This window comes from Nilaparvata lugens, chromosome 11 (genome assembly GCF_014356525.2).
Source record: "Nilaparvata lugens isolate BPH chromosome 11, ASM1435652v1, whole genome shotgun sequence".
In the NCBI taxonomy this organism is placed as follows: domain Eukaryota; kingdom Metazoa; phylum Arthropoda; class Insecta; order Hemiptera; family Delphacidae; genus Nilaparvata; species Nilaparvata lugens.
In genome coordinates this window covers 41881825-41953913 of record NC_052514.1, presented here as the reverse complement: position 1 = coordinate 41953913, position 72089 = coordinate 41881825, and positions in this window count along the sequence as shown.

The window sequence follows — 72089 nt, the reverse complement described above, 5'->3', positions numbered from 1 at the left end:
ACCCTCCTCCTATTCTTTACCCACCACCTCCTCTTTACCGTCCTCCTCCTTCACCGCCACCATCTCCTCCACTTCCATCTCCTCCACCTCATCTTCCTGCTCCTCCACCTCCTCCTCCTCCTCCTCCTCCTCCTCATCTTCCTCCTCCTTCTCCACCAACACTTCTTCTTCATTCCCAGACCACACAACACGATTAAACAGCCAACGCCTTTTTCCTCTGTGTTGATTTACAACTCAGCAATTTGTAAAAAATTATTAACAATGTTGTAGAATGTTTGATAGATTCTAATCCTTGTTCATTTTTATTGAATCCTTGTTTGATCGACTCCAATCAACATACTAACAGACCATCAACGCAAATTAAGAGCAATATACGTTGATTGTTAGTTACATCCAAGCTTTTGATTTCCATTCAACTCATATGAGTTTTTAATATTTTTCTCTCAAGATTTGCACTTAAATGGGACCATGCTCCCATCTCATTCAACGGCTCCACGATTCTTAAAGCAGTGATCATTGAACACGGATGTTTAGAGTTTGATTGCCACTTATCAGTATCAGTGTATGTTATAGGGATGAAGCCAGTTACACAAAAAACGTTCTTGCCACACTGCACAGAAAGCAGCTGTTTTCCAGTCCCTACGTAGATCAGAAAGACATTGTTTGCAGACGACTCTCGTCTGACGTCAGAACAGGTTACTTTCCGGCCCAGGCCGGGAAGAGTATCCTTTCCAACATGGAACTAAGAAAGTTGATCAAAAAATAGCTGTTCAAAAAATTTTTCATTATTAAATAATGAAAATACAAATTTTGTATTCATTATTCAATAATTAAAACATTTATAATAATATCATCTTATTGTCATTTAAAAGAATAAAAAAGTATAAAACTCAACCTCCCACATAATTGAACATCATCTTTTAGGTTATTTAACAAATCAGAATAAAAAATAGAAATACTTGGACAATTCCTGATATTCAGATTTCCTCAGATTTGCTAGAGCTATTACCTTCCACATCTGCTTTCAGAAGTGCTTAGTAAACAACTATTCTAAAAATAGCGTTCGCACCACGGGCAAAAATCTCACAATCTTCTCTAGTCCTTGACCTATGGCCTCGAACTTGAAAGCCGATTTCGAGCTGGAAAAATCTCATTTTCTGCTCTAGGTGGGAAATATACTATTGAACGTACGATTGTGTCGTCCTTGAGAGTTCGCCGTCCTAGACTTACTGAAAAACGTTCTTGTTATATTTCTGACTATCCAAACAAGTTCTCGTAAGCGGAAGAACCCGAAAATGAAAATGATTAATTATTAAAAATAGTTCATCATTGAAAATAGTTCACCATACTCTCAAGCCATGAGAATAACAGCTATCGAAGATTTCTCAATACCAGATAGATCAATAATCTTTCTCCTGACAACCTCTTACAAAAGACAGTCGTTTGAAAGAATAATCTATATCATTTTCTCATAATGAACAAGGCTACTGTGAATGATAGATTATTTTGTAGTCTATATCTAGTAGACTTTAGTCTCTGTAGTCTATCTCTAGAGTCTAGAGCTCTAGACCAACATGAGTTGCGACTTTGAGTTATTTATCTAAAATGAGAAATTGAAATAGAACGACAAACGGAAACCATATTTTCCCTGGCGGACGCAAATACGAACTGCAAATCTCCAAAGCTTATTAGCTTCCCACGACAAACATTACTCAACAATAACTCGCCCATTCCATCTCTATACTTATAAAAGGCTAAGCCCCGACAGACTGAAATCACACCACAGCCCAAACTACTGAGCCTAAAAACTTGAAATTTTGCACGATTGTTTATGGTAGCCTGAAAACATCCACTAAGAAAGGATTTTCAGAATTTGCCCCCCTGAGGGAGCTAGGGCCCCCCCAAAATTTTGTACTTTTTAACCGCTCATTGCACAGCAAAGTCATGAGGACTTTTCGTTCAGCTACGAAAAAAAATTAGATCTATGCAGAAAAATTTCGATCAGGAGCACAGGGGGGTCCAGGAGAGGGCATTTTTCGAAAATTTAAGTAAAATCACACTACAGCTCAAACTAATTGTCCTACAGACTTGAAACTTTGCACAAATATTCTTCAAACATGCTAGACGCGCACTAAGACGGATTTTGAGATATATTGCCTCTAAGGGTTTCAAAGGATGAAAAGGATCCTATTAAGTAAGGTTATGAACATGGTAAGGTGAGTGCCATATGGAAATGAAATAATTTATTTATTGACATGTGATATTCTAACATATGTTGTAATCATTGGAAATAACAAAATAATATGATAGAAATTCAAAAAAGAACATCTGTTCTGTTATTGCTTTCTACCTGATTCCACTCAACCTCAATAATATTGTTCTGATAATTGATAAATATGTTTAATATTATTATTAGTAATAAAGTATTGTTTTGATAATCAATATTTTTTCACAAACTCTGTATAATAATATGGCGAATGTGAAACAGCTGCATCGAAGAAATTATGTCAACACATATGTTTAGGAGAACCATAGTTTTGAACTTCATTTTCCTGATGCAATGTATATAGGCCCAATGTATGGACTATTAATTTTTTAGCTAGAACCGTTTTTGAGACTGCTAAATAAACGTCACAGTTTTATCAATGCTGTATCGACAATACAAAAACGCATGCAGTTAATATGTCTTTAAATAAAGGTGTTGACATTCACATGAATTATTATTCTCTACCATTTTTATTTTATTACAATTTCAAAATTATTCGAACCATGATAGAATTATTGACTCACTGTAGAGTCAGTCAAAATTTTAATATTGAAATGAGGGGTATTTTGGCAAGCTGAACAAAAATAAGATCCTATTCACCTTTTCGATATTTCCTCAAATGAAAAATGAGTTTTGTGGGTTGTCAAAACTCCCCCTGAAAGGGAAACTATTCAACTTATCCTATCGTTTAGTGAATTAACATGATTTCTGCGTTGAATAACATGTATCTTGCCACAAGAATTGAACTTTCTAAATGGAGGTAGAATGATAAGGTTGACAACTTTAGTTCTGTTGTTTTAACATTTTTTTTAAATAACTTTCAAAAAGTTCATGTAGTACCTACTATTGTGTTCGAGAAACTTCTGGGGCTATCATAGTTTCACAACTATTCTGTTCCACACTCCTATCTCTTGCAGTCGTTAACCATATCTATAATAAAATAAAGAGTTGGCTTATACATGTACGGGATAGGAAAATTATGTTTGACGCATTATCACGTCTGAACTACTGGACTAATCAACTTGAAATTTTGCATATAGGCTAGATTCTTAATTTCCAAGGATGGTTATAGGCCTATTTTCAATTCTTCAAAATTTCATTACGTCAAGTTTTCAGATTATCAATTTTGAAAATAGATCCTTGCGAAGCACGGGTTCCTGCTAGTTCAATATATTGTTCCCTCCATTGTTTTCTTCAACTTCTCTTATACTTCTACTTCTCCTTCGTTTTCTTTTATTGCTCTTCTTCCTTCTCACTTTATATTTTCCTCATTTCTATACATTTTAAGTCTGTATTCTTGTATATACGGAGTAGGAGAATGAAGAGTAGGAAGAGGAGGTGAAGAAGAAGGAGAAGGAGATGGAGAAGAAGAAGAAGAAGATGATGATGATGATGAAGAGGAATGTGGTGGAGGAGCAGGAGAAGAAGAAGATTGATGACAAGACGAAGGAGTAAAAGAAGGAGGACAAGACGAAGTAGTAGTAGTAGTAGTAGTAGAAGAAGAAGAAGAAGAAGAAGAAGAAGAAGAGAAGAAGAAGAAGAAGAAGAAGAAGAAGAAGAAGAAGAAGAAGAAGAAGAAGAAGAAGAAGAAGAAGAAGAGAAGAAGAAGAAGAAGAAGAAGAAGAAGAAGAAGAAGAAGAGAAGAAGAAAAAGAAGGAGAGGAAGAAGAAAAATATTAGAGTAAGAAAAAGAAAGCTATTAGGGGTAAGATAGATAGAGATGAAACCATTCAAAACATTTTTATAATAAAATGCCAAAAATATCAAATAAGCAACCTTACAGCATACTATCAGGAATAGAAATAATTCTCTACAAATTATAGATGGAGAATTACGGATTGTAAGGTTCAACGTATTGAGGAAAACTATGCACAATGTCAGGGTTTAGCTTGCAGATTTCTATTTTCCATAGAAATTGGACATCACCCTTCAATAATTCTCACCCAGCTTCATAATGCATTCAGAATGCAGGCAGAGGTGGCAAAACATTAGCTATTATTGCTGCCAACGGCTATCAGCTAGTGAAAAACATTATCAGCTAATTTATCATGCAAACCGCGGAGATGATCACTCTCATTGATCATTATCCAATTAACACAGACTCATTGAGAAGCCAGCCGCTAGCTTACGACCAACAATTGCAATGTAGGCCAATACCAAGGTTAGTATCTATATATATAAAAGCGAAATGGCACTCACTCACTGACTGACTGACTCACTCACTCACTCACTCACTCACTCGCATAACTAAAAATCTACCGACCAAAAATGTTCAAATTTGGTAGGTATGTTCATTTGCCCTTTAGAGGCGCACTAAGAAATCTTTTGGCAATATTTCAACTCTAAGGGTTTTTTTTAGGGTTTAAAGTTCGTCTTTTAGCATGTATATTCTTCTTCTCCCATCTCTTAATTAGAATTGAAATTTCCATATCATATGTTACTATAGAACTATAATCTAGATAGAGTACCTCTTCGAAACAATTGTTAACTGGCAACTAAATTAATAATTTTGTCAGGTTGGCATTAAGTTGATTGATTTTGTTAGGTTGGCACCAAGTTGAAGATTTAAATGCATTTATCGCGGAAAAATGATTGGGCACTGCTACTTCAATCCTGGGAATATTATATTACTAGCCGTCAGGCTCGCTTCGCTCGCCATATATGTTTAGCCAGACGTTTAGTCTGGACCCCCGACTGGATTGTCCTAATATAATATGATAAAAATGAAAAAATGCAGGCGAGCGAAGCGAGCCTGCTGATCTCATTCTTGGACGATCCAGTCGGGGGTCCAGGCTAGACGGATATGGCGAGCGAAGCGAGCCTGATGGCTAGTATAGTATATACTATTCTTGGGCCTATACTACCAACGTGTAATAAGGTCGTGATCTCTATTCACAGACGTTATAGGCCATCTCATCCAATTACAAATTATATTCCTGCTTGTAACGCTTCTTCTTCTTCTTCTTCTTCATCATCCCCCCTCCCCAATCTTCGTCTTCCTCTTCTTCCCCACCATCTTCTTCTTGTTTTTCCTCTCCCTCTACGATTTGGTAGGGAGTTAGTGGGACGGATACTTCGAATCATTTTTTAAATTTAAAAATGATATTTGTGTGTTTTGAATTGTAAATTGAGTGTGCAATTGAAGAATGTTAAGTGACACATAACCTAGCTACATTTGGACTGTTGTATAAATTAGAATTGGAACCGTTTTGGGCTTATAAGCCTGTGCTACTTTTCTGTAAGTTGTGTATAAAAAATAAATATTCTTTCCGAAGAATGGACATTGATAATCCATTGATAGTCCAAAGCTCCGCCAATTTATGGAGATGCATAACAATATTATCTATTTTATCTGTAGTTATTACAAATTGCTTTTTTTTCATATCATATACAGCTCAATAATTATTTTCTTAATATTTATATTTTGTAAATTCATCTATGATTTTGCTGTATTGTAAGCTATTGTATATAAGTGTATAAGCCAGTATATATTGTAATCTACATAAATAAAGTACTCAAACATTCAATCAATCAATCAATCTTCTTCTTCTTCTTCTTCTTCTTCTTCTTCTTCTATTTCAACACTCAGTGAAGAAGAATGATAATGATTGTATAATTGATCCAGCACCTGGTGCTATCTAGTGGCCAAATGCGAAAACAGTCACTCGAAGTGTCGACAAATCAGGAGTGAGTAGGGGGAGTTTGGAGGCGTGTACTAGGAGAGTCAAAATATGGAGCTGGCTTGCGATTGGTCTATTATTCCCCAATTTTTCATTCTCTCAACAATTTTCTTGTTCCTTTTTCAACATTTTCTGATTTCTTTCCATTTCGTGACACCAGATTTTGTCTGCTTCTTTCGCTTCAATACATTGTCATACCATTTTTATCTCTTCATTTATTATATTAAGCTGCGTACACATATTCGCGCTTCCAACCCGCACCGAGCACGCTCCTCCCTCGTACCGCCCTCGTACCGCCATCGTACCACCATCGAACCACAGTCGCTCCGCCTACGCACCCATCATGAACGTTACGGAAGATGTCAGATCTTCTCGCGTTCCCCGGTCGAACCACTCTTGCTCCCCGGTCGATCATCAATCGCTCTGCTGGAGTGACGTTCGGTTGCGGAGCAGAGCGAAAGTCTGTATGCACCTTTAGGCTATCCTTCCCCCACCCACAATCATTATCAATCATGGATAATGATTGTTCTTAATTTCATCCTTGACTTCTATGCTGTGCTTTACTTTTACCTTCCTCTCTTCTCTCTCTCTGTCTTTATACTTTTTCTTCTCAATCTCATCTTTCACTCCCGCATTGTCTCCTTCTATCCATTTTACTTCCTCTCACTTCCTTCCTGTTCTCTTGTTTCCATTCTTTCTGTTGTCATCCATTCCGTTCCCTTCTATCTATTCTTTTTCCTCGTCTCACATATCTCTTTGTTCATTCTCTCTCAATTTCATCCTTCGCCTCACTTTATCTTCCTCCATCCATTCTTTTTCCTTTTCTCCCATTCCCTCTTCCTTCCATCACTCTCAATCACATCCTTGGCCTCACTTTGTCTTCTTCTATCCTCTTCTCCCTCTTCATCCATTCCCTTCTGTTTTTTCTCAATCTTTCTTCTTCTTCGTCTACTTTTCCCACTCTTCTCCTCTTTCTCTCTCCTCTTGATGCATATCAATATAATTATTATCTATAGTTAATATAATATTACAAATTGCTTTTTCATATCATATACAGTTCAATAATTATTTTCTTAGTCTATATATGTGAATAATTCATCTATATTTTGCTGTATTGTAAGCTATTGTTATAAGTGTATAAGCCGTATATATTGTAATCTACATAAATAAAGTACTCAATCAATCAATCAATTATTTATCCTCTTCTCCCATTCCCTTTTCTGTCCTTCACTCTCAATCACATCCTTGGCCTCACTTTGTCTTCTTCTATCTCTTCTCCCTCTTAATCCATTCCCTTTTATTTTTCTCAATCTTTCTTCTTCTTCGTCAACTTTTCCCACACTTCTCCTCTTTTTCTCTCCTTTTTCATTCTACTTCTATTTTCTACTTCTCCTCTTCTCATGCAATTCACAAATTTGCATCCTTGTACAGGCAGGCACATATCCACATCCGTGTGAATGTATGTGCATAGGTTTGGTGGGAAAGTACAGAATATTCCAACGTGAGAATTGGCACAATCTTCCCTGGTTTCAGCAGCAAAACAATACTATTGCCCAGTGAAGGGTCAACTATCACTTACAATATTGACCTCTGTTACTTTGACTGCAAAAACAATTATTTGAAACAGTCACGAGGTAATTTAATTGGTTCTCCAATATTATTGGATAGGCTCCATGATTTGCGAGCTGTATTCCAGTATCAGACCCCAACTAAACGAGCGTAATTCAGCATACTTCTACAGAGTGCATGGCATCTTACGAGGTGCGTCTATTACGCTCGTATAGTTTTACTCATAAGAGACAATGGTACTGTGCCAGTTAGGCTATTAACAGTTCAACTGGAATCCAGAGAATTAAATACACAATGTGTATTAGTTGAATGTCATTTTACTAAACAGAACAATCGATAACTTTTGGGTGAAAAAACTAGGATAACGATAATAATATGATATTGTTATTTTTATATTCGGTGGAAACGTTTATTGATTCTCCACCTTCCTTCTGCAAAAACTCATACATGGTTTATGAAGCATTTATGAAGGTTATGGTCGTTTATGAAGGTTATAGAAGGATTATTATTGCCATATGAACAAATTATAAACATCACAGAAACACCTTATCAGAGCTAGTAGACTTCTTTTTCAAGAATTCCAGGTGCTTACAGTGAGGCAAACATATGTTAAGAGAATCATATTCATTAAAAAGAATAGTGACACATTCAACTTAAGGAATAATCCATGTAATTTGCGTCCCTCCAATCCATTACAATTTGATATTGACTCTACCAGCTTAAGTGTATGTAGACGTCAGTTTGAATATCAGTGTTACTTGTTTATAAATAAAGTCCCAACTAAATTCATTATTTATAGAATTAAAAAATCCTCAATGAAGCTCATACTGGATTGAATTAGGATAAATGTTTATTTTGAATTATCTATATCCATTATGTAGTGTTTCATTCTAGTGTTATAAATTAAGAAAAATATTTGTCATGGCTTCTTTGAATTGGTCTTTTTGAGTTTGTCATTTGCTTGTGATTTTGTTACTTTGTCTTATCGTTGTAAATATTAAGATGTGACCTGGTTTCCATAATTTTATTTATTCTAGTGGTTTGAATAAGCTTTTTTTCTTTCTATTGACATGTTTGCTGTACCTAGTTGTTCGAACTCACTGCCGGCGCACAAGTTTTCTTTGCCGGTAGTGCCATTTTGTAAGTTAGAATATTCATTTTATCAATCTGTATCATTTTATGGCAAATGAATGAATTTGAATTTGAATATAGAGGACAACTGATGATATATGAATAGGTTTACTTCCAAGGGCCGGTTTCCGAGCTCATCAGGACTCAGTTAAGTTCTAGACTTTAAACAGCTGGAGTCAGAAAATTGGCTATCCGAAACGGGGCGTAGTCGCAGTCAATGTTTGATTTAAATTTCAAAAAACTAGAAAATTGAACACAAAGAAAATAAAAAGAGAATAGTGTCAAGTTTCAGCCATTTTATATTATTTAGAAATGTTTCATTTCGTCAAGGAAAACGTTTCCAATTATAGAAATAAGAAAATAAAGATTATAATAAAAACTGCAACTACACCCCGTTTCAGAAAGCCAATTTTCTGACTCCAGCTGTTCAAAGTCTAAAACTTAGCTAAGTCCCGAGCTCGGAAACCGGCCCTAGTGTTTTATCAGAACCACCTCTGATACAAGGCCCCGGCCTACGATATTGCAACGTCGCAGTGTAGGCCTAGAATCTAATACATGATTGGTGAAAAAGATCAACTGGTATTTTCCAAAATCTCTTTCACCAATCATGTATTACATTCTAGGCCAGCGACGTTGCAATATCGTACGCCGGGGCCTTGTATTAGAGGTGGCTATGGTTTTATGCTCTAGAATTCGTGTTTAGTGCTTTGCTAGTTTGGTCTACCCCAGCCAGAGAAAACTAGAAGAATAGATTTGAAAGGATACGAAAATAATTGAAACTCATAGAATATTGTTCATTCTACGACTCAGCCTTTAAATATAGCCGGGAACCTCAAACATGGTCATATGGTCATATTTTTTCTCGGTTCATATAAAATTGAAGTTTTGTGTGCATTGAATGTCTTATTTATGTGATCGACTCGGTGAATCAGACCGTGAATTGATACGAATCAATGATTTCCCTCACCGGTCGTAAATCTGAGTCATAACAATGCTCTGAACAGAAGAGAGAGATGGAGACTGTGTGGGAGAAGCGAGAGAAATGACTGATAGAAACTATTGTAGTACGAATGATTGGAGAACAGGTTTTGATGGTTTCGTAGAAGGGTGTTCTCATTTAAAAATTCCAGAATATTGGTTTTGATTTCAAAAAAGATCAATAGAATATTTTTTGATAGATATAGCATGATAGCATATAGCATAGATATATTATTCAAATAAAACGTTTAAGGAAGCTCTCAAGCCTATTGTAACATAGGGCAACATGAGGTATTGGTTTTCCCAACTAACGTACAGTACTTGGGACACACAATAAGCTCCGGTTGACGTTTGGGGTTCTTTGAACTTTTGGATCCTTGAATCCGTCCCTCTGAACATAGCATAACAATTGTAACATACATAAATAAAGAACTCCAATCTAAAAGCCTGTGTGCACATTGAGATCCGAGTTGAAGCGGCAAGGGGAAAATAGAGTTTATCTATTCATCTATATCCTTCTAAGACCGCATGTGACTGTTGACAGCTTTTGTGTGCACTCACATGTCGATTTTTAAAACTACCAGTGATTATTCGAAACTTTCACGATAGTGACTGGGATTGGCGTAAGTGAAACCAATAGATTGAAAATGTTGTTCAATCTTAGTCTATGGTAGGTAGAATATTCATAGCTTTTGAATTACATTTATTACTATTACAAACTGTTATATTTTGGTTCAAAACTATTTCAACCTCTCAAGAAAACAATATTGATTGACAATCAGAATGAAATTTTCAAAACTATCTGTGAACTATCTGCACCGGTTACCTGCTAGTATTACTCAGAAAGTAATATGATTTGTTATGAAACTATTTCTATGAAAGTTCAACAACGAAGATCACTCAAGCTCTATCATGATGAGAGAAGTATTATAATATATACCCATTCAGCTTCGGGCGAGGAAAGATTGAAAACCACGACAAGTATGATGCATAGCCTTACACATTTTCGATTGTGTTAGAATATGTGGCTAGAATAAACATGTTTGCGTAATATGCTGAACACAAATAGCTGGCAGCTACGGCTGGCTTATAACAAAGTCAATTTACTCAAACGTCATAAAAGTGTATGAGCAATTTATCCTCTTGACAAGATCAGGTTAGGTGTTCGTTAGGTTAGGTTAGGTGTTGGGTGTTGGTTGTAACACGTCTGGGCGTCTCGTGTTTTGCGAGAAAAACGTTCAATTTCGTGTAAGAGCTTATGAGGGGCTTCGCGATCTGACAAGATAGACGGAGAGATCGAAGAGGGGAAGATGAGAGAGAGAGTGAACACATTATGAGGGTGAGGAGAATGATGTTGGAGAAGAGTCAGAGAGAGAAAGAGTGAGTGAGAGAGAGTGAGTGGGAGAGAGAGTGGGAGAGAGGGGGTGAGAGAGAGTGAGAGAGACGTTATTCTTTAATATTGTTACTAGGCTTGTCGCCTATGGTAGCATAAGACAGACAGAGAGAGAGTGAGAGTGAGTTGATTGATTGATTGATGATTGAGTACTTTATTTATGTAGATTACAATATATACTGGCTTATACACTTATATACAATAGCTTACAATACAGAAAAATTATAGATGAATTTACATAAGATTAAGAAAATAATTATTGAACTGTATATGATATGAAAAAGTAATTTGTAATATAATAACTATAGATAATTATATTGTTATGCATCTACATAAATTGGCGGAGCTTTGGGCATATCAATGTCCATTCTTCGGAAAGAATATTAAAAATATCCTCCCCACTAACTCTCTACCAAAAAAAAATTCTTTTGGGAAAGAGAGAGAGAGAGAGTGAGTGAGAGATAGTGACTAAGATTCCTTTACTCACATGTGTTTAACAAAGGAAAATTCAACTTCGTCCAGCGTTGAAAATAATCACCAGTAGGAGTAAAATAACATATTATTATTTTATTATTATCCACCAGCCGTCAGGCTCGCTTGCTCGCTATATCCGTCTAGTAAGGGGGCTCCGCTCCTGGACCCCCAACTGGATCGTCCAAATATGAGATCAGCGGGCTCGCTTCGCTCGCCTGCATTTTTCATTTGAGCATGCTCCTTCCATCAAGAAAGTCAAAGCTGAGAAAGCGCAAGAGAGAACGCGGGAAAACGCAGCTTTTGGGCGTATCTTTGGCGTTATTGAAATTCCTTCCAACAAAACATTATTGCACCCTAGCTTAGCTTCTGTACTGAATTTGAACATTTTTGTTCATTTGTTCTCGATAAATCTGAGAAAAAGCAAAAAAAAAGAAACGCTTGAAAAACGATATTTTAGGCGTATATTTGACGTTAATGTAAAATCCTTGTAACACAACATTATTACACCCAGCTACGCTTCTGTACTAAATTTGAACATTTTCTGTTCATATTTTGGTCTCGATAAAGCTGAGAAAACACTGGATAAACGTTAATTTTGGGCGTATCTTTGACGTTATTCTAAATTTCTTCCAACACAACATTATAACACCCTAGCTGAGCCCTTGTACTGAATTTGAAAATTTTTTGTTCATTTGTTCTCGATAAAGTTGAGAAAACGCTGGAAAAACGCAGATTTTGGGCGTATCTTTGGAAATTTTCCCAAATCCGTTCTTAGTGCTCCTTTGAAGGGTCAACTGAACATACCTAGGTACCAAATTTGAACGTTTTTGGTCTGGTAGATTTTTATTCTGCGAGTGAGTGAGGGATTCAGTCAGTCAGTCATTTATAGTGGATGATAGAAGCTAGTTAACAAAATGGAATAATGAGATATAAGAATAAATCGTGAAAATGTGGAGAAAAGAGAGAATGAATGTGATGAAGAGTTCGGAAAATGAGAAAGAATGGTACAAACGAGAGCGCTTAACACTAAGACTAAGAGCTAAGAAAGATAAAGGAAGAAAGAGAGAGGTAGAAAGAGAGAGGAAGAAAGAGAGAGAGAGAGTGAGTGAGTGTGTGTGTGTGAGAGAGAGAAATAAACAGAGAGTAAGAGAGATCCATGACAGTTTTAAAAACTCAGTGTGTGTAACCTGCAGGATACAAAGCAAATATGTTCAGAATATAATTTGAATTCAGATAAAGTAAGCAAGCCTGAGGCGGCTGTGGTCGATACAATTATTTTCAATGTCCATAAATCTAGCAATGTTAAACAAGAGATTTATCATTGTGACGTTATATTTGAACATTGTTACATTGACAGCTACATCGGCTACCAGAAATTGTAGCTGATTTGGCTACCTGTTTCCACAGTAGATAACTAACAAGGAGAAGAAGGAGAGAATAGAAATTTTGAGGAGAAAGAGAGTAAGAGGAGGAGAAGAATGAGATGTAGGAGAAGGATAAAAGTTGGGAAAGAAGAAGTAGAACAAGGAGTAGAGGAAGAAGAAGAAGAAGAAGAGGAAGAAGGAGAAGAAGAAGAGGGAGAGAGAAGGAGAAGGAGAAGGAGAAGGAGAAGAAGAAGAAGATGAAGAAGATGGAGAAGAGAGAGAAGGAAAAGGAGAAGAAGAAGAAAAAAGAGAAGAAGGAGATGCAGAAGACGAACAAGAACAAAGAAGACGAGACTGAAGAAGAAAAGGAGAATAATAATAAGAAGGAGACAGAAGAAAAAGAAGGAGAACAAGAGGAAGAAGAAGGAGTTAAGAGGTGGAGAAGAAGACAGGAGGAGGAGAAGAGGAGGTAGAAAAGAACATGGAGAAGAAGAACAACAACAAGAAGAGAAAGAAAAAGCAGAAGGAGGAGAAGAAGAAGAAGAAGAAAGAAAGGGAGAAGTAGGAGTAGAACTAGGAGAGAAAAAAGAAGAACAAAAGCAAGAAGAAGAAGTTAGTAGTGGTGGAGGAGGAGAAGGAAGAGAGAAGAAGAAGAGAAGAAAGGAGAAGTAGGAGACTAGGAGAAAAAGGAAGAAAAAGAGAAGAAGAAGAAGTGGAGGAGGAGGTGGAGAAGAGGTGAGAGAGGGAGAGTTGGGAGGAGGAGAAGAGGAAAGAAGAAGAGAAGAAGACGAGAAAATAGGGAAGAAGAGAAAGAGAGAAGAGAAGAAGAAGAGGAAAGAAGAAGAAGAAGAATAAACGAAAGAAGAAGAAGAAGAGAGAGGAAGAAAAGAATAAGAAAGAAAGAAGAAAGAAGAAGAAGAAGAAGAGAAGAAGAAGAAAGGAGAAGAAGAAAGAAGAAGGAAGAGAGAAGAGAAAAAGAGATAAGAAGAAGAAAGAAGAAGAAGAAGAAGAGAGAATAAGAAGAAGAAGAAATAAGAAAGAAGAGAAGAAAAGAAAAGAGAAAAGAGAAAGAAGGAGAAGTAGGAGAACTGGAAGAAAAAGAAGAACAAAGCAGAAAGAAGAAGTTAGGTGGTGAGAGGGAAGGAAGAGAGAAGAAGAAGAAGAAGAAGAAAGGAGAAGTAGGAGAACTAGGAGAAAAAGAAGAACAAGAGGAAGAAGAAGAAGATAGGTGGAGGAGGAGGTGGAGGAAGAGGTTGAGGACGAGGAGGAGGAGGAGGAGGAGAAGGAGGAGGAAGGAGGAGAAGAAGAAGAAGAAGAAGAAGAAGAAGAAGAAGAAGAAGAAGAAGAGAAGAAAGAAGAAAAGAAGAAGAAGACGAAGAAGAAAGAAGAAGAAAAGAAGAAGAAGAAGAAGAAGAAGAAAGGAGAAGTAGGAGAACTAGGAGAAAAAGAAGAACAAGAGCAAGAAGAAGAAGATAGGTGGAGGAGGAGGTGGAGGAAGAGGATGAGGAGGAGGAGGAGAAGGAGGAGAAGAAAAAGAAGAAGAAGAGAAAAAAAGAAGAAGAGGAAAAAAAGAAGAAGAAGTTCCCTTCTCCCTATTTCTTGCGATCTTCTTCACAATATGTGTGCATTCTGATAGTGATAGATAGAAGCAGCAAGGTAGATGGGGCAGTGAACTTATACGGTATTATAGCTGCTGCAGTTTAATGTCTTAATTTTGCCATTGTTTTCAGTAGGGTGCTTTGTAGGCTACAGTAATGTTGGCCCATTACACCGCAAATAGCCTTAAACCAGCCGCCATTACTATACAAAAGGAGGATGGAAGGAGTGGGAGGAGGAGGAATAGGAGGATGAGGAGGTGTAGGAGGAGGAGGTGGAGGTGGAGTAGGAGGAGGAAGAGGTGGTGGTGGTGGAATGGCAGGAGGAGGATGGAAAGAATAGAAGCTTTGCGTTGACTAGAATAGTGAAGATCTATATCTAGATAGTAGCTTTACAAATAAAAAACCATTAAGTTTAGTTAGTCCTACGTAGGATACGAGAAAGTCATGGGTATAGTCTGTACCTCAGAGCTAGAAGAGCTTAAGTCCATTTCGCCACTGCACAGAAAGCAGCTGTTTTCCACTACCTACGTAAATCTGAAAGACCTTGTTTGCAGACGACGACTGGTCTGACGTCAGAAAAGGGTTCTTTTCCGGTTAGGCCAGAAAGTTGTCTCTTTTCCAGCGCTCATGGAAGTCTGTAGTTAATAAATCATCCGCTAGATCGGGCGAGTGTCCACTTTCTTCATCAGCTGAAGTCGCCATGATTCAGTTCGAGTTTCGAATCAAACTAATTTGCTTCGCAACCAGTTTTATTCAATTATTTATTGTGATTGGCACATTCCAAATTTTCAAAAATGCTTGAAGATGACGACGCCTGTGATATTCCAAGTGAAATTTTAAAAGAAATTGAAATCCTGACTGCAAATCTTCTATCACTAAAATCAAGAGTAGGTACGATAACAAGAAATATAACAAGTATTCTTTATTTTGTATTCTTCATTTATTTTGTCAGCAATACCTGTACTGTGGCGAAAAATATCGTTCGCACCATGGGCAAAAATGTTTTTCCGGCTCTCAATCTTTTCTAGTCCTCGGCCTACGGCCTCGGACTTGAAAACCGATTTCGAGCCGGAAAAATATCATTTTCTGCTCTAGGTCCGAATAATATACTATTATTGACTAAATGATGTTTGTAGTGAGTCATGTTGAGTTTTTCAAACTCTAAAGATGCATGATAACGTGAGTCCTCTGTAGTTGATTGTATTGAAGATAGCCAGAGTAGAAAGAGCGTAAGTCCAGTAAGCATTAAAACTGAAACAACGTGAGTCCAATAATTGACAAGTAAGTGTAATGCTGATTCGATTTACACTCTTTTAGCCCCGGTAACAGTATGACCAATGAATATAGTTCTTTATCCCTCAGTATAGTGGATAGATACGCCTTGTAAACACTGTACAGTACCCACATTTGGATTTCACTCCTGCAGAAAATGACAAATAATAGGAAGACTCCTTCATTGAAGATATGTATGGATATCGAGGTAGAACCTGAGTTATTATCTGTTATAGTTTCAATAGTGATGAGTCTATCATGAAAATCTGGTGTGGCGCACTCACACAACTTTCCTTGTCGTTATGAAAATTGATCACCTGACGCTAGTGTTCACGCGCATCAAGTCTACTTATAAACAAAGATTTGAGCCAGCTGGTGACAGGACAATAACGCTGGAGACACACGAGGTCTGCTATCTCTTCATAGTGAATGATTTAATAGGAACAACAGTTGCCAACAGCTTGCAATTGGATAATCACATTTTCTCGAATTTCGAGCTTATTTTCAATTTTAGGTGAAGATGTTACTGAACATAAATTGTTGAGATTTTCATGCTCAATCTTTTCCACTCGAAATTTTTTGTTCAAATTGTATCTGAAGCCTGATAATTGGGAATCTAAAACCAAACTTTGCATAGATGGGGCGGAGCTCCTGAAAATTTTTACAGATAATGTGACTTGTGTCAGTTGATAGAGCTTATAAATGACTATTCTAGTTATAAATTTAATCAAAATTGTTGTAGCCGTTTTCGAGAGAATCGCGAAAAACCTGGTTTTTGACAACATTTTCTCCATTTTAGCCGCCATCTTGAATTGCATTTGATCGAAATTGTTCGTGTCGGATCCTTATTAAGGACCGACTCATTTTACCTTACCGACTTATTAAGGACCGATTTATTAAGGACCTTAAGTTCCAAATTCATTCCGTTGATTGGGAGATGAGATATCGTGTACACAGACGCACATACACTCATACAACACACACACACAACACACACACACACCACACCAACACACACACACACACACAACCCACACACACACCACACACACACACACCACACACACACAACACACACACAACACACACCAAACACACACACAACACACACACACAACACACACAACACACACACACACACACATACACACATACATAGACACTTTTTCGGACTCATGGGACCTTGAAACGTATAGAAATTTAGAAATTGGGGTACCTTAATTTTTTCGGAAAGCAATACTTTCCTTACCCATGGTAATAGGGCAAGGAAAGTAATAATGAGTCATCCTATAGATTATTGGAAAAGTGCAAAACGATTATTCATGGTCTATCTATAGATTATTGGAAAAGTGCAAAACGATTATTCATGGTCTATCATTGATTATACTCAATCTAGCGTTATAAGATAGGGTATAAGGGTATATTACATTTATTACATTCCTTAAACACAACATCAAATCAATGATTGGGAGAGAATCAACAGGATAAACCCAAAACTGTCCCTCTCCTAATTTGATAAAAATAGTCCAAATGAGGTTATGAAAACACTTTTATAAAGATCACAAAAATTTACAGTCCAAATATACATTATACTAAAATTTTGTATCTCGGTTGATCAGAAAGATGGAACAAATTATTATTATACTTGAAAATGCATTAATAAATTGAAAAATAAAAAAAAACTTGATAAATTTGAAGCCAGAAAAATCACAAAAACATTCACTATCAGCATATGACGTTATATGGGTATAAGGGTATCATAATATTTATTTATAATAGTGATCATTGAGGAGAGCAATTGAATTCATAATTTGAGTTGGAAGGCAGTGAGTATTTAACGTGGAATTACATCCAATATATCGTTATTTTTCAAAAACATCAATAACTAGAAAGTTATTACTTCTAGTTTATCACTATTAACTAAAGTTTTATGAGTAGTGTTATCAAATAGTTATCAGTGAAACTTCAATAATTATAAGAATACGGTTAAAAAGAGTAAGAAATTTCCAATGTGTTCCATTAGGAAATTAGGAAATTTCCATCCATATAGTTTGTACCTATGTTTGACATGTTTGAGCTTTTTATGAGCGTTCAAACTTTATTCTCCATTCTTTATTGACTCATGCAATAGGTACATCATCAAAATGATAGGGAGAAAAAATAATGTAATCTTGTGCTATTCCTCTCCCAAATTTAAATAAGGTTACACATATTTTCAAAATAAGTCTTGCAATCGTTCACTTCACAAAATTTTCTGTCCTTAATTAATTATTTCACAACGTAGATTTTTGAATTGAGATGCTTCAAAACCAAACTTTTGAGATTTGGCTTTCAACTTGATGAATGTATTTTTTTTCACTTTCGAGCGCTCATAAAAATTTCAAAACGTCAAACAAAGAAACACATTATATGAATCTTATTGGAAATTTCTTCCTATTTGCAAATATATCCTTAGAATCAGATTTCGACAAATAGTTCCCTTGTTATTGACTTTTTTAAATATCGAAGTATCGATAAAACTCGAGAATTAAGATCAAAATAAGAAAATGTTACTGGACTTTTTTGTTGCAAAAACCATTTATAATATATGGTCTTTGGCCATTACACTTTTCGTTAGTCACTCTTTATATTATTCAAAATTAAAAATTATCTTTAAAATTATTCCCAAGGATGAGACCTTGTGCAATCAAATTTCTATATCGTAAACCTCTCTATGTTGCAAATTTAATTTAAATCGTTAAAGCCGTTTTCGAGATCCGTTGGATATGAATACATACCCATTTAACCACTTAGCTTTTATATTATTTTCTCTTAATAACTCAATATTTTCAAGTTTTGAGAGTTTATTGAATGTAATCATTCTATTATATTCGGGTTTTAATCAAATCAAATTCAAAATTTCTAGTTTATTCATTTCTGGACTGAAAAGTAGACTCAAATCAATTCAAGTAGATAGCATAACCTATAATTCTTATTCATTCATAACTCCACCTTCATTGTATTATCATTCATCCCATCATCATCACCTAGGCTTAAAATACTTCTAGAAAGTCGCCTTTGTAAAATGATAAAAATAAATTAATAACCACATAACCATATTATAGAAATTGCTCGCGTAATTAAATAGGATAACAGTGATGAGATGAATATTATTACTCTGAAAAATGTCAACGACAAAGCAAAATCATTCATCACCATGAATTTGGATTCCAACATAATTATTGGCAGTAATAGCATAGAGAAACAATAGCGTAAGTAGATATCCCATGGTATAGGGCGTTTATGTCGTAACTTTTACTGTTATCTCAAGCTGATTACTGTCGATTATTGTCGATTTTGACTGTTTTGGCCGGGTGAGAGTGTATGAACGGCACAGTATGAGAGACTACTAGCGTCACACAGCTTCAAGGGTGAGAACTACGTGAACTATCGGCTTGAGATAACAGTAAAAGTTGCGACATAAACGCCCTATACCATGGCATATCTACTTACGCTATTGTTTCTCTATGGTAATAGTGACAGGTACATTCTTGGCAATATTATACCCATAAGTTTCAATGGGACTGTTCATACTTGCTCGGATATAGTTCCATAAGAGCTTGTAGGAATAATATTCTCACTGACCAGAGCGTGTTCACTGACACTGACACGTATAAATGCGCAATCTTGCACGGTACATTAGCCTTGAATCTGTCAAATGAATCAGCTTGCTCAATGAACATCTCAATATTCTCAGTCAACCTGAATCGATTAGCAACCATTTTATAATTTTCTGCTTTTCTGGTTGAATTTGCACCAACAGGGGAGCTGTACTGTTTATGCTTCAATCCCCCCTGCTCATGCTAAATAGATGCTAATTGACCGTGTGAACAGGACATTGGTCTCTTTCATATCTTCCCTCTTCTTCTTCTCTTCTTCTTCTTCTTCTTCTTCTTCTTCTTCTTCTCCTTCTTCTTCTTCTTCTTCTTCTTCTTCTCTTCTTCTTCTTCTTCTTCTTCTTCTTCTTCTTCTTCTTCTTCTTCTTCTTCTTCTTCTTCTACTCTTCTTCTTCTTATTCTTCTTCAACATCCCTGCATTGATTAGTGTTTGAGCAATTTCACAGCTGGTGAATATTGGTGACAAGTCAAAGCCTGTTGAAATATGATGTATGCTCATGAATCTATTTTGTATTTTGTATCTATTTTCGTCACGCATTGCTGGGTTGAGAATCCTATTAAGGAGAGTAATTATATCAGAAAATTGATAATAATGTAGATTACAATATATACTGGCTTATACACTTATACAATAGCTTACAATATAGCAAAGTTTTAGATGAATTTACATAACATAAACTAAGAAAATAATTATTGAACTGTACCATGATATGAAAAAAAACATATTCAGGCCTTGTATCTGATAAGATAGGTAGGGAATTGGAGAGGAATGGATTTCATGTTGCTTTGAAGACCAAACCGATTTTAAATAGTCTATTTAGCTAGAGTAAAGACAAAATTAATATTTGGGATAAAAGTGGGGTGTACAAACTCTAATGTGGTAATTGTAATGCTTGTTATGTGGGTCAAACTGGTAGAAGTTTTAAAAGTAGAATTAAAGAACACATCAGAGATTGGAATAAACAAAATGGGGAATCTAACTTTGCAGAACATTGATAACAAAATAATCACAAGTCACAGTTAAGGAGAATGTTGAGTTTCTGCATGTTAATAACAAAGGCAGATCTTTGGATATTCTAGAGGCTTTAGAAATAACAAGAGTAATTAAACTATTCCCAGTATAGTTTGAATGACCAGATTCATTTCAACCAATACAACACTACGAATTTAGTTTTATCATAAAATTGTAAGCATACATTAGTCAATAGTTTTTTAATTTACATATTTGTTTTATGATCTTTCACACTTTTTTCTTGGTTCTTATTTTTACTGGAAGTAAATTTTGTAATCATGGCGATTCTGTTGCTTATGCCGCCATTTTGTCACACCGTTGAGTTGAAGGAGACTGACTAGCTGGGCCAATGGCAGACGTTCATGCCCTTGACCAATAGCAGTACTCGCCTACTAGTATAAATTCTGCTGCTCTTGTATTTAGTTTTAGTTTATCAGAGATTGACAATGGTGTGATAACCGAAACTAGTCTTTCTAAGTAACAATGAATCTGTGGTTTTTGACAATTTCTTAGTCTTTTTCATTCAATATGAATAATTACCACAATATCAACTTCTCAACTACACAAAAAGTGAAAAAAAACACAATTGGGATAATACATGATAATATTGTAATGCATCTACATAAATTGGCGGAGCTTTGTACATATCAATGTCCAAAGAATGGACCTTTGGAAAGAATATTGAAAATATCCTTCCAGTAACTCTCTACCTTTTTTCACGTTAATTCCATTCATACGACTAGAAAAGAGATAGTAGAGAATCGATTGTTGGAAAAAGAGGAGAGAGAACGGTAAATGCGAAATAATTGTTGTTCCTTTTCCAATAATTATTCGTAGTTGAGAATTAAATTGTATCATCATGTATAAATAAAAAAAAATACGTGAATGAATAGATAAATGAATGAGAAAAATAAATAAATGAGTTAATAAAAAATCAATAAAATAGGAGAATCACTTATCCATATTTTTATGTCACATGATGGAATTCAATTACATGTTCTATTTCACTCTCTTGCGTTTGTTTGAATGAGTAAGAAAGCTATCATTTGTATTGGAAATTCTACTGAGCATTATATTGTGCCAGATAGGCGATTTCTATAGATGGGGCATATTGAAGGTGAGTGCCGGTCCCTGGATTTCAAATGGTATGCTTCGTGTCACTCGTGAACCGGATAAAGCTTTTAAACTTTGACCATAAAACTCGAAAAAAAACATTCCTATAGTGTAGGTTATGGTGACCCCCCCACTGATACACATCGGGCCATCTTCTGAGAGGAAGGTGAAAAGTCCAACTTAACTAGAAGGAGAGATGATAAAAGTGCGAGAATGAGAGTGAAAATAAGGAAGGAGATGATGAGAAAAACAGAGAGAAAAGAAATGAGAAGGGAAAGAAAAAAGTACAACTGAGCTAGAAGGAGAGATGATAAAAGTGCGAGGAGAAGAATGAAACCAAAGATCGAGATGATGAGAGAAAGAGAAAGAAAAGAAGAAGGGTAAGGAAAATGTAACGAAGAGAAAAGAGTTAACTTAACTAGAAAATTGATAAGAGTGCGAGAAGGACAGTGATATCTAGAATGGATATGATGGGAGAATGAGAAAGAAAAGAAGAAGGGAACGGATAAAAGGATACAACAATACTAGGAGGAGAGATCATAAGAGTGCGAGGAGGAGAGTGATATCAAGGATTGAGATGATGAGAAAAAGAACAAGGAAAGGAGATGGGAATAAGAAAGAGAAGAGTAAGAACAAGTGATGATAGGGAATAAAGAAGGAAAGATCCGGAAGAAGTGAAGAGAGCGGAAGAGATGATAAGATGGGGCAGAGAGAAAGAGATGATGGATAATGAGGGGTTGAAAGGGAGAGGAAACATGAATAGAGAGAAAGGAAGATGAAGAGTTCAGTATGAGAGGAAGGAGATAGAGAAGAAAAGGTTGTGAAGAAGACGAAAAGGTAAAGGAGATAAAATAAAAGAGTAGGAAATAAAGAAAGGGTGGACAAAATTTGAGAAGTTGAGAAAATAATAAAAGAGTTTCAGAAAAGAGGGAAATAAGAAAAATAGGAATAAGAGAGTACAGTAGTATCAAGTGATCTTGATGAAGAAATAGAAGATTATTGAAGGTTCATGAGTTATGAATACTCTGAATAAATTGAACAAGAGAAATTTGGAGAGAAAAGGATAAAGAGAGAGAACAAAAGGTTATTGGAAATTTAAATTCATGAATACTCGATGAATTAGTGAAACAGGAGAAATTTGAAGAGAAATAGAATCAGGAGAGAGAACGAAAAAACGTTATGGACTTGAAGAAACATAAGGTTATCGAAAATTTATAATTTCTTTAAATCATCTTTAAAATTATCTTGTTCTTCTTATCATAGAGGTATTCATAATTATTTGATCATGATTTTCTAATTCTACAGTATACATGAGTTTGAATACTCCTTTGATAAGAGGAAAAAGTTGAATTTGAAGGGGAAGGAGAGGTAACGAGAAAAATATACTAGATGAAGAGAACCAGAAGAAGAAGAGAAAGAAGAGAAAGAAACAGAAGTAGGAACCAGAGAGAAATTGAAGATTCCAAGAGTAAAAAGTAGGGGATGAGTGAAAGTTAAAAGGGTACGAGCATAAGATACTAGATAAAGAAAACCAAAAGAAGAATAAAAAAGGAGAAGAAGATAGAAAGAGAAAGGAGAAGAAGAAACCAGAAAGAAGAAAGAATTTACGGAATACGTAATTAATTTATTGTACAAAATAGACTACTACAATCATAATATAATTATGACATTGAAGGAAAAACTAGGCTGAGCCTGTTCTATTTCTCTCTAAAAATTTTGATAAATTGTTAATGTTGTCCAAAGGTTGAGGTTATGATATCACACACTGCTTCGTCACTTGATTTTGGTTTCAGGAATAATTATTTGAAGATATTGAATTTCGAAGGTTGACATAATGACATACTTCAAATGAATCACAATGGATAAAAAACTTGAGAAATATTGCACTTATTTGAAGAATTTGAATACAAAATCACAAACCTACCCAGTATTAGTAAGTTACAGCTGCTCTGAAGAATATGAAGAAGAATACCGAAAGAATAAGAAAAAAGAAGAAGAAAGAAAGAAGCAAAGATGAATCGAATACTGAAAGAGTAAAAAGTAGGGGGATAAAGTAGAGTGTTTATATGATCAGTATTCTTAATCCCAACTCGAGCATCATGATAGATAATAACAATAATTTGAATGTTAATTGATCATAATAGAAAGAGACCCGGCACTGAAAGTCTTGTCGTCTTTATCACTTAACACTTTTTTGGTTTTAGACCGGCAACACTCTCAAAAAGCAATAATGTCACCTGAAATTCAACTCGAAGAGCGGCTTTTTGTTTCTCTCAATTTTTATCTCAGAAACTGTCACCTGGGTCTTGTCTCCTTTCTGCCATGAAGTTGCTATTCTCTTTTGATTTTGTACCGAAGTTTGGAACGTGCAGAGTTTTTTGCATCACAAAAGAAAGAGAGACAGGAGAAATAGGAGAAAAGATGGAGGCAGAGGATGTTCAAAGTGAAGAATGGAGAATGTAGGTAGAAGCACAGAACACAACATTATATTGTTGTATTCTGCGGTAGAAGTTTATCGAAAATTTGGTCCTGAAAAATATTTTAAAACGATTAAAAACGATTCATCATATCATAGCTTGTAGTGATGATGAAATCACTGAGTATTTTGTAGTACTTAGGATAGTATTTTGAATTTTTGTTCTGGTTTATGTAGGATGAAATGTATTGAAGTGGGTCACACATTATGTTTATTCAGAGAGAACGTATACTGATTGTATCATTATTGATTATTATTCAGAGTAACATTAAAATTTTATTATTCAGTGATTGTTTTATTCTATGGTCAAGTGTCCTACTAATGGGAGACATTAATAACTATCCGATATTTTCATCATTTCGTTGTTGTTGCATATAACCCCTCATTCAGTATATACTTCAAAATCATAAATAGAACAAAAATATTTTGTATTCATATTGAATGAAGAAGACTAAGAATTGTCAAAAACGACTGATTTCGGTTATTACACCATTGTCAATCTTGATAAACAAAAACGGTCTTTCTAATTATCAATAAATCAGTGGTTTTTTGACAATTTCTTAGTCTTTTTCATTCAATATGAATAATTACCACAGTATCAACTTCTCAACTACCCAAAAATTTTGTATTCAGCTTGTTGAGGTAGAACAATATATCCAATGATGAAAAACAGGAACTTAATTAGAGGGGAGAGGGTGATAGAGATGCTGACAGTAATTTTTCAAGATTGTCATCAGTTATTTTTCCTATTATCCTCTCTCAATTGCAATCTTCATAATCGTTCAAATCGTTCGGCATTGGAAAATCGTATGGATAATCAAGAAACAATGAAATGCTTACAAGATTCTCCTCAACAATCCTATTTTCATGTCATTTCCATTGATGGACGTTCCAAGAAGATGATATTTAAGAACAAAAATAGAACAAACCAAAGAACAATAAATGCTTTCCAGATCCTGCTGAAAAATCCTATTATTTATTCCATTTTCATTGATAAAAGATCCAAAAAGATGTGTTAAAGAACAATCAATTATAATAGACAATCAACTTTCAAGTTCCTGCTGAACAATCCTTTTTTTATTCCATTTTTATTGATGGACGTTCCAAGAAGATGATATTGAAGAACAATATTAAAACAAACCAAAAAACAATAGATACTTTCAAGATCCTGCTGAACAACCTACATTTATTTCATTTTCATTGATGAAAGATCCGGAATTTGTTTCATAAATAATTGTTTTTTTCTACTTGCATTACTCAAATCTCACTTATTCTCATTTATGTGACGGAAAAATCATGAAAATAATCTGTCTTGACCAATATAGATAACATTATTACCTCAGAATATAACTATCGCTTCAGTTTCACTACATTACAATAGTTATTTGTGCAACTAGTGCGCAAAGTGACAGTTTGCTGCACCGAAAGAAACGTTTACTTTCTCGCCTACGGCTCGGGCGGAATGGTTTCTTGAGTGCAGCAGAGGAACTTTGCGCACGTATTTCACATTAAGTTTTTCCTACAGTTACCATTGAATATGAAAAGTGGGTAATTATGGGTAAAATTGCCTGAAATCCATCAAATGTTTTTCTGTGTAATTTTATTATTGATAAAAACCTTAATCCTAAAATCCTAAAGTCCTCGTTGTCCTTGGTTATAATATCTAATACTAATAATTAGCGCGTTGTGCTTCGTTGCAGCTCTGCTCACTATAGCAGCCACAGCAGTCACTGTTACCAACTTCATTTTGATTTTGCTGCACTGTTGCTCCATATAACCTACTAAGTATTTTGCGTTGCCATGTTGCAAATCTGGAGTGCAGAAAAATGTTTCCCGCACTAGAGCGGAAAAGTGATTCTTTGCGTTCTGTAATCAGTGCAGCAATGGCCACTTTTCAACGTAACTGTAGGAAAAATATATAATGATCTTATATGAATATAATTCAAAATACAACTCAAAGCGCAACATCGGGACAGTTGAGAACCTCATAAAACTCACTCAATCCTCTCAAAAATGACCCAGGAAAGTTCCAAAACTCAAATTTATCTCCAAAAGTTACGACAACGTCAACAAATTCATGGCAACTGATGAAGGCACATCCAAATTAACTGAAAATAACTACAGAAATATTTTCAATTATGCCCGGCCATGTCCTCATTTTTTGGTATGACGACCTACATAAATCACATCCTTATTATCATGTTTATGTTTGTGTCGAAAGTAATTCGATAATGTATCCAGAGAGATCAAGTTGTGAACTCAGTTTGAAAATGTTGAGGCCTTACTAATCATAATAAATTCCCAGTTTTTACGGCTTGCATCACAGACTCCTCATGGAAAAGGATTAGAATGTTTCTCCAAATTGACGTGTGTGATTATTTCCAGGATTATAAATAATGGATTTTGTGTCCTTAGATTCGAGTAATAGCCGTTCAAACCTAAATTACAGTATTTATGTTCTCCTTAATTGAATAGGATTTAATATGGGTAGAGTTGTATTCCGTTATTTATAACTTTATTTCGTTTGTAAAGTTCTAAAACACTTGTGAGATGTCAGCAGGTTGTTGGAAGTCTCTTAAAATGTCACCGAATTTTAACGATATCCAGTGAATAAAATGCTATGAGTGTGTGAAAGTATTCTAATATGTGAAAGAAAATGAAATATTTCAAACACATTACTGTGGACTTTGGAATAAATGAAGAGGTAAATCACGTAGAAAATCTATCTGTTGGAGCATTCAATCTTCAATAACATGCTGGGCGCTGAGGATTTGAAAGGTTACGAGTTTTAGAACATTATTTTTAGTATCAGACCGTTAGTTAGAAATTTTGACTGAAATTGAAGCCACAGTAATCCTGGTTTTTAATATTATATAATCGGAAAATTTTTCATTGGTCATATTTAATATCCTAAATTCCAAAGTGTTTGGAAAAAAATCTTTATATAACTTCCTCTTGAAATAAGTAATGCAACTTCTACGATAGTGAGGTTCACGTTATAATGGCAGTGGAGAATGATAGGAGAACAATGTTGCCGATCCTTCTGTCTTGTCAATACTCATTTATTAATTTACTGGTTTATTATTTATTCATTCTTGTTCAAAAAAATCAATTAATAGTACTTTACGTAACAAGTCCAGTAACGATAATTTACCGCATAAGTATGATTGTTTCTGCCCGAAACGTAGTTGAGGGCAGAATTATCATACGAATGCGGTAAATACGTTACAGTACAAGTTACATACAACTTTATTTCGTTTGTAAAGTTCTAAAACACTTGTGAGATGTCAGCAGGTTGTTGGAAGTCTCTTAAAATGTCACCGAATTTTAACGATATCCAGTGAATAAAATGCTATGAGTGTGTGAAAGTATTCTAATATGTGAAAGAAAATGAAATATTTCAAACACATTACTGTGGACTTTGGAATAATGAAGAGGTAAATCACGTAGAAAATCTATCTGTTGGAGCATTCAATCTTCAATAACATGCTGGCGCTGAGGATTTGAAAGGTTACGAGTTTTAGAACATTATTTTTAGTATCAGACCGTTAGTTAGAAATTTTGACTGAAATTGAAGCCACAGTAATCCTGGTTTTTAATATTATATAATCGAAAATTTTTCATTGGTCATATTTAATATCCTAAATTCCAAAGTGTTTGGAAAAAAATCTTTATATAACTTCCTCTTGAAATAAGTAATGCAACTTCTACGATAGTGAGGTTCACGTTATAATGGCAGTGGAGATGATAGGAGAACAATGTTGCCGATCCTTCTGTCTTGTCAATACTCATTTATTAATTTACTGGTTTATTATTTATTCATTCTTGTTCAAAAAAATCAATTAATAGTACTTTACGTAACAAGTCCAGTAACGATAATTTACCGCATAAGTATGATTGTTTCTGCCCGAAACGTAGTTGAGGGCAGAATTATCATACGAATGCGGTAAATACGTTACAGTACAAGTTACATACAATATTTTTTGTCATACTTATCTGAGAAAGAATAATATTGCTGAGAAACAGAAACCGTTACCTGCTGCTGCTCGAGCTACTGCATTCTATAAACATGACCTAGCCCGTAGCGCCTAGTTAATAACAGACAATCCCTTCGAGCTCAAATAAGTAAATAAGAGCCTAAATTATACGATTTCAAATGATTTCTTATAACTTGAAACTCCTTGAATGAGTTCTTTGATTATTTGAGTTGGTATATTAATTACTCAGATGTTATAAGGACTCAGTAGAGTCCTAACATACTCGACTGTAAAGAGAACATATGATCTCTTTACAGTATGGTATGCGGTAATGAAAATCACATGTTTTCTTGTTCTGCAAACAGCTGTTTACCGGCTTTATTTGATGCATGGAAAACAGCTGCAATTGAGTTGTATGACAAAAAGCAATAAATCATATTATTTTCCAATGATTTCATAATGAATTTTCATAATTAAGATGGAATATCTTGTTAATAAATTATAAATTCTAAATTGTTAAAAGACGATCTGTCAACAGAGCAAAGCGAGAAAGAGATCATTTTCAAAGCGCTATCTGCTTTGTTGATTGATAGACAAGGATAGCAATACCATTAACAATCAATCACTGGATTGATAGACAAGGATAGCAATACCATTGCCAATCAATCACTGGATTGAAAGACAAGTATAGCAATACCATTGCCAATCAATCACTGGATTGATAGACAAGGATAGCAATACCATTGCCAATCAATCACTGGATTGATAGACAAGGATAGCAATACCATTGCCAATCAATCACTGGATTGATAGACAAGGATAGCAATACCATTGCCAATCAATCACTGGATTGATAGACAAGGATAGCAATACCATTGCCAATCAATCACTGGATTGATAGACAAGGATAGCAATACCATTGCCAATCAATCACTGGATTGTAGACAAGTATAGCAATACCATTGCCAATCAATCACTGGATTGATAGACAAGGATAGCAATACCATTGCCAATCAATCACTGGATTGATAGACAAGGATAGCAATACCATTGCCAATCAATCACTGGATTGATAGACAAGGATAGCAATACCATTACCAATCAATCACTGGATTGATAGACAAGGATAGCAATACCATTGCCAATCAATCACTGGATTGATAGACAAGGATAGCATACCATTGCCAATCATCACTGGATTGATAGACAAGGATAGCAATACCATTGCCAATCAATCACTGGATTGATAGACAAGGATAGCAATACCATTACCAATCAATCACTGGATTGATAGACAAGGATAGCAATACCATTGCCAATCAATCACTGGATTGATAGACAAGGATAGCAATACCATTGCCAATCAATCACTGGATTGATAGACAAGGATAGCAATACCATTGCCAATCAATCACTGGATTGATAGACAAGGATAGCATACCATTGCCAATCAATCACTGATTGATAGACATAAATAAACATAAATAAACATAAATAAACATAAATAACATAAATAACATAAATAAACATAAATAAACATAAATAAACATGAATAAACATAAATAAACATGAATAAACATAAATAAACATAAATAAACATGAATAACATAAATAAACATAAATAAACATAAATAAACATGAATAAACATAAATAAACATAAATAAACATAAATAAACATAAATAAACATAAATAAACATAAATAAACATAAATAAACATAAATAAACATAATAAACATAAATAAACATAAAAAACATAAATAAACAAACATTAATATTTTTTTTGAATACTCTACTACAGAATTTATTCTAATGGAATGAGTTCTTCCCATGAAAAGATCTAGAGGAGAAAAAAGCAGAAGAGAGTAAAAATAGAATCAGAACACCTTGCAATCCAGGTAATGTTTTAACGTGGGTGGTGAATATAAGTCAGACAGCACTCGAATTCTGTTCTCAATGTCAAACTCCTCGTAAAACTCAGTTAAAATTATATTATTTGTGAAGTCGACCTTGTCCTTATCTAAATGTAAAACTGCAAAAATAAATTGACAGACAATTTCAAGATCCCTCACCCTCATCAAATCCAGAAATGTTATTGCTGAAGTTCACTGAAAGGATCAATCTTCAACTGAATAAACGCAACGTCATGATTTATGTTCGTTAAAAAACCAAACAATAAGATTGTATACTCAGATGAAAATAAGTCCGAGAGAATAGAGGAGATGGAAGAGACATGGATTTCTGTTCATAAAAATGAATAATAAACCAGACATGATTCATATTTTCTGTTAGTAACTTACAGTGCGCATTTTTACTAAAGAAATTCTGGTCTACAATGATGTATAGCTGGATAATTAATGTCACTGTTTGTTTGTTAAAATTTTCTTGTACTCCTAGAAATGTATTGTTAAAAAAAGCACAGGTGATCATAATAATTGGTATTATTGGAAACTATCAATTATAATTTTAGAATAATGCACTCGCAAGTGGATAGTAACAAGGAATAATGATTATTATAACTCACTTTTTTAGTTTCAACAACACTAACTACTCACTTCCTGTACAAGTATTATTATAAGACTAGACAGCTGCCTCTTAGATTTTGAATGATTTATTGTGCTTCCTGTGAAAAGGTTTTTGAAAACTGAAGGGCGTAAATTTGAGACTTCATTTTGATTTGGTCATATCCAGTTTGATTGATTTATGATATTTTTCAGGTCCTTCTTTTTATTTATCCATCTAATTAATATGACAATTTCCACTGAGTGGTACGAAACAAAATAGCACTGTACATGAATAAATTATAAGTATTAATGTAAAACTATAATAATAATAGATGAGCACAGTACAAAATAAATGCAGATTACTACAAAAACAAGATAGAGGGATAGACATAGAAAAATAAGAAGAACAAAAGTGGAAAAAAGTCATGCAGTTCGTGAACCTATACTAAAATCATTATCTAAATTTCTTAAGTGAGTAATTATAAAAAGAAGAAATAAAATTATGTTGCACTGGAGGTGTGAAAATCAGTTTCAGCTCTCAAGGTGCATGTTTGCTTGACTCTTTATTTCATAAACGTCTTCTATCCATAACATTATAGAGAAAAGAATAGGCTTATAAGTTACATGTAGGCTACGAGATGAGAAATAGACGAATTCATCATCACGTCTGAGCTACTGAATTGATTGACTTAAAATTTCGCATCTCGGTTTAATTGTCCGCCCATTTTAAATTGTCCTTATATGAGATTCAAGTATATTTTTGTAGCTCAGAAATGCTCGAGTAGATCCAGGGAGTATAGTATGTACATTCTGAGTAAATCGTTGAATTTGAGTTATTCAGCTGCAATTGAATAGTGGATGTGATATTTTATCATAATGTAAATGACTATGACCTTAAGAAATAATATGATACATTTCTATTGTAAATACAAGTAACAAAAGACTTACAAAAACTATCATCAGGAAAGTGTACAGCACAGTGAGAATAAAATGTAATATTATATTCTACTAGCCGTCAGGCTCGCTTCGCTCGCCATGTCCGTCTAGCCAGGGGGCTCCGCCCCCTGGACCCCCGACTGGATCGTCCAAGCATTAGATCAGCAGGCTCGCTCCGCTCGCCTGCATTTTTAATTTTTATCATATGTTAGAACAATCTAGTCGGGGGTCCAGACTAAACGTCTGGCTAAACGGATAAGGCGAGCGAAGCGAGCCTGATGGCTAGTAATATAATATTCCCAGGATTGAAGTAGCAGTGCCCAATCAATTTTTCCGCGATAAATGCATTTAAATCTTCAACTTGGTGCCAACCTAACAAAGTCAACTCAACTTAATGCCAACCTGACAAAATTATTAATTTAGTTGCCAGTTAACAACTATTTCGAAGAGGTACTCTATCTAGATTAATTTCTATAGTAACATATGATATGGAAATTTCAATTATAATTAAGAGATTGGGAGAAGAAGAATATACATGCTAAAAGACGAACTTTAAACCCTTAAAAACAACCCTTAGAGTTAAAATATTGCCAAAAGATTTCTTAGTGCGCCTCTAAAGGGCCAACTGAACATACCTACCAAATTTGAACGTTTTTGGTCCGGTAGATTTTTAGTTATGCGAGTGAGTGAGTGAGTGAGTGAGTCAGTCAGTGAGTGAGTGCCATTTCGCTTTTATATATATAGATACTCACCAGTTAGAATGGAATGTAATGAATAAAATGTAAGGATGTAATGAATGAATAACATTCTATACTCACTGGTACAGCAAGCTTACAAGAATTATCAACAATTTTTCAAGTATATACTCACTAAAAAACAACAGCTGTTGTAGCTATAGTGAAAGTGATATTTTCGAGCTCAAAATTTAAGTGATTTTATTCTATATTTTGTGAATATTTGAAGTTTGGTTTTTGTTTTAACGGAAGTTTCATTATCAATTTATCTAAATTTGAAATTCTTTGTTTTATTCTGATTCATAGTTTCAGATTGAAGATTTGGTGTTGAAATTGAAGTGAACATAACCTACATAATATTTGGACGATTTGTGACAAAATCAGGAAATTGAAGAAGTTTTGGGCAATAGCCTGTTTTTTCTTTTCCGACTATTGTATTGTTCGCTCTATCTAATAAATAAATAAATAAATAAATAATTAAACGAAACCCCTTGTCTAAAGACGTAGAAATAAAGATAAATATGCAAACGTGAAAAACAAAAGCTGGAATGAGAATAAAATTGTGAAGAAAATGAAAACCATATTCATGCGAAATGAGTGATATTTGTGTAAAATATGCTAATAATATTGTCGGCCAGCTTTGAAGTATAAGCGCTTCTAGAATGCGAAGTAGCTTATTTTAATGCAGTAATAATAGTATTACTTCTATCATTTGCCAGTCACATACACACAGAATTGCAGGTCAAATAGCTGTCTTGCAAATTTTACTGAGTGAAATTTCGCAACATCCAGTAGTAAAATTCTGGCAACGTTGCGGATTAGATGACGTTTTGATGACGTGACATAATTTCATATTCTATTCACTAGACTGGACAGTTAAATCGTGCATTTACTACTGCATTTTGAATTCAGACGAATATTAAATATGCATAGTGCTAAACTGGTTTACGGAGTAGTTGATTCTGGGTCACATTTTGATAAGAACTGGTCACGTATTGTTGCACTACTGATAAACTTTTCATTACTTGTTCTTCCTTGAATAAACCTGGAGTTTTCGTGAATTCGCTGAAGCCTAAAATGCTCTCAACACCTTTAAAAATCAGGATTTTATAGGCAAGACACTTAGAGAAACAATATAGTCAAAACTTACAAAAGCTAACCAGGAACCAATTATTAAACTTCAAAAAGCTTTTATAAGATTGATAACGGGCAGTAGGTTTGATGATCATACATTCCCACTGTTCTGTCATCTTAGAATTTTGCCTGTTAGGTTCCTATATGTATTCAAGGTTTTGTCATTGTTCTTCAATATAAGTGGAAATAGAGGTGTGACAATTGATTACTGTCAGCCTGTTACCGCACTTCGACAGACCAGGCGGACTGCGGCTTCCCAAGTCAGATGTCCTAAACCCAATTGCACTCTTTTTCGTAAAACGTTCATTTTCCTGGCACCTAGATTTTATAATGCTTTGCCGCTTGAGGTCAAGAATGCCATTGCTGCATGTAATTGTGGAAATAAGATTAAGAGATTAATTAAAATTTGGCTTTTGTCACTCACTCCCGAAGCTCTAGAGTTTTTGTTTATAATTATTGTTTAATCCGTCTATTTTTCTTTCCATTCTGTTAACTTTGCATTCTGTTATCTTGCTTTTCTTTTTATTTTTTCTCCTCTTTATTTTTTTTTGTATTTTCCCTGCTCTTCTTACCGTTTTTTTTTTGCAACATAAATCAATAAATTAGTCTTTTCACACAATTTGAATCTCTATTTTTAATGATTTTCTTTTGCTTTCTCTAATTAGCATCATCTCTTTGATAATTAAATACTAATATCCTATTTTGATTACAGCACATAAATGTTTTTTTTATCTCTCTTTTTTCTTTTTTTTCTCAGTCCATTCTATTGCTTTAGTAAAATAGTGTGTTAGACTCCCTTCAGCGGTCCGTAAGTTGCATCTTACGTGCTGGATTGTATTTTTCTCAATAAGTAATATTAAATTTGGTTTGATTCGTTACTATGCAGTTATGTATATTATAAACTTGTTTATTTGTTTTTTTTCATATGCATGTATTTTACATTTTCTTGTATTGAGCTTATTGAGAATAATAAAACTTCTTAACTTCTTCTTAACTTGTATTAGCAATATATTCAATCAGTTGAAGCCCTGGTCGAGATTTGATTCTCATAGTAGTCAAAACTTGTATTAGCAATATTTTCCATCAATTGAAATCCTAGTTAAGATCTGATTCTCATATTAGGTAGTCAAACTTGTATTAGCAATATATTCCATCAATTGAAACCCGGTTGAGATTTGATTGATATCGAAGTTAATTTTCAATACGCTGGAAATGGAATCTTTGGAATATTTGGCGCACAAATTACACCGTCAGACATCAGCTTCTTCCGTCTGAATTTTTAAAGTTGGCTTGAATTCCAGTTTCAGTTGAAAATCATTTCTGATCCTCTTGTAAGGATATAGACAACACACGTTCTTACAATTTGTTGTATTCATGATCACAAGAGAACCCAGTCGATCAGTTCAATTATCTATCTCTTCATTCAATCATTCATTCATTCAAAGAAGAAGAAGAAGAAGAAGAAGAAGAAGAAGAAGAAGAAGAAGAAGAAGAAGAAGAAGAAGAGAAGAAGAAGAAGAAGAAGAAGAAGAAGAAGAAGAAGAAGAAGAAGGAGAAAAATAGGCCAACCATTTCATTATTTCATTGCAGCTTGCAACTGTGAATTCACACATGAAAATTACTCTTGAGAAAATTTAAACTATAGTGAGGTCCACGCTATAAGGTCAGATTGATTGATTGATTTAGTACTTGATTTATGTAGATTACAATATATACTAGCTTATACACTTATATACAATAGCTTACAATACAGCAAAATTATAGATGAATTTACATAATATAGACTAAGAAAATAATTATTGAACTGTATATCATACGAAAAAAGCAATTTGTGATAACTAAAAATGATAATATTGTTATGTGGATTAAAGACTATTTTATAGTTATGTGGCAGTGGAGAAAGATGAAGAAAACGTCTGTCTTGTCAATGCCTTCTATAGAAGATAGCAGATACAGGTTTATTGATGCAATATTAACTGTTCATTCTCGTTTAAAATTATCAATTATATTTCACAAGGCAAGAAATTATATTTTTCAATAATTTGATAATCGATTTATATAATCAAGATGAAATATTTTGTCAATTAATTATCAATTCTTCATTTTTAAAAGACGATCCGGCAACAGAGCAAAGCGAGAAAGAGATAGCGCTCTCCGCTTTGTTGAATGATAGACAAGGATAGCAATACCTTTGCTAATCAATCACTGTCATTATAACGTGGGGCTCACTATAGTAGCCTAAGTTTAATTAGATAAAGGGTTCTTGATACTATTTATCTTGTTTCAATAATCAGTAGCCCTAAACAGAAGCGTGAATATTGTTTCCATTCATAATTTATATGAAATCAAGTTACATTCATAGAATGACTAGCTGTCAGGCTCGCTTCGCTCGCCATATCCGTCTAGCCACGGGGCTCCGCCCCCTGGACCCCCGGCTGCATCGTCCAAGAATGAGATCAGCAGGCTCGCTTCGCTCGCCTGCATTTTTCATTTGAGCATTTTAATCATATTATGTTAGAACAATTCAGTCGGGGGTCCAGACTAAACGTCTGGCTAAACGGATATGGCGAGCGAAGCGAGCCTGACGGCTAGTAATATAATATTCCCAGGATTGAAGTAGCAGTGCCCAATCAATTTTTCCGCGATAAATGCATTTAAATCTTCAACTTGGTGCCAACCTAACAAAGTCAACTCAACTTAATGCCAACCGGACAAAATTATTAATTCAGTTGCCAGTTAACAACTGTTTCGAAGAGGTACTCTATCTAGATTATAGTTCTATAGTAACATATGATATGGAAATTTCAATTATAATTAAGAGATTGGGAGAAGAAGAATATACATGCTAAAAGACGAACTTCAAACACTTTAAAACAACCCTTAGAGTTAAAATATTGCCAAAAGATTTCTTAGTGCGCCTCTAAAGGGCCAACTGAATATACCTACAAAATTTGAACGTTTTTGGTCCGGTAGATTTTTAGTTATGTGAGTGAGTGACTGAGTGAGTGAGTGCCATTTCGCTTTTATATATGTAGATGTGAGTCTCCAAATCACTTGAAATGTAATCTGTACTCTTGTCTGATTATGATAAGAGATCGTACTGTAGATCGATACATCATCTGATTCTTCTTCTTCTTACCTAATTATCGATGTCCAACCTGTAAAATATTTTGTTAATTGGAACACCTTCCGGCTAATTCATATACTTCAATTTAATCACTGAGCACAAGTTGTCTAACGATAAAAATAAAATCATATATTATATTTCAATCCAATATCATAATTCAATATCCTTTCTTCTATTTGCTCATTCATGTTTTATTCATGATAGTGTATAATGTAAAAATGATTAAGGACTGAAAATTTTGTGAAGAGAACAACTGCAAGACTTAAACTATTTTGGAGTATGTGTAACCTTATCTAAATTTGGGAGAGGAATAGCACAGGCTTACCTTATTTTCCCTCTCTTTATCATCTTGATGATGTACTTATTGTATGAATCAATAAAGGATAAATGATAAATGTACTGATATTCTCATATTTCTGTGAAGTTAATACTCAACATATTTTTGGGGAGGAATAGCACAAGGTTACCTTATTTTCCCTCTCTTTATCATCTTGATGATGTACTTATTGTATGAATCAATAAAGGATACATTATCAATTTACTGATATTCTCATATTTCTGTCAAGTTGATACTCAACATATTTTTGGGAGAGGAAAAGCACAAGGTTACCTTATTTTCCCTCTCCCTATCATTTTGATGATGTACTTAATGTGAGAAAGAATATGAAATACCTTTAGAGTACTAATTGAGAGAGTTTTTATGAGAATATAATATATTTGATGAAGTCATTAAAGGTCACATACAAATGGATTGAAATATTTATGAGAAGAATATATATTTAATAAAGCCATTAAAGGCATCTCACAGATGAATTGAAATATAATATATGATCCTATTTTTATCGTTAGACAACTTATGGTCAGTGATTCTAAAAGTCGGTCATAACCCTTTTATATTATAAATTTATCGAGTTGTTATCTATGTGATTCAGAATTATTTCTTTAGGGGCAGGATTAGAGGTCATACCGGTATATAGCCTCTGGACTGGAGCTAGGCCCGAGTTTTCTCATTAGATTTATTAGTCGCTTACACCAGGGGGGCCAACTAAGCACAGTGTGCTGCAAAACTAAATCTAAAATACTTTTTCAGTTCGACTTTTTTATTTATGTTGAACAGGTTGGTCATTGTGTGGCTTTTGTTTCTTGTTAACGACGTTGACCTTTGACCACCCTTTCCACCCCTCCACCCACCCCCCCCAACAACATATGAGGTGATATATGTCCCCCACTATGGCGCGGTACATCCTTTGCCTGACGCCATACATTGCCTTACATTGGATTCTTTCTGGCAATGCACTCCAAATAGCCTCCTGTGTTATTTTTACTCCTCGACAGTTCTCAATTCTCCTCTTCTTCAGTTCTCTTTTCTTCATCATGTTCTGATTTTCGCGTTTTCCAACTCTTTCTATCATCTTCAACTCCCAAATTAAAGCTCTCTATCATCCGGGTCTTCATATTCCACCTCTTCGCCAATGGTCATTGATTCTCCCCATATATACCTTAATCCAGGCGTCTCCAACCTTTTCTATCCAAGGGCCAAATTGTTAATTCTTGGGAGGCTAAGAGGGCCAACAACAAGGATATACGTGGAATTCGACTTGTGGGGACACACACGACGGGGGATTAGGGGGGTCTACAATTATTATATATAATATGAGGAGTTTTAAGTATGTTCAAGTAGGAAGAAACAAACCAATTAATTAAATTTTAATACAAAGTCCAATTTATTTAGTGTTAAAAGCTCATAAGAAAACTTGACAATGCATTAATTTATAAAAAGCTACCATTCTAAAAGAGAATACTCATTTTTAGTGAGAATTTGTTTTCCACTTGAATTGTCCGCCCATTTAGGATCAAACTTTGTGGTTCTGATCATTAAAATTGATTTCAAATGTTCATCTGACAAGAAAGTATTTGGATTTAACAAACTTCATTTTTGAAAATGTCTGCTCACTCTTGTAGGTAGATCCAAAAAGAGAAAACATAGCTCGAGCATGGTTTTTTATATTTTTAAAGTCTTTTTCTGGGAGAGAACTGTAAAATGGAAGTAAGTTACTTTCTTTGTAGCGTTCAAACAGGGACATGTACAGTCCGTGCAGACCATTTGCAAATACTGTATCTCACAATGGTTGATCGCTGCTTGTTTACAGCTTATTTTTTCACTCATTAAGAAATGGAGTGGCTAGTAAGAGAAGAGTACTGAACTCACAGTTGTTGTCAAAAATGCGTATTAATAGATATATATTTTTTCAAATCTGCAGCAATAAATCTCGGCGGGCCGGACAAAATCTATCCGCGGGCCGGATGTGGCCCGCGGGCCGTAGGTTGGAGAGCCCCAAGGATAGTGTATACCCCAAGGATGACCCCAAGGATAGTGTATACCCCAAGGATAGCCCCAAAGATAGTGTATACCCCAAGGATAGCCCCAAGAATAGTGTATACTATACGCTATTCTTGGGAGAGTCCTGCCTTAATCTATAATATAATGAAGGGAAGAAATTTTCTTCTTCCTCCTAAGTTCTCTCTTCTTCTTCATGTTCTGATCTCTCGTTTTCCAACTCTTTCTATCATCTTCAACTCCCAAATTAAGCTCTCTATCATCCGGGTCTTCTAATTCCTCTTTTTCAATGGTCCTTGATTCTCCTCTGATATACCGTGATCCATAATGTAATAAAGAAAAGAAATTTTCTTTCTCCTCCAAAGTTCTCTCTTCTTCTCCATGTTCTGATTTCCTCGTTTTTCAACTCTTTTTATCATCTTCAACTCTCAAATTAAGCTCTCTATCATCCGGTACCTCTTATTCCTCTTCTTCAATGGTCATTGTTACTCCTCTGATATACCGCAATCTATAATATAATGAAGGAAAAAATTGGCTTATACACGTACGGGATGGGAAATTCACGATTGACGCATTATCACGTCTGAACTACTAGAGTAATGAACTTGAAATCTCTTATATTGATTCTTAATTCACCGAGGAAGTTAATAGGTCTATTTTTTATTCCTCAAGATTTCAGTAGGTCAAGTTTTCAGTTTTTCTAGTTTTTAATTAGACCCTTGCGGAGCACTGGTAACCTCTGCTAGTCTTTAATACATTTTTTTGGCAATTTTTTCAATTCTCCCTTATGTAAATTTCCACTCTCACTAATTTTATCTCTTCGTTTCCTATTTATCTTCTTTTCCACTTTATCTCAATCTTCCCATCTTAATTCCAATATCTAAATGCTTTCTCTTACATGTTTTTACTCTCTTCTGTTTTAATGTTTTTCTTGTTGTTGGTGTTCTTCTTCTCCTTTTTCTTCATCTTCTTCTTCTTTTATCTTTATTTTTTTTTCTTCTTTTTATTCTTCTTCTTCTGCTTCTCCTCCTTCTTTTTCTTCTTCTTCTTCTTCTTCTTCTCCTTCTTCTTCTTTTTCTTCTTCTCCCCATCATCTACATTTCCCCCAATTGCTTTATTTTTATATTCCATCTCTGATTTTCCTCTCTCTCATCAGTTTTTCATTTACTATTCTTCTCTCTACAACAATCTTTCAATATTCCTCTACTATTCTTCATGACTTCATAATTATGATATTCGTGTTTTGTTTCTCTCATCAATTTACATTAACTTCTCATGTTCTATACTACGGTACTATTCTATTCCACTTATTATCCTACTCTTACGCTCTCATCTCACTCTGGTTGAGAGTAAGAGAGGGCCGACTGTGCCCTTCTAGGTTCCTAATAAAGACAGCTAATCAATCAATAAAACACCTTCCACTCCACCATTCTACCGCAATATCCAATCAGACGATCTACTACTCTATTATAATATTACCTCCTTCTTCCCGTTCATTTTTCTTCTCTTCATTTTCATTGTTTCTCAGTTTTTCTTTCATCTAATGCGATTCCAATTCATTCCTTCTCTTTCTCCTCACTCCTCCCCTCTCTCATTTCTTAATGCAATTCTCTCTTGAGACTGTAATTATCACGTTCTCCCATTCATTTTTCTTCTCATTACTTTCATTGTTTCTCAATTTTTCTTTCATTTAATGCGATTTTAATTTATTCCTTCTGTTTCTTCTCACTTCTCCCTTCTCTCTCTGCGATTCTCTCTTGAGACTGACCTCACTAATCAAATTCTTCTGCTCTTCCATTTTTCAATGAAATTCTTGTTCTCTAGGGAAAGGTCAAAGATGACACCCAACATTGTCTTTGCTTGTACTGTAGCTCGTATATCACCGTGTTTCTTATTATATCACCGCATTTTGCTCACTTGAAATTCTTCTACTGTGTTGTGTTCGTGCGTAGCTTTTATGTGTTCCATCAAGCCATAACTCATTCAATTTTTAGGTTTAGGCTACCCATCAGGACAGAAAACGACTATTAAATATTGATGAGCAATTTAAAATAATCATTGAGAACAAGAATCCCATGTTTTACTACTCAAAGAATATCATCCTTGTTCATGGATGTTATTGAAATGAAACATAACCTAAACTACTTTTCGGACTTTGTCTACTCCTAAATTTGGAAGACAGAATGACTTAAGGATTGACTTAGTATTTTATCTACTAATGTTACTACATCAGAGTCTTTGTAAAATATTTTATTGATTTGTTGTTATCAATTTGCAATTCATTTAATCATATTGTATTATTGATTATTTTCAAAATATGATATATTTATCATATTATAAGAGTGAATAAATAGGAATAATATTTTTATTGTAGAAAGATGGTAAAATAAGTAGTTATATCCTTTGAAACCGGAACGGGGGTGTACGCCCTAATCCGGGGAAAAAGAAGAAGAAAAAGAAGAAGAAGAAGAAGAAGAAGAAGAAATAATATCATCTCAGTTCATGGCATTCAGTACATGATTTTCAATAAATTTGATACTCATATTTCACAGGAATATGAATGAATATTTGATCAATTATGATATGTAATGAATTGATAAATGAATGATTGAATATTACGTGAGATGGATGAGTAGTTGACTTCTCTCTATGTTTAACCTTGATGTTCACACTGTCTACAACGTTGATCTCAATCAAGACAAAATTATTTCATTTACTTCACTCCGTTTCAATCTGTTTGAACAGTACATTTCGTATCATAGCCATAAGTGATATAGCTGATAAATAACATCTTCCATCTGAATTCAGACAATGTATCGAAAGTAGGAATCAAAACATCCTGGAGCAGGTTTATTGATCTCTTAAACTCTCGATCTCTTATTAGATCCTCCATTAAACAGGCAGGGTTGGGCTCTATAATCCGGACACAATGTGAGAGAAATGTTTACAATGTACCTGCTCGAATACAGACTTAACTCGTTGTATATTATGGGGAAGGTGTGGTGTATTTACAACCTTAATCTCAAGTATCTTTTCTTCAATTCTCGGTTGGACTTCATTCATATCGGTAAGAAGAATCAACGACATCGACTGTCGAAAAATCGTTCTCAAATGAAATTAATCTGTCGACAAAAACATAGATAGTGAATGTATGCTGTGCCAATAATATAAGTGTACATAATCTAAAGTATCTAAGGCATTACATGTAAGAAAAAAGTAATTATAATTGAAAATTAATCACATAATTGAAAAAAATACTTAGATATGTATTTCTATTTATGTAAAAAGAATATTCATTTATTGACAAAATGCTTGTCAATTAAAGAAATTGGGAAATTGAAGAAGTTTTGGGCAATAGCCTGTTTTTCTTTTCCGACTATGTATTGTTTGCTCTTATAAAATAGAATAAATAAACGGAACTTGACAAACACATATGATCATGTGTATGATAAGTTATGTTCAATCTAATTGAATCTATAAGGATTAAGTTTATTCATTCTATTTTATAAGAGCAAACAATACATAGTCGGAAAAGAAAAACAGGCTATTGCCCAAAACTTCTTCAATTTCCTATATATAAGGATTCCTATTTTATAAGGATTAAGTTGTTAACATTTTGTTAATAACTTTGGTGTGAACGCAGCTTTAGGATTGCGGTAAATATTCACAAAGCGATCAGCGATCGTATACCGTAGCTATTAATCTAGATAATGAAGCTAATCTTCATTTTCTTCAATCTCAACTGATTTTGGAGTAATATTGTAAGGCATTCCGTATTTCGAGTAATACTCGAGTAGTAGAGAGTGCTGAGTGCTTCACATAGGTTAATTCATTGGTAAATTAACTAGCTCTGTTGTAGTTCTGACACTGCGTCACTTGTAAATATTTGAAAAACACTCACTTTTGTTGGAGTATTGAGGAATGCATTTCACTCCTGAAGAGGAGCTCATCTCCTTTAGCAGGAGATGGCCTTCATCAGCCATTAACTGCCTGGCTGATGAGCTCCTCTTCAGGAGTGAAATGCATTCCTCAATACTCCAACAAAAGTAAGTGTTTTTCAAATATTTACAAGTGACGCAGTGTCTGAACTATAACAGAGTTATTAAATACGGTAATAATGTTTCGTCATGGAAAGCAACATCAAATTAACTAGCCTTTGCTCTGTCTATTTTATTTTTCTAGATCTTCCAATTGCTGTATATGTTGTGAATTGAAAAATGCCGATTCTTGCACTATAGTGAGGTCCACGTTATAATGGCAGTGGAGAAGATAGGAGAACAACGTTGCCGATCCTCTCTCTTATCAATACCTTCTATACACGGAAGCTGATACAGGTTTATTGATGGATACAGGATATTAACTGTTCATTCTGGTTCAAAGTGATCAATTATATTCTATTAAGAAAAAAATTATTTTCCAATAATTTTATAATCAAGATAAAATATTTCGTTAATTAATTATTAATTCTACATTGTTAAAAGGCGATCTGGCAACAGAGCAAAGCGAGAAAGTGATAGCGCTATCCGCTTAGTTGAATGGTAGACTAGGATAGAAATACCATTGCTAATCAAACACTGTCATTATAACGTGGACCTCACTAATAGTTTGAGTGTTTATAGTGGACAGTAATAATTTGAGATGTCAACAATTCATTTCAAGTCGTTCTCATTTATTAAATTAATGATAACCTCATATCTTATGGATATCTACCACAAGACAAAACCATCTTCAAGACACGAGAAGTAGGCAAAAATAAGCAGATTTGTACTAAAAAAGTAGAACTATCAACTACTTTGATAGTTACATAATTAATGACAAAATCAAGTTCCAATTCAATACGTGATAATTGTCAGTATCGAGACATTATTATTTCCAGTTTTGTATTTTTTGTGATTTTATGACCACATGGGATCACTGTAGTCTCTGGTTAGTCCTTTTTCTTTGTTTATTTGCTTCAATTCTCTCCATTTCTTCCCAGTACCTTTTCATTCTGTCAGATCTTTCTTTTCTCAATTCATCTGAACAAACAAATTCATCTATCCATCTATATATATATATATATATATATATATATATATTATATATATATATATATATATATATATTATATATATATATATATATATTTAATTATATTATATAAAAACGAAATGGCACTGACTGACTCACTCATTCGCAGAACTGAAAATCTACCGGACCAAAAACGTTCAAATTTGGTAGGTATGTTCATTTGGCCCTTCAGTTGGCGCACTAAGAACGGATTTGAAAAAAAATTCCAAAGATACGCCCAAAATCTGTGTTTTTCCAGCGTTTTTTTAGCAAGAACAAATGAACAGAGAATGTTGAAATTTACTACAGAAGCTCAGCTGGGGTGTAATAATGTTGGAAGGAATTTGAAATAACGCCAAAGATACGCCCAAAATTGGCGGTTTTTTGCGTTTTCTTAGTTATTTCATCAAGTAATAGACAAAACATTTTCAAATTTGGTATAGAGGTTTAGCTAGGGTCTTGAAAATTTTGTGATGAGGTGACTTTAATATTTCATCAACGTTACGCCCAAAATCAGCGTTTTTCTCAGTACTTTGACTTCCTGATGGAATGAAGCATGCTCAAACGAAAAATGCAGTCGAGCGAAGCGAGCCCGCTGATCTCAATTTTGACGGATATGGCGAGCAAAGCGAGCCTTACGGCTAGTTCATTCATAGTTTTGTATCTATAATATCAATCTTTAACTACTTCTGTAACTACTAACTACTAATCTCTAATCTCTAACTACTCCTTACGGCTAGTTCATTCATAGTTTTGTATCTATAATATTAATCTTTTAACTACTTCTGATCACTCTATTCACTTCTGATTACTCAAATATTTTGGTGAAATCGAGACTAGAATTGAATTATGTGAAATTGATCAAAACTGAAAAAGGAGAATTGTTGTTGAGGAAGAGTGAAAATATATTATATGAGAATTTATATATGGGATAGTAGCACAAACCTACAAAGGAATACGACATGAGATAATAAGCAGCACAGGTTTGACATTCTATTCCACACTCTAAAAATTATTGGTGTAACCAGAGCTCGAAGCCACCTCGCTACCAGCAAATAACAGGATGCTTACAAATCAAATTTAGTGCGATATTTACAACTGTGTTCTCAACTAACATGCTGTTCAAACCGTTCAAACAACCACTGATGTACTTGTTTGTCCATTCTGAAATGGATGACTAATATTCTGAAATGGATTCAGAGTCCCTACCGCGTTTGCTTCTTGAAATATAACCGCGTAAATTTGACTCGACATTTGAAATTAACTGGGCCACTTGTTGTAGGCAGTGTACATTCTATACTCACTATAGTACGGTCCACGTTATAATGACAGTATTTGATCAACTTTGGTTTTGCTATCCTTGTCTATCATTTGACAAAGCCGGTGGTAATATCATTTTCCTACAGTTACGTTGAAAAGTGGCCATTGCTGCACTGATTACAGAACGCAAAGAATCACTTTTCCGCTCTAGTGCGGGAAAAATTTTTCTGCACTCCAGATTTGCAACATGGCAACGCAAAATACTTAGTAGGTTATATGGAGCAACAGTGCAGCAAAATCAAAATGAAGTTGGTAACAGTGACTGCTGTGGCTGCTATAGTGAGCAGAGGTGCAACCAAGCACAACGCGCTAATTATTACATTATATATTATAACGAGGACAGCAACAGCACAGTGCCACCACAGCACACACCACACAGCCGCCTCGCCATTCAAACACTACTAAGTTATTTGATGGATTTCAGGCAATTTTACCCATAATTACCCACTTTTCATATTCAATGGTAACTGTAGGAAAAACTTAATGTGAAATACGTGCGCAAAGTTCCTCTGCTGCACTCAACAAACCATTCCGCCCTCGCCTACGGCTCGGGCGTAAACGTTTCTTTCGGTGCAGCAAACTGTCACTTTGCGCACTAGTTGCACAAATAACTATTTCTAGGTCCACAACGATGCCAATTATGTTTTTGAAAGTGTAGAAATATTATTAATTGATTCAGAGAATCGGCATCGCTATTCTTTTATCTTTATCCACTGTCATTATAACGTGGACCACACTATAGTTGTAGGCTACTTCTGTAGCTTCGAACTCTGTAAGAAGATACTCAATTTGTTATTTCAAGTTATTCATAGTTTTGCTGATAATTTTTGTTCAGTTTTCACAGTGTTACTTCAACATTCACCAATATTTTTCTTCTATACGATTTTCCAAACGCATGCATTATTTATTAATTTTATTTCATAATCACAATATCGAATTAATGATTGAGAGAGAATCAACAGGATAAACCCTCTCATTAGCCCAATTATTGACCGAGCGAAGTGAGGTCTAAGATTCAAGTCGACGGTTTGGCATTTCTCTTAGGGCCGTTTGCACAATCAAAGCTTAAACTGAATTTGATCAGCTGTTGGCTTAAACTCAAAATAAAACACATTATAACAAACGATACTTGATACGGATTTAATCCAGTTTGGAATGAAATTTAGTTTAAACTTCCACTGTGCAAACGGCCCTAAATGTTTGAATGTTTGAATGTTTGAATGTTTAAATGTTTGTATGTTGCGCATTCACGGCGGAACGCGGTAATAGATTTTCATGAAATTTGACAGGTATGTTCCTTTTTTAATTGCGCGTCGACGTATATACAAGGTTTTTGGAAATTTTGCATTTCAAAGATAATATAAAAGGAAAAAGGAGCCTCCTTCATACGCCAATATTAGAGTAATAATCAGGCTATAGAATTATTCATCATAAATCAGCTGACAAGTGATTACACAGATGTGTGGAGAAGCCAGTCCATTGCTGTATTTCCATAAGGTCTATGGTTTCAATCAGGTACTTGTGGATGAGAATACTGCGTGAGGTCTACTGTTCACAGAACTATTCATCATAAATTAGCTGACAAGTGATTACACAGATGTGTGGAGAAGCCAGTCCATTGCTGTATTTCCATAAGGTCTATAGTTTCAATCAGGTACTTGTGGATGAGAATACTGCGTGAGGTATACTGTTCACAAAACTACTAGTTGACCGAACGAAGTCAGGTCTAAGATCCAAATCGACGGTTTGTCATTTCTCTTAATGTTTAAATGTTTATATATTTATATGTTGCGTATTTACGGCGTAACGCGGTAATAGATTTTCATGAAATTTGACAGGTATGTTCCTTTTTTAATCACGCGTCGACGTATATACAAGGTTTTTGGAAATTTTGCATTTCAAAGATAATATGAAAGGAAAAAGGAGCATCCTTCATACGCCAATATTGGAGTAATAATCAAACTATAGAATTATTCATCATAAATCAGCTGACAAGTGATTACACAGATGTGTGGAGAAGCCAGTCTATTGCTGTATTTCCATAAGGTCTATAGTTTCAATCAGGTACTTGTGGATGAGAATACTGCGTAAGGTCTACTGTTCACAGAACTATTCATCATAAATCAGCTGACAAGTGATTACACAGATGTGTGGAGAAGCCAGTCCATTGCTGTATTTCCATAAGGTCTATAGTTTCAATCAGGTACTTGTGGATGAGAATTTATACTGCATGAGGTCTACTGTTCACAGAACTACTAGTAATGATTAGATATAAGATTGAATCAAATTACTTGTGGATCAATTAACACTATCTTTATCCACAGATATCATCACTATGAGAAGACTGTATATGAAGAAAAAACTAAACAAGAGACTGGTGTATTATGGAAAAGTAACCCACGCCATCTATTGGATTCTTTGGGAATCAACTTAACGATTCCATTCAGCATTGCTTCCTTGTGATTGGCTGGAGGCGTGGCTAGTTGAAGTGATAACAACCAATCGTATTGCAATATTAAAAATCTGGTGTGGCGCACTCACAGAACTTTCCTTGCCATTATGAAAATTGATCACCTGACGCTAGTGTTCCCGCGCATACTAGTTTACTATTCAAAGATCTGAGCCAGGTGATGACAGGACAGTAACGCTGGATACACACGAGATCTACTATCTCTTCATAGTGAATGATTTAATAGAATCAACAATTGCCAACAGTTTGCAATATTGAATAATCACATTTTCTCAAATTTCAAGCTTATTTTCAATTTTAGGTGAAAATGTTACTGGACATTAATTGAAGAGATTTTAATGCTCAATCTTTTCCACTCAAAATTTTTCGTTTAAATTATATCTGAGACCTGATAATTGAGAATCTAAAATCAAACTTTGCAAAGATGGGGCGGAGCTCCTAAAGTTTTTACAGATATGGGGCTTGTGGCAGTTGATATAGCTTATCAATGACTATCTTAGAATGATATGGATTTGATCAAAATCGTTGGAACCATTTTTAAGAAAATCATGAGAGACACTGTTTTTGACAACATTTTCGCCGCCATCTTGAATTGCATTTGATCGAAATTGTTCGTGTCGGATCCTTATAGTGTAAGGACCTCAAGTTCCGAATTTCAAGTTATTCCATTGATTGGGAGATGAGATATCATGTACACAGACACACATACACTCATACACACACACACACATACAGACCAATACCCAAAAAACACTTTTTTGGACTCAGGGGACCTTAATGACCTTGAAACGTATAGAAATTTAGAAATTGGGGTACCTTAATTTTTTTCGGAGAGCATTACTTTCCTTACCTATGGTGATAGGGCAAGGAAAGTAAAAAAATTGTTTTTACATATTATGAGAATCTTATTTTGTAATTCGAGTGCATAAAAGTCTGACTCTAAGAAGATGCTGCTCTCTAGTACTTACTCTAATCTCAAAATGCAATTTGATGTATAGTACTCCATTCTTCCATTGATAGATTGTGATGCGGAATTATATGAAACAAATAGAGAAACTTGGTAACTAAGCTGCGTATAGACTTACTAGTTGATACGAGTTGAAAGCTAATATTATCATTGCATTTAAAATTAATAGAATTCTCGCCTCCAGTAGATATGAGGTTATCAATCCAAAATAGGTTATTCAATTCAAAATAATCATCACTCTTAACATCCAAAATTAACATAATCAAAAAGAAACTATTAAAAATAATTCACAATTTTTAATTATCTTCAAAATTTTGTTGTTCAAGAAATAACATCTAACAATTCAACACCAGCTGTTATATTTAAATATACCAGCATGAACTGTGAAAATCCAATCACAGCTGTGCTTGAGAAGAAAATACCTAATTAGAACCGTACGACTTAAAACCTGACATGTATGAAAGCGTCATTTGTTTTCGGTAACGAAGCGAACCGAACCGAATGAAACCGAATGCGTTTGTTGCTAGACTAATTCACATATAAGGGAATTTCGCTGAGAAAGTTTAAATTCACCAATCAATGTGATATATTTTTTCAATTATGACAGTATATCCATCACGACTAGGGATGTCGATCCCGGGACTGATTTCCAATCCCGGTATTTCGGGATTATCCAATATCAATCCCGGGATCCCGGGACTGATCCCGGGATTGGCAAAAATCAGTTTAATGCATTCTTAACCAATTGGTCCTCCTCAATTACATGTTCAGTAACAGTGTGTGGTGATGAAGAAGGGCCCATTAGAGAAGGAGAGGCTATTCTTAAAATAAAAAAAAATACTAGGGAATAATAATTATTGAAATTGAACATTCTATTTCTCTAAATATTTTCGAGATTATAGGAGTAACTGTTTTATTCCATGTCCTACCTTAAATTTGCTGTAACCTAGATGATAGTGAGAACTGAGGAAAGCGAGATAACTCATCAGAGTCTTTTTTATGTGAACAAAAGCATTCCTATCCTATATCAGGAAGGAATAGAGCTCACACTTCAATTACTTTAAATACTGTGGAGTAAATTAATATAACTTGAATTAATAATAAAATAGAATACTTTTTGTGAGACCATAACGCCATACCGACCAAACAATGCAAAAGCTGAACCACTACACTACTAAATGAAATTTTGTAGAGCCAACTATAATATTCACTTCAACAAGATATTCTACTTATGATAGAGAAAGAGAAGAAGAGAAGAATAATTAGACAGAGAGTGAATCGTTAGTGCTTTTTTATTTCTGATTTCTGAAGTCTTTTCAAACTTCGGAATGCATTTCAAGGAAATGCCATCAGCACTATTGCAAATATTGTGCCGTCTAGACTGGTAATTGTGGTGCTGTGTAAACAGAAACAAACGTAGAGGCATAACAACCATTCTGCCAATTATGCAAACTAGAAATGCGAATTATATTAAGCCAGTAAAGAGTAGTCCACAGTATACAATCATTATTATGTATATGCAACTGTAGGCTGTGCCTGTAAAATAAATTAGTCAAACACTTAGAACAATTAATTAGTTATAGAAACTCATATTCATCACCATAAATAAATTCCATATTGAATTGTTTTTGGAAAAATATGATTCACAATTCCAGGTTTTCAATCCCGAAAATCCCGGGATTGACGCTGATAAATCCCGGGATTGTTAGGTATCAAAAATGGACCGGGATCCCGGGATTCGGGATCCCGGGATCCCGGAATTGACATCCCTAATCACGACAACAGAACACGTGAATTACAATATGAAATTATTATTTTACATATTAATATTATTGTTGTTGATATTGAATTCATATTCATGTTGCAGTGACACATAACCTAGCTACTTTTGGACTGTCGTATAAATTAGAATTGGAACAGTTTTGGGCGTAAGCCTGTGGTAGCCTACTCTTCTGAGAGTGGTGTTGGATGATTAAATTAATTAATAGATTGATTTCAAATAGAATGAAAAAAAATGAAAATTTATTGATTCCTTTCACAAAAAACATAACAAATTACAATTTAAAAAAGTAGGAACTAAGTTGGCCACTCTAACCAGTATTCGTGGTCAACTTACAAAAAAATAAAAATAATCATCATTACTAGAAAATTACATAATGATTATAACTTGATTTAAAATTATTCAAAAATAAAATCCATTGATTTTTAAGTCCATCATCAATTAAAAATCTCTTGCACTCTGTGACGTCTGCAAACCAATGTGAACAAAAATATACAACCAGTTCAATATCTTGAATATTCAAAAAATATAGTCTATCATTATCTATATATATAAAAGCGAAATGGCACTCACTCACTGACTGACTGACTGACTCACTCACTCACTCACTCACTCACTCACTCACTCACTCGCATAACTAAAAATCTACCGGACCAAAAACGTTCCAATTTGGTAGGTATGTTCAGTTGACCCTTTAGAGGCGCACTAAGAAATCTTTTGGCAATATTTTAACTCTAAGGGTTGTTTTTAAGGGTTTAAAGTTCGTCTCTTGTATAGCAAGTATATTCTTCTCCCAATCTCTTAATTATAATTGAAATTTCCATATCATATGTTACTATAGAACTATAATCTAGATAGAGTACCTCTTCGAAAAAGTTGTTAACTCGCAACTAAATTAATAATTTTGTCAGGTTGGCATTAAGTTGAGTTGACTTTGTTAGGTTGGCACCAAGTTGAAGATCTAAATGCATTTATCGAGGAAAAATTGATTGGGCACTGCTACTTCAATCCTGGGAATATTATATTACTAGCCGTCAGGCTCGCTTCGCTCGCCATATCCGTTTAGCCAGACGTTTAGTCTGGACCCCCGACTGGACTGTCCTAACACGATAAAAATACAGGCGAGCGAAGCGAGCCTGCTAATCTCACTCTTGGACAATCCAGTCGGGGGTCCAGGGGGCGGAGCCCCCCTGCGTCGGATATGGCGAGCGAAGCGAGCCTGTCGGCTAGTTATTTTATATGAATGTATTAAAAAACCATTACTACTCTACGATATATTTCTCACGATTCTAATGATCGAAAAGAGAAAAAAATGTATATAATGTTTAATCTGTATATTATTAGAACCTGCTTTTTTATAAACATATTCATACTACTCATGTCAGTGTTGCATCAAGAAAAACTAATTCTTGGAAAGACACTAGCCAAGCTCTTAAAAGTTTCGAAAAAGACTTAATATTTTCAGATGATTTGATTTCGTATGGTAATTGATTGAAATATTTTGGAGCTACATATTAGCTCCAAAAAATATCAATAGTTCATAATGGTTTATTCGAAAATCACTGAATGTAAAATCACCTGACTTTAAAAAAACATATTTTGGAACAAATGACTGAAACTGTCCGGCCCTAGAACGATCACATGACAACCATCCCTTACCCATTCCACCAATATAAACCTTTAAACCATGTTATAGAACGAATTGTATATATATATATATTATATAAACTCATGTTATTTCAATTATCCACTGCATACTGCTGTATATTACTGAAATTTGATAACCCTGATCTACTTTCAGCCTACTTCATTTTATTAATCAATTATTTGATCTTATCTACCTATATAATTATTTTACTTTATCAATTTTCTGGTTTTTTTCTCTTCAATATTCATATTGATTAAAACTTTCACAATATTTCCATTAATAAATAAATCCTTAGTTTAAATAACGAAATTAACGTTTTGGTAGAGAGTTAGTGGGGAGGATATTTTTAATATTCTTCCCAAAGGATGGACATTGATATGTCCAAAGCTCCGCCAATTTATGTAGATGCATAACAATATGATTATTATCTATAGTTATTATATTACAAATGCTTTTTTCATATCATATACAGTTCAATAGTTATTTTCTTAGTCTATATTATGTAAATTCATCTATAATTTATTTTGCTGTATTGTAAGCTATTGTATATAAGTGTATAAGCCAGTATATATTGTAATCTACATGAATAAAGTACTCAATCAATCAATGTACAGAAGACCTTACCTATCTTCTCATTACAAAAAAATCCATTAACAAGCAACTTGATCTATTGATTCAGCCTCCAGTCTTTAGTCACTTTTTCAGCATTAGTTCAATGGGGAGCAACGCTGTTACCTACAATTAATGCTGACAGTTTAAAGTGAATCCCACCGTAGCCCAGTTGCACAATCATGAATGAATAACAGTACAATGTCGGTGGTCGCCGTATTTTATGGATTTTGTCCACTTTCTCTCAATCAGCGGGTATTTATTGAATGATGCCGCTTGAATTCTAAACAAATCTTGCCTTTTTTGTCAATCATGATGCTTCTTGATGCTCTTTCGACGATGGTTTCTCCCAGTCAAGGCTCGGTATTGTCATGAATACTCCGAATTTGGCTCTAGGCGTTGAAGACGTCTTTATCGGGAAGATGACTGGTTACATAAGGGTAACCGTTCTCTGGAACCGTATTCAACCGATCCGTTCGGCCGTTGGATCGGACGAATATCCACCGGCCGTTCATTCGGCCGAATATGGTCGTTCATTGGAACCGTTTACTTCAGTCTAGTTGCCAATTATTCAATTAACTAGATTCAAGATTCTTTATTGCCAGAACAACTTTACATTGCATGAGCACGCCAAAAACAATAACAATAATACAACACTTGTGGAATAAAAGATAAATATTATGATATAAAATTAAGCATCAAGACAATAGAAATCGTACAGTATATGAAAATATTACAATAACAATTTGTCTTAGTTAGAAACAAACTACAATTCATATTAATAATAATTAATAAGTTATTCAGTTTTACCATAGATGAAGGATAAGTAAGTATAACTATAGATAACTATATTATTCTTGTCTCTGGTTTTACCAAAAATTAAAAGGTACATGTTGCATAATGAGCATTGATTATATTGAACACTGAAGATACTCATCCACCGAATAGTAGGCACTCTCTGTCAATTTATTTTTTAAAATCTGTTTGAATTTATTGATTGGCAGCTCTCTAATTTCTAAAGAAAGATTGTTATAAATTTTGGCTTGTTGATAAATATGGCTATCTCTTGTCTTGGAGAGTCTTATTTGAGGCAGTGATAGATTTTTGCCACGTCGGGTGGAGTAAGAATGATTGGCTCCCAGACGCTACTCCTATCATAGCCACCAACATTTTTCATAAACAATGATTATATTGAGATTTTGAGAATTGAATAAACAAATATTCATTAAATTAGTAATTCATTACAATGATCTTATTTGTTCAGCAATTTTGTTCACAGATTCCTTTGAACAACACGACGATGATATCTTTTGTCCTGCATATCCCATATGCATATTTTGTATGTAGAAATTAATTTAGCAAGTACTTCTGTAAATAGCAACGTTCACAACCATTACACTAGAAATTCTGGATTTCTTAGAGTGAACCAGTGCAATTATTCAAATACATTGAACTGCTTTAAGGAGTTTGGTATAAGGGCTTATAATAAGCTTCCTGCATATTTAAAGGAGCTAGAAATGGGTAAATTAAAGAGAACCATGAAAAAAATATTTTAATAGAAAAAAGGAGTTTATAATTTGAGGGTATTTTTGTTTGCTGTTGTTTGTAAGCTTGTGTTTGAATTTTTATTTCTTTGAATGTTAATACTTTTCATTCACCATGTTTGATTTTATGATGATGCTATGCATTTGTATATAAATGTTTTCCGCAATATAAAAATTTTGAATCTTGAATCCACAATGGAACATGCTCTTGAACCAAACTTTTCATTGTCTATAGTTACAACTTCATAAAACAGAACAACTTCAAAAAACAAAAACAAACAAGACTGTGAAAAAATGTTATGTTAGGAACACCTTATTGTCTCGGCTCGACTAGTTAGTTCGACCGGGTAGAGCCGGAAAATCCTATTCAATTCGGATGAAAAAATTGATTTGCCGGAGATGGCCGTATGAAACTGTTGCAATGGATGAGCATCTATTCATTTCTTTGTTGGGGGATCGTTCGGTAGTTTTCGGCCGATGCTAGTTCGGACGAAAACGGTCCTAGTGGACGGCTTAAGGGTGTATCGATATAAGAGGTATCAATATGAGAGGTACCGATATGAGAGGTATCGATATAAGAGGTATCAATATGAGAGGTACCGATATGAGAGGTATCGATATGAGAGGTATCGATATAAAAGGTATATGAGATATAAATGTGATATATAATGTGTATATAATATGAGGTATAAATGGTGATATGAGAGAGGCATGAGCTCATAGGTGAATCCATTGATAGATGATTGTGTTCCAAAAAGCTTTTCCAAACCAATACAAATTCATGGGAAATAATTCTAAGTAATGGGCTGAAATTTTACATATTTTATACTCAATATACTCATTGAAATGAAATGAATACATAGAGGATACCCAAGAACTGGAATGAATACAACAAAACTCAAGAGTGGAAAGAGTCGAAGCCAAGTCATTCACCAGCCAATCAGAGGAGAGAGCAGTGGTTCGCCTCTGAATTTCTCTCGCAATACGATTGGTTGCCCTCACTCCAACTAGCCACGCCTCCCGCCAATCACAGACAAACAATGCTGAATGGAATCGTTGAGTTGATTCTCAAAGTAGTCAATAGATGGCGTGGGTTATCTTACCATAATACACGAGTATCTTGTTTTCAAATCAAAACATCATCTCAATTCTTCTTCTTTTTCAATACGAAATAATAGCGGTTCAAAATGCAGAGGAACGTCTGCATTACAATCAAAAAATACTAGGCTGAATGTTTCCTGTTATACTAAAATAAAATCACCCCTCTTTCTTCCAGCGCATCATATCTTTCTAGCAATATTTATTTTCTATGTATTGTTTGCATTGTTACTGTTATTGTAATCGTTTTATTGATCATTGCTTTTTTCATTGTATTTTTGTGTGTTGTGGATAAATTGAAAAATTGAAAAATGTGATTTGATACAGCAATGTCAGCTGAGGTGAAATAGAGAGAGAACGTAGAGTAAATTTCACAGCAAAACACATATATGAAGAGAGAGAAGAGGAAAGAAAGTATGTAGACTATATGAGGAAGAGTGAGAGGTCTGACAAAGAAGATCGGCGAAAAGCAAGAAAGGAATTAAATTGTGGAATATGTTTCAGAGAGCAAATATAAGAGAGATAGTGAGTGTGTGTGTGAGAGAGAGAGTGTGAGACGGAGAGAGAGAGAAAGAGTGACAGAGAGAGACTGAGAGAGTGAGAGAGCAAGAGAAAGTCAAAGTAAGTGAGAGAGAAAGCAAGGGAGAGTCAAAGTGATTAAGTGCAAGAGAGAGAATGAAAGCGGAGCTATCATAGCTGAGTGGAACGATCCAGCGTCACTTAGTAATGGGATTCATAGTCGTAAAATCTAAAACCGTAAAATTTTCATTGTTGCCAAGTGAGGTCCGCTCATTTGAATTTCAAAACGGTCGGATTAGAAGGACTTGAGTCACAATGTTGGCTCACTTCGTTCAAAATAAATGGGAAAAAAATCACGTGAGATGGCACACACTTCGGTTTATCCGGTAGCCAGGTCCATATAACCGGATTCTTATGTTGTAGCTACACTGTTACAGTTATGGGATAATCCGATCACAGTGTTGTGGATATTACTTCTTATTTTATCAAATATTTTTGAATTTAATATTGTTGAAACCCAATAACAAATCTAACTGATTGAATCTAATATTATTACCAATTAAATATGATTGCAAGTTATTAATCAAATTACTAAGACACATCAGTTCACAGAGCTCAAGATATATAAATGAAGATACTCATCTACTATCAGCACTTCAATTTCATTAAATTTGAAGGGAAATTCATACGGTATTTATTGATATTTCCAAGGTTATTATGGTGTAATATTGGAGTAATTGACCGAGCGAAGTGAGGTCTAAGATTCAAGTCGACGGTTTGGTATTTCTCTTAGGGCCGTTTGCACAGTTGAGCTAAAGCTTAAACCAAATCTGGATTTTTTTGGTTTAAACTGAAATTCCGTTTGCACAGTATCAGTTTCAACTCTGTGTTGAGTTTAAACTCTTGGAAAGTTTAAACCTCCAAAGCAGAAGGTTTAAACCAAATAATTTGGATTAACTTGACATCTGTAAAGATTTGATGGGGAAACGGCTGTTAGAAAATTATTTTTCAACGGTTTTTTTTAATGTTCCTGTAAACGATAAATTATTATTATTTAGGTTATAGTGAATCATTATTTGAATGTAAATATGATTATAATGGGAGAATTGATAGAAAATTCTGGGATGATAGAACATTTTTTAAACGGTTTTGCTTGAGTAAATCAACTGCCAATTTAATATTTGATTAAATACACCACTTGATAGAAAATAAGACAATTCTACAGTGGTCTTTGATTAGAAAACGTTCTTAAAACACATAACAGAGATATTTCTCTTTCGAAAGATTTTTAATAAACAAGGAAGACCTTAGTAGATTTAAGCGTAACAAAATAACTTTTTCTTACATTCTAAAATATATTTTTTGGTGCCAACTAAATCTAAATTGTATCTAATAGTAATATAGCATTCCATCATTTTATGAAGAACTTCTTGATCGCTTTTCACTTTTATTACCGTATGGCTTACAGCTCTGTGGATTTGGTACGAGGAAATTGTAGCTATACATAACCTCAATTTACTAATGGTTTGTAAACAAATGACAAAATTCCTGTAAAATTAACCTTTCTGATATTTTAAACAATGACATTCTATTACCAACTCAACGCTAAACTAGTTTAACTTAAACTGGATTAGTAAATGCTCTGAGAAAACCGATTCAAGTTTAAACTTTTAGATTAATTTTAAACTCGATTAACTTAATCGAGTTTAGCAGTCTATACTGTGCAAACGGCCCTTAATGTTTAAATGTTTATATGTTGCGCATTTAAGGTGAGCCGCGGTAATAGATTTTCATGAAATTTGACAGGTATGTTCCTTTTTAAATATTGCGCGACGACGAATATACAAGGTTTTTGGAAATTTTGCATTTTCAGGATAATACAAAAGGAAGAGGAGTCTCCTTTGAACGCCAATATTACCGTAAAAATCAGACTTTAGAATAATTCATAAATCAGCTGTGGACTATAATACTACCCGTTCGAAAACATCGAACATCTTGAAAATGTATCTTTCCATCAACGTTGTAGACAGTTGCAGCCAGACCTGATAACAGCGCTCACACTAACAGCGGTCACGACACGATACGATATAGGACAGAAAGCTCTATGTTTATTTAGGATATTTCTGGACATTTCAAATGAATAAATTATTTATCAATTTTTGAGAAAACATAACAACAGGTCAATATAACTTACTGAGCGCGAGGTCTACTGTTCACAGAACTACTAGTATTCATGGTTTTATATGTAAATATGTTGTAAATTATGGTTTTATTGCAGTTTAATCTTCCTTTCTCTCTTAAGTCGTTCAATACATTCAATAATTATTGATAATAGATTTTCATGTGATATTTTTGATCAGGCGACAGTAATAGACATGGAATAATGTACTTGACATAAACCATTCAAGCTTAATTCATTATTACTTTCCTTGCCCTATTACCCTATTATAGTAAGGAAAGTATTGCTTTCCGAAAAAAATTAAGGTACCCAAATTTCTAAATTTCTATACGTTTCAAGCTCCCCTGAGTCCAAAAAAGTGGTTTTTGGGTATTGGTCTGTATGTGTGTGTGTGTATGTGTGTATGAGTGTATGTGCGTCTGTGTACACGATATCACAACTCCCAATTAACGGAATGACTTGAAATTTGGAACTTAAGGTCCTCACACTATAAGGATCCGACACGAACATTTTCGATCAAATTTGATTCAAGATTGCGGCTAAAATGGCGAAAATGTTGTCAGAAACAGGGTTTTTAGCGATTTTCTCGAAAACGGCTCCAACGATTTTGATCAAATTCATACATAAATTAGTCATTGATAAGCTCTATCAACTGCCATAAGTCCTATCTATATCTGTAAAAATTTCAGGAGCTCTGCCCCATCTATGCAAAGTTTGATTTAGATTTCCAATTATCAGGCTTCAGATAAAATCCAAACAAATAATTTTAAGTTGAAAAGATTAAGCATGAAAATCTCTACAATTGATGTTCAGTAACATTTTCACCTAAAATTGAAAATAAGCTCGAAATTCGAGAAAATGTGATCATTTCAATTGCAAACTGTTAACAACTGTTGATTCTATTAAATCATTCACTATGAAGAGGAAGCAGACCTAGTGTGTTTCCACCGTTGTTGTTCTGTCACCAGCTGGCTCAGATCTTTGAATAGTAGTCGACTTGAGATGCGCGGGAACACTAGCGTCAGGTGATCAAATTTCATAACGGCAAGGAAATTTGTGTGAGTGCGCCACACCAGATTTTTTTTGGTGAGCGATTGATGAAACTCTAAGATACACAATTTCCATTCACTCAACTTGTTCTCTTTACTGTTGTCGATTCTTTTCAACTGTTTGATTAGAACACATTGAGCTCTTTACGGATATCAATATTATAAAGCCTGTCCTCTCTGGTGCATCCCTTCACTGACCTTAAAAATCTCATTTCGGCCGCATGTAACCTGAAATAGTACATTTGATATCTACTATTATTCCATATTCATCTATTCAATCTCTAGTTTTCAAAATATTCGAGCGAATCTATAGTGTATTGCTGTAGTATTCTAGCTTATGGGAGATTTTCTTGAAATGATAAAAACTTTAATGAAGAAGTCATGGAAATAGTATATTAATTTGATATCTACTATTATTCCATATTCATCTAATCAATCTCTAGTTTTGAAAATATTCGAGCGAATCTATAGTGTATTGCTGTAGTATTCTAGCCTATAGGAGATTTTCTTTAGATGATAAAAATGAACTATTTCACTGAGAAGTCATGGAGAGTTGCAAACTAATTAATCAAGTGGAAACGTGCTGGAAGATCCCAATAGGAATTCGCTTCTAATTTTGATGAGAATGATACATTCTTCACAAAATATTTCCTGTTAATCTCAATTCAGCACACGTTGAATTTAACGGACAACATTTTAAAAACATCCAAAAATAAACCAAAGAAACGTCAGAATAATGTGGAATGTGACAAAATTGAATTCTATTCAGTTCAGAATATTAAGAGCCACCAACGAATTCAGAATATATATCAAGGATTACCAAGTAGAAGAAGAAGAAGAAGAAGAAGAAGAAGAAGAAGAAGAAGAAGAAGAAGAAGAAGAAGAAGAAGAAGAAGAAGAAGAAGAAGAAGAAGAAGAAGAAGAAGAAGAAGAAGAAGAAGAAGAAGAAGAAGAAGAGGAAAGAGAAGAAGAAGAAGAAGAAGAAGAAGAAGATGAGGCCACCTGAACGAAGCAATCGATTAATCGCAGGTCTAGTGGCTAGAGTAGGAGAGAATGTCTAGAATGAAGGTCTAGCAATCTGAATGCAACTAGATGAATGAGCCTTGGTCGCCCATTATTCATCCGCACTGGCTCTATCTCATCAGCTTTATCTCACTCTCACCAATCAATTATTACAGTTTTTCTGTCTCTGTCATCACTCATAGTCATGAACCGGGCCAAATAATCTTTTTCTCTCCATTTGCCTACTACAAATGGTTGGTATTACCTGAATCATGACTCTATTAAGGTGCGTACAGATATACGCGCCGCGAACATGAGCAATTCACTTTTAATCAGCTGATGCCAAGCTTTTTATATCTGTATCTTACCGTTTGTGTGAAACTACAGATATAATCATAAACTACATTTTAGCTTAGAGTGAATATGCATCTAAATGTGCATCTAAACTACATATAGCTTAGAGTGAATATGCATCTAAAGGTGCGTACAGATTTACGCGCCGCGAAAATGTGCAATTCACTTTTAATCAGCTGATTATATCTGTAGTTTTACAGAAACGGTAAGATACAGATATAAAAAGCTTGGCATCAGCTGATTAAAAGTGAATTGCTCATGTTCGCGGCGCGTGTATTTGTACGCACCTTTAGATGCATATTCACTCTAAGTTAGTCCAGGAAGACTGAAGGCAAATTGCAAATCTTCTAATAAACTTATACGTTTTTCAATATTGTTCAAGATTTGAAACTTTTTAAGTGGTAAACATAACCTATTTTGGACAATTCCCATCTAAATTTAGGAAAGGAACAGTTGTGGGCTTTGAGCCTGTTGTTCATCTCCCAATCATTTTGGTAGAGAGTTAGTGGGGAGGATATTTTTAATATTCTCCCTGAAGAATGGACATTGATATGTCCAAATCTCCGCCAATTCATGTAGATGCATAACAATATAATTATCTACGGCTATCATATTACAAATTGCTTTTTCATATCATATACAGTTCAATAATTATTTTCTTAGTCTATATTATGTAAATTCATCTATAATTTTGCTGTATTGTAAGCTATTGTATATAAGTGTATAAGCCAGTATATATTGTAATCTACATAAATAAAGTACTTAATCAATCAATCAATCATTCATAGTTAAGAATGATATTCTATCTAGCAATGCACAACTTATTTAATTCATGCTTTCACAATAATCATCCTTCTTCTTCTCCTCTTTCTCTCTCCTGTTTATTATGCTATTTCTCTCTTTTCAACTTGTCTCTCTCTTTTTCACCATTTAGAAAGATAGAATTGTTAGAGTCCAGCCATTCTCTCATTGAAAAAACAAAATTTTATTGTTGGCACATCCACATTCAATTATACAAGACTGCAGTTTTTGTTGAAACCCAAACACATATTCGAAGATGTATTGGTTTCAACACAAAAATGCAGTCCTTTATCAATGTATAATCATAGAGAAACAATAGCTTAAGTAGATATCCCATTGTATAGGGCGTTTATGTCGCAACTTTTACTGTTATCTCAAGCCGATTACTGTCGATTATTGTCGATTTTTACTGTTTTGACCGGTTGATAGTGTATGAACGGCACAAATTGATTGATTGATTGAGTACTTTATTTATGTAGATTACAATATATACTGGCTTATACACTTATATACAATAGCTTACAATACAGCAAAATTATAGATGAATTTACATAATATAGACTAAGAAAATAATTATTGAACTGTATATGATATGAAAAAGCAATTTGTAATATAATAACTATAGATAATAATAATATTGTTATGCATCTACATATCAATGTCCATTCTTCGGAAAGAATATTAAAAATATCCTCCCCAATATGAGAGACTACCTGCGTCATAAAGCTTCACAGGGAAGAACTACGTGGACTATCAGCTTGAGATAACAGTAAAAGTTGCGAGATGAACGCCCTATACCATGGGATATCTATTTACGCTATTGTTCCTCTATGGTATAATTAAATGTGGATGTACAAACAATAAAACTGTGTCACTTAAATTATGAAAAAATTCCACAATATCAATAATTCTAATTCAACAAATTTTACCATTCTCACTCTCTCACTAATCCTCAGTTCCTCTTTCTCTCATCCTTCCTCCATTCTCCTCACTTATCCACCTCTTATTTCCATCCTGAGAGCTCTACCTTCATCCACAAATATCCCACCAATAAATCTATACAAAGATTCACATCTAGAAACGTCAGTATCTCCCATAAGTATTACCATTGTTTCCAATTAAACTAATGCTGTCAATTTGAAGTGAATCCTACTGTCACTCCTCCAGTGAGATCCCGTTCGGAAGAATGTCAGTATCCCTCATAAGTAACACCATTGCTTCCCAATGCAACAAATGCTGACAGATTAATGTGGATGCTATTGTGGCTTCTATCGCACTGTCTGTCCTGATCATTCTCAACCCGTCGACTGTGCAATAATTCAATAAAAATAATGAGATGAATGATTAATTATTATAAGTTGAAGCGGCGCACCCACCCTGACTGATACAGAGAGAGAGAGTGAGTGAGTGTTGAGAGAGATAGTGTAAGAGATTGAGGGAGAAAGAGCAGTTCACTCCTTTTGACGGCTGTCCGGCTCCTTGTTTTACTTTTTACAACTTAATTGGATCTCTGATTTGAGATTTACAGAGTCCAGTCACTGCTACTCAAGTTGCTGATGTATGCTGATTTTTTCCACCTTTTTCTTTTTGCGATAGTAGCTATCTGTTTGATGTTTGTAGTCCCGCAATTCTCTATCCTTTCATCCATCGTTTTTGTGTCCTTGTTTTATGTGTTTCTTGTCTGTCTGTCTTTGTCCTTATTTCTAATCTTATATTCTCTGTATCATCCATCATCACTCTTCAGCTCACTCACTCATCTATTTCTTTTCTCCCTAAACTCAACTTTCCCTTCTTCTCTATTTTCTTCTTACTTATCGTAGATTTTCCCACTGTTTTTCTCTTTATTATTCCCTCCGCTCCATTTTCCCTTCCTCTCTATCTTATTTTTCACCTCACTTTTCAAAAAGTCTTCTACTGTTTCTCTCGTCATCTCCTCATTTTCTTTTCATCAGTTTTCCTTCTCAATTCATCCATTCTTTTTTCAATACTATTACAGAGCATCAGAAGATATTCCATGATCTAAGTTTCACTGGAGCCTATAGTCTCATACTCCATACAAAATTACTTTTTACTTGGAGGAATATGCGGCACACAGAAATGGAGGGAGATCAGCCAATTACAGTGATGTATGGAGTCATAGGTGGAAGCGCAGTTGGCAATTTGTCGATTGGAATCAGTCGAGTCAGTGCTTGCAGAGAGGAAACTTTGTAAGTTAAACATGAGCGCTTGAATATTGACTAGAAATAAGAGAACGCTGGCAGTTCAAACCGGCCCCTCGTCACCGTTTCATCCCTACCGCTGTATGCCTTCTCTGCTGCGCATGTCCATCCCAAGTCAAAAGTAATTTTGTACAGAATATAGTAGTAATTTTTCGTAAAGCTATGTGACGCTGGTAATCTTTCCTACTGTCCCGTTCTTACACTCTCACCATGCCAAAATAGACAGTAGTCGATAGTTACTATCGGCTCGAGTAAACAAAAAATCTGCTTGGAATTTGGAACATAAACGAGCTATACCATGGGATATCTACTTGAGCTATCTTTTTTCCTTGATACTGGATTGTAATTTCTTGATAACTAGTGAGCTAGTCAATAAGAAGTAGCAGATAAGAATAGATTTGATTGGAGTTCTTTATTCAAATTAATAAAAACAATATACAAAACTTGTAGTACCATTCCATCAAAACATTTTGAAAACATTTAAAAAAATGTTTTAGAGTTTTAAAATTTTTCAATAGAAGGGTAAAACGTTTTCAAAAAAATGTTTAAAAGTTTTTAAAATGTTCCAATAAAAGGGTATCACAAGTTTTGTATACTGTTTTTATTTATTTGAATTGAATAAAGTAGCCATATAAATAAAGTGATTTTTCTTTATTCATGTATGTTACAATTTACTGGCTTATACACTAATTTACATTCAATGACAGTGTTGCTGATTATTCAACGGATTTCAGAAGTATGAGAAATTTATCGATGATTATAAAAATTTAATGCAATTAGAATTATGATAAATAATATTGTGATGTAACTTCATAATCTTCATAACTTTGAGGTTGAGTGGTAGAGAGGACTTAAAAGTCCTAACTCCGCCTGATAAAGAATTTTTTCATTTTCATTTTTTCATTTTTAAATCGGTGGTGTTCCAACAAATAATGGTCGATTCTCTGAAAAGGATATGAAATAATATACTTCTCATCAACACATGACCAGGAAGACGAAAATATGGATTGAAAAGACATGTTGAAGATAGAGAAGGACATTAACATTATATATGAGATTGAGATTTGAAGCAGTAGAATTTACTGAACAATGCAGCAGGTCTTGCATGAAAGCTGATAAACTATAGGAAGAGATACATTTAAGAAGACAAATTTCTGAAGAAAAAGATTTAAAAACGGAGATAGGATGAAGGAGGAGCAGAGAGGATAAAAGTTAGAAGTTGAAAAGATAAGGGGTAGATAAACCTTGAAAATGTGAAAGGATAGAAGAGAGACCTGGGAGATAACAAAGGAGAGGACAGTATAATAAAAACTTCGAATACTTGAATGAAATTAAAAAAAACAGCTGTGCTTCTAGAATTAAGTTTGCTTTTTTCGGTTCTTTTTCAAAATTATTTCTTTAATACATGAATCTTCTCTATTCAAGTGATAATAATGTGAAATATCTGTTCTATTTTTTGTTTTGAAGCATCTAAATTTGAAAATTTACTTTGTGAACATATTAGTGGTCTGAAAATTTTGCGAAGTGAAGAGCTACAAGACTTAACCTATTTCGGACTATGTGTAACCATATCTAAATTGGGGAGAGGAATAGCACAAGGTTACCTTATTTTTCCTCTCCCTATCATGTATATGATGTATACTTATTATACCAATCAATAAAGAATAAAGAATAAAGAATTAGTGGAAAATGTGTGATCGTCGAGGACGTTATAGGGAGTTAATAGAAAATAATGAGAAAGAACCATGGAGAAATCAGGAGGATAGAAAAGAAACCATAATGAAAAAAAATGAGAAAAATAAAGAAAAATAGATAGATGGATAAATGCCTTTTATTTACACCTTTCAATTTCAAAAGTGATAAAGTGAACGATAAGATTAACTTATTTGTAAAATTATAAAATGAGATAGAAAGCGGAGGATAGAAAGAGGTGGAGGAGAATTGAGTGAGGAGTGCAGAGTGTGTGGAGGAAGGAGGAGAAATGATAAAGAATAACGAAAGATGGAAAGAGAAAAGAAGAATGAGAGACAGTGAGTGAGAGAATTGTTATGTTAGCTGGCACCGCCAATTTATCTACAGTAGTTGGCCCGAGCAGGCAAATTAATTGACAGATTCTTGTCAGAAGTAGTCCAGTTCGGTGTAACGAAAAAGCAAGCTGAAAATAATAATTGAGTGGCCTCTGGCCTGTCAACTGCTGACTACACAAAAAAAAAATCAAATTCCATCTTCATGTGCAAGAAATTTTACTGATATATAGTGGAGATAGATGAAAAGCAATGGTCAGAGAAAAGGTATACGATAATAATATTGTCTTATTTTTAAAATTATATGATTGCTTTATTTTCTCATTAAGGGAGTTCACAAATTCCTATACCAACAATTTTAAAATTTCCAATATTCATGTACATTTTTCTCAACAACCAGTAAAGATATAGCTATGAATTTTTTTGTTTTATTCCCCTTCTATTTCTCTATTCTAAGACACAGGCATTCTCCAGTATTACATAAATTATGTTTTTTTTTCAAAACATCCAAAACTTTAAATAATTTTCGATCAAAATAGTTTTTCAGTGCAGAGGTCTCAAAAATTAGTTTTTATTCGTCAAAACAAAGCTCAAACAGCTGCATATTATATATCATTGTCATCAGAAAGACCGGGAGAATTCAAAAATGTAAAAAAAGAGAAACCCAATTTTTTACTAAAAATTTATTTGGCGAACTCCATTAATTGCAATGGTGATGAAACATGAATGAGAAAACAACTACAAATAGCTAATATTGTTGTCTTTTTTCATTAGGGCTATTCTTGGAATAGAAATAAAAAATAAAAATCCAATTACCCTTTTTTCAAATTGTTTGAAATGAAACAATTTTATTTTGGAAAAAGGACTTCGATTTTCATTTTTTATTTCTAATATTGTTGATACAACTATGATTAGTTGCACTAAAACTGGCAGAATTCGTGTAGCTTCTTATAGAATTGGCTGAATGGAGAGCATTGATATGTTATTAATGAGGAATGCTGGCAGTTTATATTGAATCTCTGGTGGAATTCAGGTCAGATTCAAGTTGATTAATCAATCAACAACTCACAAGAACAAATACATAGATTCATCCGTGTAATAAGCTACAAATAGGTCATATTCTTGAAAATATCCCGAGATAAGCAGATTATTTTCTCTTTTTTCTTCAGAGTTACTTTCAATATAAATAAAAATATAAATCCAAAACATGTTGTGACAAAATAATGAAAAATGAATAAAAAGTGTTTTTTAAAATTGTTCGGGGTCGTGGTTCTGGCATCGGAGGATAGTTAATCAACTACAAATTCTTAGAAATTCTATATGAATAAATTCTAGGCTCTTAATAACTAAAAGCGCTTGTCGGCGTGGCCAATAATTTAACGAAGAAAATTTTATATTTTTCTGCACTGAAATATTTTCGAAGCGTAGATTGGGGCCCTTTACCCCAATCTACGCTTCGAAAATATTTCAGTGCAGAAAAATATAAAATTTCTTCGTTAAATTATTGGCCACGCCGACAAGCGCTTTTAGTTATTAAGAGCCTAGAATTTATTCATATAGAATTTCTAAGAATTTGTAGTTGATTAACTATCCTCCGATGCCAGAACCACGACCCCGAACAATTTTAAAAAACACTTTTTATTCATTTTTCACTATTTTTTCAAAACTGTTAAATTTTATCAATTGTAAAATTCTGTCGAATCACGCATGGTATCATGCAAGTACAAGAAAACTGCTAATCATTTTGTCAATGTTGAAACACTTCAATCTGTAAATTATATTCTGAATCTGCACTGTGAGATCATATATTTTATTATAATATATTTCAATTTTGTTAATTCGTTTTCTGAGTTCGATTATTTCTTAAGCCTGTCAATTATTGTGTCTGATACGTTCTATCTCATCAAGAACCGATCGAATACGATCATTGAAATAATTGAATTAAGCTGGATATTGGAACAGGTCTAAGTGGATGTAGTGAGTGGGGTCAGATCGAGATATTTGTTCTTTGTCCTTACCTGCTCATATATCAGCTTTTATCTGTTACCAACCTCGACTTAGGAGCGAATACATCAACAGTACAGCAGATGCATCCAGAGATCATATAATTTCCTACAATAGAGCTTAAAACCCGACAAGACTCTGTTTTCGAAGTATATTCTGAACGATATTTGGTCCAAATACCGTATTTAATCTTCAGAACTTATTAGAGACGCAGTCCCGTAAATTATCCACATCGGATTTTTGCTCGACCTGTATGATTTTGTATGCTCATTCTTCACAGGTAATAATTTTAAGGTATCCGTATTCAGTGTTTAGCGTCCGCTACACTACTTATAAAAATTTCATCACCATACAATCTGTCATAAGAAGAATCAAGGGTGAGCGAGCGTTTAGACCTCCTGCGATTCCGACAATTGTATTGAATCTTGTAGTGAATCAATCAGTCTGGTGTACACTTAGCGTCCACGCACGCAGTTACAAAATTTATAACACCGTTGATTTAGTACAAGATTCACCCTACATATGTGAAGCCGTTAAAAAAAACGCTCCACAACATTGAACCATGTTTTCAATAAACTCATAATATTTCTAGACACATTATGGATCACTACATTTCAACAATAACAGTATTTGAAGAATAATGGAGAAAATAGTAATAAGAATAAACAGGAGTAGCTAAGCGTCACTGTAGCTCTCACCACGTTTTATCATTATTTCTTATATTACTATATTATAACTATGATAGTTTTATTATAACTATTATTATTAGTTTTATCATAATATTACTCTCACACCATGCTCTATGACTCTTACACTCTCACTCTATGTAAACATTCATTGTCATGTAATACAATGTTAGAGAATTTATTCTCTTCTACTCATAGTCTACAGATTTTGTTTATACATCTCTCAACAATAATCCAAAATTTCACTTCAATTATAACGAGGTGATAATTAAATTATATTCGTTTTCATGCTGTAGTATATTTTCTGCTGTGAAAGTTTTTTTATCCTATTTGAAATTGGAAATTGTATTTTTATTTCATTTCCATTCACTTCTACTCAAAAGCTACAAATTTGTTTATAATTCTCTTACAAATAATCCAAAATTTTCTCCAATTATAACGAGGTTATAATTCAATTCTGTTCGTTTTCATACTGTAGAATATTCACTGTGAAATGATTCAACTCGACGTTACAAATATATTTGTAACGTCGAGTTGAATCATTTCACAGTGAATATTCTACAGTATGAAAACGAACAGAATTGAATTATAACCTCGTTATAATTGGAGTAAAATTTTGGATTATTTGTAAGAGAATTATAAACCAAATTTGTAGCTTTTGAGTAGAAGTGAATGGAAATGAAATAAAAAATACAATTTCCAATTTCAAATAGGATAAAAAAAACTTTCACAGCAGAAAATATACTACAGCATGAAAACGAATATAATTTAATTATCACCTCGTTATAATTGAAGTGAAATAATTTTGGATTATTGTTGAGAGATGTATAAACAAAATCTGTAGACTATGAGTAGAAGAGAATAAATTCTCTAACATTGTATTACATGACAATGAATGTTTACATAGAGTGAGAGTGTAAGAGCCATAGAGCATGCTGTGAGAGTAATATTATAATAAAACTAATAATAATAGTTATAATAAAACTATCATAGTTATAATATAGTAATATAAGAAATAATGATAAAACGTGGTGAGAGCTACAGTGACGCTTGCTACTCCTGTTTATTCTTATTACTATTTTCTCCATTATTCTTCAAATACTGTTATTGTTGAAATGTAGTAATCCATAATGTGTCTAGAAATATTATGAGTTTATTGAAAAATTACAAACATGGTTCAATGTTGTGGAGCGTTTTTTTTAACGGCTTCACATATGTAGGGTGAATCTTGTACTAAATCAACGGTGTTATAAATTTTGTAACTGCGTGCGTGGACGCTAAGTGTACACCAGACTGATTGATTCACTACAAGATTCAATACAATTGTCGGAATCGCAGGAGGTCTAAACGCTCGCTCACCCTTGATTCTTCTTATGACAGATTGTATGGTGATGAAATTTTTATAAGTAGTGTAGCGGACGCTAAACACTGAATACGGATACCTTAAAATTATTACCTGTGAAGAATGAGCATACAAAATCATACAGGTCGAGCAAAAATCCCGATGTGGATAATTTACGGGACTGCGTCTCTAATAAGTTCTGAAGGATTAAAATACGGTATTTGGACCAAATATCGTTCAGAATATACTTCGAAAACAGAGTCTTGTCGGGTTTTAAGCTCTATTGTAGGAAATTATATGATCTCTGGATGCATCTGCTGTACTGTTGATGTATTCGCTCCTAAGTCGAGGTTGGTAACAGATAAAAGCTGATATATGAGCAGGTAAGGACAAAGAACAAATATCTCGATCTGACCCCACTCACTACATCCACTTAGACCTGTTCCAATATCCAGCTTAATTCAATTATTTCAATGATCGTATTCGATCGGTTCTTGATGAGATAGAACGTATCAGACACAATAATTGACAGGCTTAAGAAATAATCGAACTCAGAAAACGAATTAACAAAATTGAAATATATTATAATAAAATATATGATCTCACAGTGCAGATTCAGAATATAATTTACAGATTGAAAGTGTTTCAACATTGACAAAATGATTAGCAGTTTTCTTGTACTTGCATGATACCATGCGTGATTCGACAGAATTTTACAATTGATAAAATTTAACAGTTTTGAAAAAATAGTGAAAAATGAATAAAAAGTGTTTTTTAAAATTGTTCGGGGTCGTGGTTCTGGCATCGGAGGATAGTTACTCCCAATCTTGAAAACATTTATGGGAATAGAATGTTTAATTTTAATAGTATTCCCAAGTATTTTACCATTTCAATAATATCCTCTCCCTCTATGAGCCCGTTTTCATCTCCACACACTGTTACTGAACATGTAATTGAGGAGAAACAATTGGTTAAAAGTGCATGAAACTGATTTTTGCCAATCCCGGGATCAGTCCCGGGAACCCGGGATTGATATTGAATAATCCCGAAATACCGGGATTGACATCCCTAATAACAATATCATCTATAGTTATTCCAGATAGTTTTTCTTCATATCATGTACACTTCAATATTATTTTTATATTGACAGTAACTACAAGTTTAATATCATTATTTCAATATTTCTTAGTCAATATTAAGTAAATTCATCTAAAACTTTGCTGTTTTGTAAGCTGTTGTATAAACTGTTTTGTATATTGTTTAATAACTATTGTATATTGTTTTTTCTTTTCCGATAGTTGTATTGTCTCTTCTAACCTAATAAATAAATAAATAAGTGTACAATCCAGTATAATAATTTTAATCTGCAGGTCATGAAAAAAGTACTCAATCATTCAATTCTACACTTCATTATGCATCTTTACTCTTGACTGAAGCATCGCTCATTCCATCTCTGTTTTGCAAACCTCTTTACCGTTCCTCATTGAAATTCAATGCACTTGACCAATAACACTCTAATTTCCTAATGACGTTTTATAGTGTCTACGATTGCAGTGCCCCTATCGCAGCTCTAACGAAGTGCTACAAATAACTGCAGCTTCAAGTTGAGATTCTTGTAGTCTACCCAGTGACTATAGAATGTATACATTAATATATATCCTATACATTCATTACTATTCATTAAATTCTATACTCACTCAGTCCACCAGTATTTTTTGTATTATAACAATAATATTCCAGTCTGTATCCAATGTGTATCTCTGTCTGTTTTTATCGGTACCTTCTCATGACTTTGTAATCATATAAATTCATATATAATGATTATATTCTACAGAAAATATTTTTATATTTTTATGAAATATATTCATATATCCATATTGTATATTTAGAAAAAAAAAATTAACATTAGAGACAAACATTGTTATCATACGTCATCGAATAAGTGCAGTTGGTATTAAAGCTGTACAAAGGCTGAAATTAAAATTTCCACTGGTGATAATTTTTTGAAATTTTTCGATTTGTATATCATCGAGCTATCAAAGTGAAATAGTTTTCTCAGGAAAATATTCTTTTCCCGATCATTTCTTTTTGAGATATGAGCGCCTAAGTTTAAATTTTTCGGACAGAACATTTCGAATTCGGTAAAAGATAAATTCATGAGATTTAGAGGATGATATTATTCTTCATGGTAATTTTGATTGAATAAAACAGAAAGTTTCTGAGAATATCAATTCAACTATTCAACTATTTAATATCAAAATAGCTTTTCTGGTCATTTTTGGGTAATTGAATAACTTTCTCAAAAATTTATTTATTTATTTATTTATTTATTTATTTTTTATTTATTTATTTATTTATTTTTTATTTATTTATTTATTTATTTATTTATTTATTTATTCATTTATTTATTTATTTATTTATTTATTTATTTATTATTTATTTATTTATTTATTTATTTATTATTTATTTATTTATTTATTTATTTATTTATTTATTTATTTATTTATTTATTTATTCGTGGACAGAATCATAAATCACATAAATATGATTAGGAAGGAACAACAGGCTTGGCCCAAATCTATTCCATTCCCAAATTTTGATAAATTAATAAAATGTCCAAAAATAGGCTATGTTTCTACTGTAAAACGTTCAAGTTCAATTTTCGTCCAAAATATATACAAGCTAAACATTTTGA